This window comes from Podarcis vaucheri, assembly GCF_965113315.1.
Source record: "Podarcis vaucheri genome assembly, chromosome: 6".
Classification (NCBI taxonomy): Eukaryota; Metazoa; Chordata; class Lepidosauria; order Squamata; family Lacertidae; genus Podarcis; species Podarcis vaucheri.
Window position 1 is genome coordinate 107,733,281 of NC_138764.1, and position 67,285 is coordinate 107,800,565.

A 67,285-nucleotide genomic window follows, 5' to 3' on the forward strand; every position below is an offset into this window, starting at 1 on the left:
GGGGTACTTGTTGTAGTTTGGTTTGCATGTTGAAAGCACACTTTTAAACGGATATGCCACCCCATTGCTGCTCTTGGTATCATGGTGAATTTAATAGCTGTTCACTATGATAAAGAAAAAGCCACTCCAGTATCCCTGCCAAGAAAACTCCATGGACAAAGACAACAGGCATATAAAAGTTATGACACTGGAAGATGAGCCCCTCAGGTCGGAAGGTGTCCAACATGCTACTGGGGAAGAGCGGAGGACAAGTACAAGTAGATCCAGAGCTGATGAAGCGGCTGGGCCAAAGCCGAAAGGACGCTCAGTTGCGGATATGCATGGAAGCGAAAGGAAAGTCCAATGCTGTAAAGAAAAATATTGCATAGGAACCTGGAATGTAAGAACCATGAACCTGGGTAAGTTGGATGTGGTCAAAAATGAGATGGCAAGAATAAATATTGACATCCTGGGCATCAGTGAGCTAAAATGGACGGGAATGGGCGAATTCAGTTCGGATGACTACCATATCTACTACTGTGGGCAAGAAACCCGTAAGAGAAATGGAGTGGCCCTCATAGTCAACAAAGAGTGGCGAAAGCTGTACTGGGATGCAGTCTCAAAAATGATAGAATGAGCTTGATACGAATCCAAGGCAGACCTTTTAACATCACAGTAATCCAAGTTTATGCACCAACTACTGGTGCTGAAGAAACTGAAATTGACCAGTTCTATGAAGACTTACAAAACCTTATCGAAGTGACACCAAAGAAGGATGTTCTGCTCATTATAGGGGATTGGAATGCTAAAGTAGGGAATCAAGAGATAAAAGGAACAACTGGCAAGTTTGGCCTTGGAGATCAAAACGAAGCAGGGCAAAGGCTAATAGAGTTCTGTCAAGAGAACAAGCTGGTCATCACAAACACGCTTTTCCAACAACACAAGAGACGACTCTACACATGGACATCCCCAGATGGGCAACATCGAAATCAGATTGATTATATTCTCTGCAGCCAAAGATGGAGAAGCTCTATACAGTCAGCAAAAACAAGACCTGGAGCTGACTGTGGCTCAGATCATCAGCTCCTTATAGCAAAATTCAAGCTTAAACTGAAGAAAGTAGGAAAAACCACTGGACAGGTAAGATACAATCTAAACCAAATCCCTTATGAATACACAGTGGAAGTGAGGAACAGGTTTAAGGATTTAGATTTGCTGGACAGAGTGCCTGAAGAACTATGGATGGAGGCTCGCAACATTATACAGGAGGCAGCAACTAAAACCATCCCAATGAAAAAGAAATGCAAGAAAGCAAAGTGGCTGTCCAACGAGGCCTTACAAATAGCGGGGGAGAGAAGGCAAGCAAAATGCGAGGGAGATGGTGAAAGATACAGGAAATTGAATGCAGATTTCCAAAGAACAGCAAGGAGAGACAAGAAGGCCTTCTTAAACGAGCAATGCAAAGAAATAGAGGAAAGCAACAGAATGGGAAGAACCAGAGATCTGTTCAAGAAAATCGGAAATATGAAAGGAACATTTCGTACAAAGATTACCATCATAAAGGACAAAAGTGGTAAAGATCTAACTGAAGCAGAAGACATCAAGAAGAGGTGGCAAGAATACACAGAGGAATTATACCAGAAAGATATGGATGTCTCGTACACCCCAGGTAGTGTGGTTGCTGACCTTGAGCCAGACATCCTGGAGAGTGAAGTCAAATGGGCCTTAGAAAGCACTGCAAATAACAAGGCCAGTGGAAGTGATGGTATTCCAGCTGAACTGTTTAAAATTTTAAAAGATGATGCTGTTAAGGTGCTACACTCAATATGCCAGCAAGTTTGGAAAACTCAGCAGTGGCCAGAGGACTGGAGAAGATCAGTCTACATCCCAATCCCAAAGAAAGGCAGTGCCAAAGAATGCTCCAACTACCGCACAATTGCACTCATTTCACACGCTAGCAAGGTTATGCTTAAAATTCTACAAGGCAGGCTCAAGCAGTATGTGGACCGAGAACTCCCAGAAGTGCAAGCTGGATTTAGAAGAGGCAGAGGAACCAGAGACCAAATTGCAAACATGCGCTGGATTATGGAGAAAGCCAGAGAGTTCCAGAAAGACATCTACTTCTGCTTCATTGACTATGCAAAAGCCTTTGACTGTGTTGACCACAGCAAACTATGGCAAGTTCTTAAAGAAATGGGAGTGCCTGATCACCTCATCTGTCTCCTGCGAAATCTCTATGTGGGACAAGAAGCTACAGTTAGAACTGGATATGGAACAACTGATTGGTTCCAAATTGGGAAAGGAGTACGGCAAGGCTGTATACTGTCTCCCTGCTTATTTAACTTATATGCAGAATTCATCATGCGAAAGGCTGGGCTGGACGAATCCCAAGCCGGAATTAAGATTGCCGGAAGAAATATCAACAACCTCAGATATGCAGATGACACAACCTTGATGGCAGAAAGTGAAGAGGAATTAAAGAACCTTTTAATGAGGGTGAAAGAGGAGAGCGCAAAATATGGTCTGAAGCTCAACATCAAAAAAACGAAGATCATGGCCACTGGGCCCATCACCTCCTGGCAAATAGATGGGGAAGAAATGGAGGCAGTGAGAGATTTTACTTTCTTGGGCTCCATGATCAGTGCAGATGGTGACAGCAGTCACGAAATTAAAAGACGCCTGCTCCTTGGGAGAAAGGTGATGGCAAGCCTAGACAACATCTTAAAAAGCAGAGACATCACCTTGCCAACAAAGGTCCGTATAGTAAAAGCCATGGTTTTCCCAGTAGTGATGTATGGAAGTGAGAGCTGGACCATAAAGAAGGCTGATCGCCGAAGAATTGATGCTTTTGAATTATGGTGCTGGAGGAGACTCTTGAGAGTCCCATGGACTGCAAGAAGATCAAACCTCTCCATACTGAAGGAAATCAGCCCTGAGTGCTCACTGGAAGGACAGATCGTGAAGCTGAGGCTCCAATACTTTGGCCACCTCATGAGAAGAGAGGACTCCCTGGAAAAGACCCTGATGTTGGGAAAGATGGAGGGCACAAGGAGAAGGGGACGACAGAGAATGAGATGGTTGGATGGTGTTCTTGAAGCCACTAGCATGAGTTTGATCAAACTGCGGGAGGCAGTGGAGGACAGAAGTGCCTGGCGTGCTCTGGTCCATGGGGTCACGAAGAGTCGGACACGACTAAACGACTAAACAACAACAACATGATAAAGAAAATAAAAACTGTTGGTTCCATTTAGTTATTTGACAAAATGTAGATACTGCTTTATCAAGAACAAAATTGGGAAGCAATGCATATAAAATATTCATTAAAAATAATAAAATCAAAAGATAAAATATAAAACAACCTAAAATTTATCAAAATACAAATAAAACCCATTTTGAAAAAACACAGGATCACACTTCAAAACGACCTTGATAGATTAGAGAACTGGGCCAAAACAAACAAGATGAATTTTAACAGGGAGAAATGTAAAGTATTGCACTTGGGCAAAAAAAATGAGAGGCACCAATACAAGATGGGGGACACCTGGCTTGAGAGCAGTACATGTGAAAAGGATCTAGGAGTCTTGGTTGACCACAAACTTGACATGAGCCAACAGTGGGACGCGGCAGCTAAAAAAGCCAATGCAATTCTGGGCTGCATCAATAGGAGTATAGCATCTAGATGCGAAGGGCCGAGGAGGGCCAAGCGGGCCGGCAGAGAAGCTGGGCGGGCGGGCCTCCTCGAGAGCAGGCCTTGCCGGGGACGGGGAGACTGGGGGGGGGGGGGCTCCCGCGCTTTGCCAGGCGGAGGTCCGGCCAGAGAGAGAATTCTTTCCCTATTGATAGACTTCCACGTCACTGCATTGCAGTTCAAAATACATCTTCTTTGGTCATGTGCCAATGAGGCCCATGAATGACCCCCCCCCCCGCCATCTAGTCAACCCCGAGCGCGGCTCGCTCCCACTCGTGGCGGACCAAGGGCAGCCGGCCAGAGCGAGGGCGCCCCCCAGCGGCGAGGGAGAGCGCGGCGCCCTTCCCCGCCCCTCCGGGCCGCCCCCTGGTGGCCGCGGGGAGAGCGGCGCCGGAGGCCGAGCGAGCGCGGGGGGGGGGTCTGGGCCCGCGTGGCCGCGCCTGCGCAGTGCCGCGGGGAGCCGCGTGTCGGGCAGGCGCGCGAGCTGGGCGGGGCCGAGGCGCGTTTCCCGCGCAGTTGCGCCGAGGGAGCCAGGCGGGCGGGCGGCCAAGCAGCAGCAGCAGCCTCGCAGGAGGAGGAGGAGGAGGAGGGCGCCCGGGTCCCGCCATGGCTGCTCCGGCCAGGGCCCTCCGGCCGCGCCGCCCGGCCCCCGCCGCGTGAGTCCCCTGGGCCGGGCGGGCGGGCGGGCGAGGGCGGGAGGGCGTCGTGGGGCCGGGCCGGGCCGGGCCGGGCTGAGCTCCCTCTTGGTCCGCAGGGCGACGGGCGGCGAGGCCTCGGGGGACTCCGGCGACCGCGCCTTCGAGGACGCCCCTCCGGGCCAGGCCGGCAAGCGGCAGGTAGGCGCGGCGAGGGAGGGCGGGCGGGCCGGAGGGAGGCCCGGCGGGGCCGGGGTTTGGCGGGGCGCCGCGAGGCCTGGCTGGGGCCCCGGCTGCTTCCTCCCGCTCTCTCTCCGTCCCCCAGGCGGCCCCGAGGAAGGACCCTCTGCCGGCCCGCGCCGAGCCCAGCGGCGGCCTCTTCCAGGCGGTGAAGGCGGGCGGGAGCGCCGCGCAGGTGAGGGGCGGGCGGGGCGGGGCAGCCGAGGGGCGCTTCTGGGCGCAGGAGCCGCGCTGAGAAGGCCCTGCTCTGGGCTCCAGTCGGGGCAGGGAGCGGGGAGGGCCCGGCAGCACGGAGCAGGCGCCACCTCGCTCAACCCGAAGCTGCTGCTTGATCTCCATGCGACGCAGTTTGGGAGCAGCCCGGGAGCGCCAGCTTTGGAAGGAGAGGGAAAGATGTGCCTCCGCCCCTGTCCTATGTGCTGGAATGGGATAGCTGGCTTGGTGGGCTGCAGTGGAGCAAGGCTTGGGTTTTTGAAAGGAGACGTGGGGCAGGTGAGAGTGGCAGGGTTGGCTGGAGAAAGAAAAGGAGCAGGGATATGCTGGAGGGAAAAGGCAGAGGAATGTGCCTTAGGGGAATCTAGTATGCTTGTGCTCTTGTGGGTCTCGCATCTCTCTCTTGTTTCTGTGTCCTTGCCCTGCTCCCTTTGCCTCCTGCCATCCTCTGTCAACTGCCACAGTCTATAGTTGATGACTGGCTTGAGAGTTACAAGAAAGACAGGGAATCTGGGTTTCTGGAGCTGTTCAACTTCATTGTCCACTCCTGTGGCTGCAAAGGTGAGTTTAGAGTGTTGGGCTTCTGCATCCTCTTGCAAAAGCTCTCCTGCGCTCCGTCCTCCTCCCAGTTGCATGCTTGCTCTGCAGTGATGTGAGGCTGGACTGGCGCTCTCTCCCCTCTCTCTCCCCTCCACGGCCCTGCAGGTGTAGTGACCCTGGAGATGCTGAGAGGCCTTCAGAACTCGGAGATCATCCAGCAACTGACAGAATCATTTGATGAGGTGAGAACTAAGGAAGGGGATGTTTCTGGGGAGGTTAAATCCAAACAGTTGCCTTGGAGGGAGGGTGGCAGAGACAAATGGTGGACTCAGACAAATCTTTCCCCAGGGCTCAGCAGAGTACCCACTGTTGTTGAACACCCCAGTCTGGCGGCAGTTTCGGCAGGGGTTCTGTGAGCTGTTGGGAGTTCTTGTGCACCGAACACAACATGCTGTTCTCTATGATGAGTATTTGATGGGTAGCCTTGTCGCCCTGCTTACTGGCATGTCTGACTCCCAGGTGCGTGCCTTCCGCCACACGAGCACCTTGGCAGGTAGGAGAGGGGTCTGGGTTTGGGTGGGCAGATGCATCCCTTTCTGAGAGGAGCGGAGAAATGCCATGCTATGCTTCATCTTTTCCTGTAGCCATGAAACTAATGACAGGTTTGGTGCGTGTAGCTCTGAGTGTCAGCCTGCAGAAGGACAACAGTCAGCGGCAGTATGAGGCTGAGCAGGCCAAGGGATCGAGCTGCCGGGCTCTGGGGAAGCTGGAAGGGCTCCTGGAACAACGCAGAGAGGTGAAGGTGGCAGGGCTGCAGCACAAGGTGGCATGGGGTGGGGCGGGAGAGCAGGCAAATATGACCTCATGGAAATTACTGAAACCTCGTGGAATGAGACTTGTCTTGGGAGACAGTGGAAAAGGGCATATTTGGAGGTGGGGGAAACTGTTGGAAGGTTACAGCACCAGTTCTGGCTGTAGAGACCAATGCGAATGAGATGTGTTTTGCTGCAGCTGGGGCAGATGAAGGAATCTGGTTGTGCTGCTGTGGATGCCCTATGGCGTTTCTTCTCTCTCTGCTCCTTTCACCGGTCACCCCTCTTCTGGTCACTTTTATGGATGCAGGACCTGTCTGTCTCCAGGCATTGCAGTCATCTGCAAAGGATTCCCACACGGTGGGGTTGATGTTTCCAGCCTTTATGTCACGTTTGCAGGCATCTTTGTAGCGCAGAGTTGGTCGGCCAATGGGTCTGGTGCCTGAAGCCCCCATAGAGCACATCCTTGGGGAGCCGACCATCTTCAATTTGTGGACAAGACCAAGCAAGCATAGGCATCACTGAGACTGGAGTGAGAACTTGCTGGGAATGTGGGCTTAAGAGAGCACATTTTTGGTTGGAATTCTGTCCTGCCATTTGATACCCAAAACCTTTATGATGCAGCATATGTGGAAAGTGTTGAGGCATCGCTCCTGGCGGTTGCCCATGACTTGCTTCCATAAAGCATCGTGCGCAACACACAAGCCTGGTAGACCTTCATCTTGGTATTGAATGCTTGTTGTTGTTGTTTAGTCGTGTCCGCCTCTTCGTGACCCCCTGGACCAGAGCACGCCAGGCACGCCTGTCTTCCACTGCCTCCCGCAGTTTGGTCAGACTCATGCTGGTAGCTTCGAGAACACTGTCCAACAATCTCGTCCTCTGTTGTCCCCTTCTCCGTGTGCCCTCCCTCTTTCCCAACATCAGGGTCTTTTCCAGGGAGTCTTCTCTTCTCCGGAGGTGGCCAAAGTACTGGAGCCTCAGTTTCACGATCTGTCCTTCCAGTGAGCACTCAGGGCTGATTTCCTTAAGAATGGAGAAGTTTGATCTTCTTGCAGTCCATGGGACTCTCAAGAGTCTCCTCCAGCACCATAATTCAAAAGCATAAATTATTTGGCGATCAGCCTTCTTTATGGTCCAGCTCTCACTTCCATACATCACTACTGGGAAGACCATAGCTTTAACTATACAGACCTTTGTTGGCAAGGTGATGTCTCTGCTTTTCAAGATGCTGTCTAGGTTTGTCATTGCTTTTCTTCTAAGAAGCAGGTGTCTTTTAATTTTGTGACTGCTGTCACCATCAGCAGTGATCATGGAGCCCAAGAAAGTAAAATCTCTCACTGCCTCCATTTCTTCCCCTTCTATTTGCCAGGAGGTGATGGGCCCAGTGGCCATGATCTTCGTTTTTTTGATGTTGAGTTTCAGACCATATTTTGCGCTCTTCTCTTTCACCCTCATTAAAAGGTTCTTTAATTCCTCCTCACTTTCTGCCATCAAGGTTGTGTCATCTGCATATCTGAGGTTGTTGATATTTCTTCCGGCAATCTTAATTCCAGCTTGGGATTCATCCAGCCCAGCCTTTCGCATGATGAATTCTGCATATAAGTTAAATAAGCAGGGAGACAATATACAGCCTTGTCGTACTCCTTTCCCAATTTTGAACCATTGAGTTGTTCCATATCCAGTTCTAACTGTAGCTTCTTGTCGCACATAGAGATTTCTCAGGAGATAGATGAGGTGATCAGGCATTATATAAAAAAAAATATAAAAAATTGTCCAGTAGCACCTTAGAGACCAACTAAGTTTGCTAGTTGGTCTCTAAGGTGCTACTGGACATTATTTATATTTATATTTTTATATATTTCTACTGCATCAGACCAGCATGGCTACCTGCCTGAATCTTGGAATGTTAGCGTCACATTCTCCCATGCCCTTTTGAAGAGGTGAATCATTGCCATAGCTGCCTTGCCAATACGTTTGTCCAGCTCAGTGTTACTAACGGTGGAACCAAAGTAGACAAAATCTACCACCTCAAGTGTGTGATCACCAGTGCTGATGTGTGGAGTGCTGGCAGTATATATATATTATTGTCAGAGCTGCCCTAGGTCCCAGCTCACAAAGGACCAACGCCACTTCGTTGTTATATACAAGAGTCTTTATTGAAGTTCAGTTTGTCTTTCACATCAGCAGCGTGCAGCTCTACGTCTGAAACTCTAGACCGCTGAAGCTCCGTCTGAGTCTCCGCCCCCCATGCACCAGTTTAAGACTCTAGCCTTGCTCCACCTCTTCCTTTGCTCTTTCCGCCTCTGGGTCCTCCTGTCAGCTGGAGTCTCGCCCTTTCTAGACTCTTCTGACGCTGAGTCCCCTGAGTCTTCTCCCTGCCTCCGGCGGGCTTTAGGACCTGGTTCCCCATCTGGGTTTTCTGCTGTCCCGCGCACCTGTACATTTGAACTTGGCGCGCGCACCCAGCCGCCAACCTTCCTCCTGACTGTTACGCTGCTCCTGTCACTGCTTCCCCCTTCGGGGAGGCTAGCTGGACCTGACCTCCCCTCCGTTCCCCCACTCTCCGATAGAGGCGTGGTCAGTTCCGACTCATCTTCTCTCCCTGCTGGAGGAGACGCTGCCCCTGACACCTGGGACTCTTCCCCCCCACTCTGCTCTGGTGGGGAAGCTGGTCCTGATCTCCAGCTGCTGCTTTGGGAGTCCCCGCTGGCCCCCCGTTCTTGGTGTGTCCTCCCTGGGACCCCCCTTGCCCTGACCATCGGCGCCTCCTTCTGGGAATCTTCTGATTCGCTGGAGAAGCTCATGGAATCTCTCGGGTCACTGCCATACTCCCCTACGCTGCCCTCCGATCCTTCCTCTTTGCTCTCCATCTCCTCTCTCCCTGTGCCTCTGCTCCTGAGCCCCTGACATCCATATATATGAATATAGAAATTGATGGGTATAAATTAATCAGTGAAAAGGCGGAGACCCAACAGGAAGAGAGGAAGGTAAAGGATGTGTATACTTGTGAAGAGATTCATAACCTGGAACATGGAAAGCAGATTGAGAATATATGGGTAAAAATTACAGGAGAGGGAAACTACAGTGACCTTATCCTGGGTGTCTGCTGTAGACTTCCAAGCCAGACTGAAGACTTGGCTGATGTCTTCCCAGAGCAGATTATCAAACATTTGAAAAGGAGAGCTATAGTAGTCATGGGAGACTTCAACTTCCCCAATATCTGCTGGAATTCAAGCTGCCAAGAATGTAGTGTCCAACACATTCCTCACTTGGTCCTTACCAAGAGGGATGAGCTGATCAATGAAGTAGAAGTCCTGGAAACCTTGGGGGGAAGTGATCATGTCCTTTTGGGTTTCAGAATGTAGAGGCAAGGGAAATTGCGCTCAGATGTGCACTCTAGACTTTAAGAAGGCTGATTTCAAAAAGTTGAAGGAACTACTGTGACATGCCATGGTTGGAAATAACTCAAAGAGAAAGGAGCTCAAGATGGATCAGAGTTTCTTAAAGGTGAAATGGTAAAAGCTTAAATGCAGACGATTCCAACAAGAATTGGATGCAGAATGAGCTTACAGATGGGTTGAAATTTGAGAAGAGAAGAAAGGAAATCATGGAGGAGGAATATATATATATATATATATATATATATATATATGGTTTTGGTGTCTTCGGGTGTCTTCCCGTGTAAGAGTCGGGGTGTCTGGGCGACGTTTCGACGAGGTCTCACTCGTCATCTTCAGGCTGGTGCTTTCGGCTTCTTGTTACTGGAACAGAGCAGAATCTGGTGTTTGAGTTCCTATAAATACTGTTGAGGGGTGTGGTGTATAGCCTCCAACGTTCTGGGCAGAGAGGAAGTTCCTAGATTAGTGTGCCTTTTCTTCTTTTGTTCCTTAATTACTTGAGGGATATCTTGAGTGATTTCATGAGTGATATTCTGAATACCACTGGGTGGGTCATTAAGTGTAGATTAGTTGCTAAAGCTTTCGTGTCTTGACCTCTTGAGCTTGTGAAGAGTTTTTCTGAGAAGATGGCTGTGCTGCATTTAGTTGTGCTCTGGCTTGGCTTCGTGTATAGGGGCGAGCTGTGATTTTGTGCCTTGTGCCAGCCAGATCTGTGTAGGGATTGCAGGGGGGTGCAGCATCCGGAGGTGCCACTATAGTTTGGCTACTGGATGGAGTCTGTAATATGTCTGTGGAGAGGGTCTGGGTTTGGGTCTGGTGTGGTTGATTGGTGACGGCGTTCTGTGTGCCTCTGGTTCTGGTGTCGGTTTTTGTGGGGAGGGCTAATTTCCAGATGTCTGGCAGGCGGGACGTGTCGTCACGCTTGTTCATGTTGTGAGGGTGTTTCTCTATCTCGATGGCTTCCATGATTATTCTCTTGTGGTGATGTTCCATGTTAAAGAGCAATTTGGAATCTGCAAAATTAATTTCGTGTCCTGTTTCTTTCATGTGTTGGAAAAGAGAGGAAGTTTTTTCTTCTTTTTTGACGGCATTCTTGTGTTCTGCGATACGTGCATTTATTTGTCTGTTTGTTTGTCCAATGTACGTGGCTGGGCAGACTTTGCAGGGTATTTCATAGACCCCTTGGTTTTCCAGCTGGATTTTGTCTTTTGGGTTTCTGAGGATATTGGCTATTTTTTGGTTGGTGCAGAAGGCTGTTTTGATATTGTGTTTATGGAGGATTTTGCTAATTTTGTCTGTAGTGCCCTTGATATAAGGAAGGAGGGCCATGCCATTGTTTTCTTCTGTGTCTTGGTTTTTGGGGGGTGTTTCTTTTTGGATTAGCTTCGTAACCTTGTTTTTCTGGTATCCATTGGCGATTAACACATTTGAGAGATTCTGTAACTCAGTTGTCAAGTGGTCTTTGTCAGCCAGGCGTTTGGTTCTGGAGATGAGAGTCTTGGCTACGGAGTTTATTTGTGCAGGGTGGTGGTGTGATTGTGCATGTAAGTAGCGGTTGGTGTGTGTTTTTTTCCGGTAGATAGTGTGTCCTAGGGAGCCATCAGGTTTTTTGTAGATTAGGACGTCAAGAAAGGGGAGTTGGTTGTTGTCTTCTATTTCCATAGTGAATTGTATTTTGGGGTGTAGGCTGTTGAGATGTATGAGGAAGCTATCTAGTTTTTCTTTCCCGTGTGGCCAAATTACAAAGGTGTCGTCAACATATCTGAGCCAGAGTTTGGGTTTGTGTTCTGACTTGTCTAAAGCATTGGTTTCAAAGTGTTCCATGTACAAATTTGCGATGACCGGTGAGAGGGGTGATCCCATAGGTGCTCCTTCTATCTGTTTGTATCTTTGTCCATTGTGGATGAAGTACGTGTTGGTTAGGCAGTGGTTGGTCAGGTCCAGGATGTATTTGGGGGGATTGTATTTGTTTTGAATGGCTGTCAAGGCTTCGTTAATGGGCACTTGAGTGAAGAGAGATACAACATCGAAGCTCACAAGTAGGTCATCGGGATGTAGGTATTGCTTCTTTATTGTTTCTATGAACTGGAAGGAGTTAGTAACGTGTGAAGCGATGGATTCTGCATAGGGCTGAAGTTGCTTAGCGAGAAATTTAGCGAGATTTTGTAGAGGTGAGCCTATGGAGCTGACTATTGGTCTGAGTGGTGTTCCTTCTTTGTGTATCTTGGGGAGACCGTAGAGTTTGGGGCATCTGGATGATTTTTCTCTGGGGATGATTCTTAGCTGGATTTCTTCACTGATAGGAGAGGCTTTTATTTTGGATTTGGTGGTTTTTTCCAGATAGGTGGTGGGATCTGTTTTTATAGGAGCCACCATCTTATGTGATCTCCTGTTCCTACGCAACTGCCGAGACAACAACTTAACTCCCACATGCTTCCAACTTAAATTCCACTCTAAAACCCCAGCTACCGAAAGGATCCTGAAACGAACTGAACTATCCCTAATCAGAAACGAAATACATAAGAAAAGATACCTACTAAACCAAACCAACAAAGAACTGCTCACTCTTCACCTCAAACTATGTAACAAAATCCACCCTGCACTCTGGGACAAATGCAAACAACTAGCCGTCTGGAGAGCTGAAACCGAGACCTCACATAAGACAGACAGACACACCAACAAACTCTACAAACTAGAGAAACGCCAGAAGCCCAGCCACCCTCCACAACAACCCATGAAACAAACAGTACATAACATATCAGACAGGATCCTCACCCCAACTGAAACCAAAGTACTCTCCAAAGGTTTCAACTTTGCAGTCGCCCCGAGACGCATCCCCACGGAAAACATCATATGTGGAGTCGAAGCTAGCCTGACCAAAATCGACCCAGATGAAGCCAATAAAATCAGACTTGAAGTCACCAACATCCTCTGCTCCAGCAAACCACCCAGAAGCAATTTACACAAAGAAGAACAGAAAGCACTCACCAACCTGAGGAAAGACAACAACATAATCATTCTCCCAGCAGACAAAGGCAACGCCACTGTTGTGATGAACACATCGGACTACCAAGCAAAACTATCAAATCTACTCCAAGACCCTACCTACCAACCTATAAAAACAGATCCCACCACCTATCTGGAAAAAACCACCAAATCCAAAATAAAAGCCTCTCCTATCAGTGAAGAAATCCAGCTAAGAATCATCCCCAGAGAAAAATCATCCAGATGCCCCAAACTCTACGGTCTCCCCAAGATACACAAAGAAGGAACACCACTCAGACCAATAGTCAGCTCCATAGGCTCACCTCTACAAAATCTCGCTAAATTTCTCGCTAAGCAACTTCAGCCCTATGCAGAATCCATCGCTTCACACGTTACTAACTCCTTCCAGTTCATAGAAACAATAAAGAAGCAATACCTACATCCCGATGACCTACTTGTGAGCTTCGATGTTGTATCTCTCTTCACTCAAGTGCCCATTAACGAAGCCTTGACAGCCATTCAAAACAAATACAATCCCCCCAAATACATCCTGGACCTGACCAACCACTGCCTAACCAACACGTACTTCATCCACAATGGACAAAGATACAAACAGATAGAAGGAGCACCTATGGGATCACCCCTCTCACCGGTCATCGCAAATTTGTACATGGAACACTTTGAAACCAATGCTTTAGACAAGTCAGAACACAAACCCAAACTCTGGCTCAGATATGTTGACGACACCTTTGTAATTTGGCCACACGGGAAAGAAAAACTAGATAGCTTCCTCATACATCTCAACAGCCTACACCCCAAAATACAATTCACTATGGAAATAGAAGACAACAACCAACTCCCCTTTCTTGACGTCCTAATCTACAAAAAACCTGATGGCTCCCTAGGACACACTATCTACCGGAAAAAAACACACACCAACCGCTACTTACATGCACAATCACACCACCACCCTGCACAAATAAACTCCGTAGCCAAGACTCTCATCTCCAGAACCAAACGCCTGGCTGACAAAGACCACTTGACAACTGAGTTACAGAATCTCTCAAATGTGTTAATCGCCAATGGATACCAGAAAAACAAGGTTACGAAGCTAATCCAAAAAGAAACACCCCCCAAAAACCAAGACACAGAAGAAAACAATGGCATGGCCCTCCTTCCTTATATCAAGGGCACTACAGACAAAATTAGCAAAATCCTCCATAAACACAATATCAAAACAGCCTTCTGCACCAACCAAAAAATAGCCAATATCCTCAGAAACCCAAAAGACAAAATCCAGCTGGAAAACCAAGGGGTCTATGAAATACCCTGCAAAGTCTGCCCAGCCACGTACATTGGACAAACAAACAGACGAATAAATGCACGTATCGCAGAACACAAGAATGCCGTCAAAAAAGAAGAAAAAACTTCCTCTCTTTTCCAACACATGAAAGAAACAGGACACGAAATTAATTTTGCAGATTCCAAATTGCTCTTTAACATGGAACATCACCACAAGAGAATAATCATGGAAGCCATCGAGATAGAGAAACACCCTCACAACATGAACAAGCGTGACGACACGTCCCGCCTGCCAGACATCTGGAAATTAGCCCTCCCCACAAAAACCGACACCAGAACCAGAGGCACACAGAACGCCGTCACCAATCAACCACACCAGACCCAAACCCAGACCCTCTCCACAGACATATTACAGACTCCATCCAGTAGCCAAACTATAGTGGCACCTCCGGATGCTGCACCCCCCTGCAATCCCTACACAGATCTGGCTGGCACAAGGCACAAAATCACAGCTCGCCCCTATACACGAAGCCAAGCCAGAGCACAACTAAATGCAGCACAGCCATCTTCTCAGAAAAACTCTTCACAAGCTCAAGAGGTCAAGACACGAAAGCTTTAGCAACTAATCTACACTTAATGACCCACCCAGTGGTATTCAGAATATCACTCATGAAATCACTCAAGATATCCCTCAAGTAATTAAGGAACAAAAGAAGAAAAGGCACACTAATCTAGGAACTTCCTCTCTGCCCAGAACGTTGGAGGCTATACACCACACCCCTCAACAGTATTTATAGGAACTCAAACACCAGATTCTGCTCTGTTCCAGTAACAAGAAGCCGAAAGCACCAGCCTGAAGATGACGAGTGAGACCTCGTCGAAACGTCGCCCAGACACCCCGACTCTTACATGGGAAGACACCCGAAGACACCAAAACCAATATATATATATATATATATATATATATGAGTAGCCAACAGTTGCAGGGTGAATGTCAGATGGGCTAAAGCTCAGAATGAACTCAGGTTTGCAAGAGAGGTTAAAAAGGGTGTGGTTTTTTGGCTGTGTTCAAAGCAAGAGGAACAAGCAAGTGGCAGCTCCTCTGTGTGGAGAAGATGGAGAAGTGCTATTGTAGGAGCGAGAAGGCAGATGTCAGAGAAGTTCCTTCACTGACAGCAGAACTGCTCAACATCTCCTTCTGTCTTCACCCAAAAGAAAAGCAATGCCCAACCGAGTGATAGCATGATAAGTGAAGTGAGGGAGGAGTTGCAGCCCAAGATAGGAAAAGAGATGGTAAGGGAGCACCTAGCAACGTTAAATGCCTTCAAATCTCCAGGGATTGATGAGCAGCACCAAAGGGTTCTAACGGAGCTTGCAGATTTAATCTCAGAGCCTCTATCTATAATCCTTGAGAATTCTTTGGAGTTGTCATTCATGAATGTCTGGCATGCCACAGGTCTAAAGTGCAAATTTTAGGCAAAATACATCTTTGGATTTTTAGTTTCTTGGTAGCATTTTGGGGCTCACCATGTTGATCTAGTATTTCTTCAGGTGAAATTTCAGAACAGAAACATGCAGATTCAGCACAGAATCTTCACAACACGTCTTTTGGGAAGGTATCCCCATGTTCACACACCAGAGCTCCGCAAATCCCTCGGTGGACTTAAGGGAGCAGCTTCTGTTACACAAAGGCTCTCCACTGTGACTTCCCTAGATTCTTGGGCGAGTTAACATTTCTTATGGGTATCTGCTGGATCCCTTCTCCTGTCCCAGCTTTTCCTCGTGCTCTCTTGATAAAGGCTTCAGGACATCCAGGTGACTGTGCTTGGGATCATGGAACTCTGGGGTTCTAATGTATCAATATAAGCATTGGCTGGGTTCATTTCTCATAGACAGGAGGGAAAGGGTTCAATCTTCCTGTCACGGAACCCCTAGATTAAATATTAGAGCACTACAGCTGCTGAACTGATCATCTGTGGGCTGGTTTTTACTCCAGGCCTCTAGAGATTTATTCTAACTCATTAGGAGGCAATTTTGACTCAGTGTCATGTTTACATGCCAGAGACAGAAGATGTGACTGTGCTTCAAGCAGGGCAGACAGTCTGCTCCCTGTGAGAGTCCCTCTAACATGTCAGATGCAGGTGGCAGTGCACGCAAGTGCCTGGCTGGAGACTTAAACCACTTGTGTCCTGCTTTGTGTGTTGCCAGCTCCAGGAGAAACAGGAAGAGCTTGAGAATTTGATGAACGCTATCTTCAAGGGGGTCTTCATTCACCGCTATCGGTGAGTTGGGGTGAGAGCAAGTTCAGCTAGAGCAGGGACCAGTGAGCCACACTGTCCATCTTAACACTTTCTTTGTTATTTGCTTGTCAAGGGACCTTATGCCTGAAATTCGTGCCATTTGCATTGAAGAGATGGGCCGGTGGATAGAGCATTACAGCAACTCCTTCCTGACTGACAGCTATCTCAAGTACATTGGCTGGACGCTACATGACAAGGTAGGTAGGTGGAAGAAGGTAGGTGTTGCATCCAGCAGGAGGTACCCATCTGCTCATAGGCAAACAGCTGTAAACATGTTCCGGGCTTCCATGGGACTGCGGCGGAGAACCTTTCTTAGCCTGAGAGTCAGATTTCCATATGGCCAACCTGCCAAGGGCCAGGGCACACGCATACACCTGGGCAGGCAGGGATGCCTCTGTGTGATCTCTAACAGGAAGAAACAGCATTCACACATCCAGCCACCTCTGTGCTGGGGTGGGAGGAAATGCTGCTGTTTCATTTTGAAAGGTTAGGCAGCATTTCTCTTGTTTCTGATCTCGGAGACATTTCAAATGCATTATTTCAGTAATAATAGCAGCGCTGCAAGATAAGCTATATTATTCTCTTACCGAGAATTGGAGGGAGGGGGGTACTGAACCGCAAGCACAAAGAGGTGCTAAGCGAGGGGTTTGATGTAAGTATACCAAAGGAGGATGTCAAAAACACCAGAATGGGCAGTTCTACTGCCTTATTTAGAGGTATAAACTTACACCACAGCATGCAGAGCCCCACTACCTGTACAGAAGGGATGGACACCACAAAAGCGAGAGGTCGTCATGATTTGTTTGCAGCTGAGGAAACATGTATGTATCTTTTATGCACCAAGTAGCATATGTTAGTTTCCCCTGGTCAGCGAGGCCAGAGGTAGCAGCTGTCCAGAGCTCCTCTCTTCCTGGGCCCTGAGCCCAGCATCCCAAGGCTTACAGATAAGCATAGCATCGAAGCCAGACAATTCACATATATCAAAGCAAGTGAATATAAACATGAGCTTGTTCTTGCAAGTTGTTGCTACAATTGGTCGTTGTTGGAACATTTCACCTTTGGTTCATCACGGTGATTGTCAGAATAGCTGCTTTTCTAGTGGATATGTTTTTGGAGGGAAAGGTTTGGAAGAGAGATTCTTACTCTCTCAGCAAAGTTAAGTACAATTGTGATTGCACATTAAAACTTTGTTAGATTTGCATCTTTAAACAAATGTTCTTCACAAAAATACTTTGGGTATAATAAATCACAGACACTTAGCTTTGCAAACAGGTGGATATTTTGCTAAGGAGTTATAGAAGTTATAGTCTATGTCAAAATCTGCTGGTAGTGAAATGAAGATGAAAAAGGTGTCACGGCTAAAATGGCCGCTGTTTCTTTAATGTGAATAAAGCTGGGTCAGCATGAGTCAGCAGCCTGCACTGGGTTGTATATATAGAGTGAGAAATGTTAGTTTGGGTTGGCTGGTGTTTGGGTTGGTTGGTGTTGATGTGTGTAGTTGGTCAGTCGCTTTCGCACAAAGACTTTTAAGAATAAAACTCTGCAAGGACTTTTCTCGTGGACTCTTTTGTGCCGACAAGGGTCCAAGGACCAGGCTGAGGAGACAAAGGGAGGTCAGAACCCTTTCCTTCTTTTTTTTTTTTGCTTTTTGCTTTTTGCAAACACTGACAAAAGGTTCCAAACGACTTAAAAAGAAATGTACTTGGTTTCATTACAAAAAGGTTCATGCAATCTTTCAACTAACAAAAATGCAGGCAATGAAACCTCCTTATAGAGAGATTCTTCATTCACATGCAGCATTCTTGAGTTGGGATCAGGAAGCAGGAAGACTGAGAGCCTCAGGTTAACCCTTTCATGCACACAAATGTGAGGCAGTAACTGTATAACAGCGTATAAGGCTGAGATGAGATTTGAGCCCAGGGACTTTTTAAGTCAAAGTCAGTTATGAGTGAATGTAGTTCAGAGGAAAAGACTTAACTTGCTGTTTGCCATAGGAAGCTTTCAGGTAGAAGTTACTTGACTTAGGACAGCTGTCTTGTAGTTCTTTGAAGTCAAGGCTCCTTAAAACCCATTGAAACAAATTTTAACTGCAAGATTGCAGGCTTGTTTAGGTGACTATAAGAATCTGTGGTTATACTAGTTACTTGTTCATCAGTGTGGGTAGTGCAGGTAATATTCTCAGTTGATTCTGTGAAAGTAGAAACATGCCTGTGAACGTTGAGGTTCTTCTGGGAAAATGTCCACCTTAGGGTCTGGCCATGCTGATCTCTCTTGAAGAAGCCCAAGGAGTTGGCCTGGCAGCTTCTAGTCTCTTGCTCCTAATCTCCTCTTGTCTGTCTTGCAGCAGGGGGAGGTCCGGCTCAAGTGCCTTCTTGCCCTACAAGGACTGTATCACAGCCAGGAGAGGGCTGCTCGCATGGAGCTCTTCACCAGTCGCTTCAAGGTGAGGGTCTTGGCCCAAGAATACTGTCAGCTGGATGTCTTCCACACCTTCTTGGCCTTCCTCTGACAGGGGGAGCATGTGCCTGTACATTCGGCTGTGGGCTCCTTGCATCTGTGAAGACATGGTGGGGAGGTGCGTTGTTCTCCCACCCAATGCCTGCGCTCTTCCCTGCAGGAGCGAATGGTGTCCATGGTCCTGGACAAGGAGCCCCAAGTGGCAGTGGAAGCTGTCAGGCTGCTCACCCTCATCTTTCAGTAAGTGTTGTCAGGGTGGGGGTGTTGCTAGGGCCTGAGCCCTGTGGACCCCCCCCCAAATGTCCATAGTGTGCACACAGGAATCTTCCTTGGTCCGTTCAATGCAGTGTTGTCTGCGCTGACAAGCAAGCCGCCTCCAGGGTTGGGACAAGGTGTTTCTCAGCCTGCCTGGGACCTTTGCACGCAGGGCATGTGCTCTGCCACTGAGCTCCAGCCTTGGCCCACTGATGAGTGGATGCTTGATCTCCATTCAGGAATATGGATGATGTGCTCACAGACTCGGATTGTGCAAGCGTCTTTCCACTTGTGTATGCTTCTAACCGTCCCCTTGCAGCAGCCGCTGGCGAATTCTTGTATAACAAGTGAGTGTGTCCTCTCTCTATCCCCCCCCCCAGCAGAAGACCAGCTTGTTTTTTCATGTATCTTGTAAATCATATGTTTTGCTGCAATCAAGCGGTTTGTAAATTTTATTAAACAAACAAGATTTGATCCTGCTCTGCTGCCTCTTACAAGCCTTCCTGCAGAATCCTTGATCCCATCTCCCCTTTCTTAACAATAGCGGTTTGGCCCCTAGGTTGTTGGCTCCCACCATGTGTGCCAGGGGGACGGCAGGGAAGCAGCGCACCCGAGCCGCTTTCCAGCTACTGCTGGCCTTTTTCATTGAGAGTGAGGTGAGGCAGCGGGGGGTGGGGGCAGGAGAGGCCTTCCCAGGCAGGGGCATGACATTGCTCTCCCCACACAGTTCCATGACCATGCCAGCTACCTGGTGGACAGCCTGTGGGACTGTGCGGCTGCCTTGCTGAAGGACTGGCAGCTGCTGACTGGGCTTCTGCTGGAGGATCCCCCTGCGGAAGGTGAGGAACAGGTGGGGAGTGAAGGGACACCTGGAAGCAGTGAAGAGCATTGACGCCTCTGCCCAGCTTGCATGCGTGATGGGGGTGGAGGTTGGCTCTTGCTGGACACGTCTGCCAGTAAAGTGTCTAAGGTGAAAACTTTCACCCAGCTCTTCAGTGATCAGCTCACACCTGCAAGGTCTGAGTAGAATCATGGAAGGGGAGGGGTTACCTTGGATCGGGCACCTGCTTGTCATTTTTAGCATCGCCTGGACACATTCCTAGCAGGTACATGTCCCGCCCTCCTCTGGCTGCTTCCAAAGGTGCCAGGGGAGGAGGTGGAGTGGTTTGCATGTTGGCAGTTTTAAGCAGTTTCTCTGGCTGTGAAGAGATGCAGGAGCAGTGTTCAGTCTAGTTGCCTATTTTTTACCTTCACACAAGTTGAGATGGAGACATAATGGCTGCTGGTGAAATGAAGCCTCTCCTTTGAGACTTCTCAGAGGGTAGGCTAAAGTTGGAGTGGGGAACATACAAGGTGGTGAACTACAACTCCCTTCAGCCCTAGCAGGCATGGCAAATGACCAGGGATGATGGAAGTTGCAGTTCACCAACGTTGAGGTGGGTTTAAAGGGCAGTCCAGACACGGACAGTGTATGAGGTGTACAGTGTGGAACAACTGCACTGCGCTGGCCAGCAAAGGGCCTGCCTGCAGAACTGCTTGGGTGAGCCGCCTCGCCCCCTGGCTCAGCTGCCGCCTTGCTCCACAGGCCTCGGAGACCGAGAGGAGAACAGCCTCATCATGTTCTTGGCAGCCAGTGTGCGACAGGCCACAGAGGGGCAGCCACCTGTTGGCCGGATCTCTGGAAAGAAGGTAAAGGAAGGGTCAGGGTGGCCGCCTGAGGTGTTCTTAGCTCATCTCCTGCCCTCCACTGGGCTATGCTTCCCATCCTTTCTTCTCTACAAGGTGCTTTCTGCTCGGGAGCGCAAGGTGCAAGTGGAGGATCGCCTCAGACTCACTCAGCACCTCATCCCCCTGCTGCCCCTGCTGCTGGCTAAGGTGAGCCCTGTGAGGGATGGGGGCCTCCCTCTGTGTTACTGGGAGGGGGCATGGAAGCCGCCTGGGGTGCAGTGTCCCTCCCTGTTGGGGTCTGGGTTCATGGCACTTGACGTTCTTGGCTTCAACAAATGCAGACAAGATGGTTTCCCTTGCCCTGGGCAGTGCCCTCCTGTTCATGGCTCCTCTTGGCTATGCGGGAGCCTCAATGCCCCTTCTCTCCGCTCCCTTTGGCCAGTTCTCAGCTGATGCCGAAAAGGTGGTTTATCTGCTGGAGGTCCCGCGCTACTTTGACCTGACTCTCTACAGCAGCGGCCGTCTAGAAAAGGTGAGGGAGCCCTGCGCCAGGGCTTAGGTGTGGGGCTGGGCTTGCCTTCTCCCCCTAGTCCAGAGCTGCCATTCAACCAGGCTGCTGCACTTCCCCAAGCATTTAGAGCTGCTGCTGGCCCAGCTGTGGGAGGTGATGGAAAAGCACACAGACTGCGAAGTGCTGGAGGCTACTTCCAGGACTCTGCACATGCTCTGCTCTCCAGAACTGGCTTTCTACAGCCGTGCAGATTTTGCTCGCAGTCGTCTGGTGGACCACCTGGCGGATAAATTCCAGCATGAGGAGACTGAACTGTTCCAGGTACAGAGCACTGGTGGCTGTGGCAGCTGGGAATGGTCAGTGGGAAGGTAGTGGCCAGACCACAGGTGGGTGGGTGCAGCGGAGGTGCCTGGGAATGGGGTTGGTGGCTGGGTTAGGCAGTGCATGTATGGAGCAATGCTTTCCCTTCATTTCTCCCTCTTCCACATAGGAGACTGTAAGAGTGTTGAGGTACTGGGTTGCTTTCCTGCTTCACAGATAGACAGGGCATCTCTGTCATTGCAGTCCATGGAAGCCCAAAAGACTGCAATGATCACGGAGGAGGAGAAACGGGCATGGTCAATTAGGTTTTCTTTCTCTTGGTTCCTGTTCAGTCCCCCAGCTGTCTGGAGAATGAAGATGTGTACTGTGTGGCTACCACTCTCAAACGCATTGCCATCCTGCACAGGTGAGCACAGGGAGGAGGGAGAGAACCAGGCCGTCCTGTTGTTTTGCAGGCCCCATCCTGGCTAGCGTCCCAACTCAAGGCTTTCAGACCCTCCCTCAGCTGCTCTGGAGCAGCCCCATGCTGCTTCTGTTGCATGGAAGGAAGAGGCAAGGAATGTCCTTTGCTTTTTTGTCTGCAGTGCTCATGACCTGACCCCGTGGAATTTCTTTGATCCCTGCATCCGACTCCTGCGCCACACGGTGGACACAGAGGACATCCCCAAGCAGGTACTGCAGGGTTGCAGGGAGAGAGGGGCTTGAACTGACGAGTGCCCTGGAAAAGTGGAGATGAACATGAGCATGTGTCCACAGTTGCATGCCTGTGTGTCGTCTCATTGTTGCTACCACATCCTGCTCCCTTCCCCCATTTTGGGGGGTGGGTGCAGTCTTGCAGTTGCAGAGTGGAAGGCTCCTCCCCACCCCAAAAATTCTTGATCTTGCTTTGGCTACTTCCATATCTGCCTGACTTCCTTTGTTGCAGGTGGTCATCTCTGCCATATCCTGTTCATACTTCTCACTCTATTGGGAGCTGTCCCATCTCTGTGCCGCCACCGCAGCCTCTGACCCCCTTCCCAGACAGGTGAGCAGGGCTTTTAGAGAGGGTGGGTCTCCCTTTGCACCACCACACGCTCATGACACCACTCCTCCTTCCAGGAGCAGCTGCTCAGCCTGAAGCAAAAAGTGGCTTCCTTCTGCTCCCTCTGTCAGAACTACCTTGTGGACATGGACCCCGGTGTTCAGGAGCAGGTAAGAGCAGGAGACAGGGTTCCCGTGTTCCCCATGGGAGTAGGGATTTTGGCTCTTGCCTACTTCATGAAACACTCAAAACAGCTGGGCTGCTTCTGCTGTTGGCCACAGGGAGGCTTGCTCATCTCTTGTTCACATTCTCCCTTCACAACATGAGAGAGAGAAGTTGCCAAATCTTGCAAAGCCCACTGCCACAACCCCTTCCTTCTTATCCACGTGGGTACAAGCAGTACTGCCACACAACCTTCAGCATAGAGCAAAGGACTCTGATACTCTGGGCAGGAAGCGGAAGGACCTTGGGGCAAAGGTGGTCTTTTCATCTACCCTGTTGAAGGTTGTGACCCCAAAAGAGAGGGTAATACTGGAGGTCAACCACTGGCTGTGCAGGTGATGTCAGGAAGGTTTGCATCTTGGATCATGGTCTCCACTTCTTGAGGAAAGACTTCTGGCAAGAGATGGGCTGCACCTCACAGCAGTTGGGACGAATGTGTTTGCTAAGAGTCTCACAAACCTGATCAGGAGATCTTTCAACTAGATCCTGAGAGGGAGGGAGACAACATTACAGTCAGAACACCAGTTACTGGGGACAATAACTTCATTGATGCGCAGGAGACGGAGCTGGTGCTCCAGAAACCTGCTAAAGGGCAGGAAACTACAAGAAGGAAGCAGCGGGAGGAGTGACTCATGGTTTCATTTGTTGCAGCTGATTTGAGTGTCTGTGTGCAATGGTGTTTGGGGGGTTGGGAGGCAGCAGCCTCAGGAGTCATGGAGGAGGGGAGGCATGGATTTCTTGCCCCAGCCACAACTGCAATGCAGTGTTGCTGCTGGGACAAGGAAGAGGCTACTCCTCCCCTTTGCCTGCCCTGTTGATTCCCGGGGGGGGGGGTACAGAAAAGAGGCAGTGTGTCCCTGCTTGCTGCCCTTTTCCTGCCCCTCCCCCATTTTCTAGGACTTGCTCCTGAATCCTGTGATGTCTCTTCCTGCCCCCTCACTTTCACTCTCTGGTTTCCCTGCCAGGCCTTTGTGGTGCTGACTGACCTGCTCGTGATTTTCGGCCCTCAACTGCCGTATGGGGGCCACCGCCTGCTCCAGGAGCTGGTGTACGAGCCAGATGTTGCTTTGCAGTCGCAGCTGGCTGGCTTCCTTGTGGACCACGTCTTCAACCATGACCAGGTCGAAGGTATTGGGCTGGGCCCATGGTGCCACTGGCTGCAGGAGGGCAGGGGGCCCCTGGGCAGAGCAGCCTCCCCCACTCTGCCTCTTGTTGGCCTCAGGCAGCCAGGATGAGATGCTCCAGATTGAGGAACTGCACCAGCGCCGCAAGCTGCTGGCCGGATTCTGCAAGCTCATTATCTACGGAGTCCTGGAGCTGAGTGCTGCCTCAGACATCTTCAAGCATTACTCCAAGGTTGGTGGGGGCGGGCGGATGTGCCCAGGCTCTTGGCTCTGACATGGGTCCTCTTGCTCAGCGATGTTGCTGGACAGCTGGTTGGGTGCCAGATTAGCTGTTCCTTCCCCAACAAGGCCCCAAGAGACCCACCACATCTGGTCCTCCATGTGCAGCTCTGGGGGGCTGCGGTGGGGGGAACGACTGTTGCTTTTGGCACTACCTGGAGCTGTAATGCACGGCAGCTGCCTGGTGGTAGAGGATGGGGACCTTCTTCCTCCCAGGCTCCCAAGGGATTCTTTTCCCACCCTGAGGATGGGGAATATGTGTTACAGTTCCAAAGATCACAGGCTCGGTGCAAGTGCAAAGCATTAGGCACGTAGCCAGAAGCGCACTGAACTCATGGATGATCAGGCAGCAGCAGATTTAAAAGACCCTATTCCCTCACCCAAAGTCTCACCACTACTCACCAGGCTGGTCGGGCCTGGCTAGGGGCGTTCTGTTGGCAGGGGTTCGATTCTGGCTACCTTTGTGCAGCATCCACCTGGGGACAAACCCTGGGATTCTCTGTTCTACGTGATGGTCAGCAGAGGACTGTAATAATAGCTGTCTTTGACCCGGTCTTTCTGGCATCCTAGCATGTCCCACGTGAAGCACTTATAGCTTGGCAAATAGCACCAACACAGATAGTCCTGCTTAGCTGCTCAACCATCAACCATGCCTACATGTGCCTGCCTGCCTGTCTATTCATCTCTGCAATGCACTTACTCCAGCAAAGCAGTTGTCTCTTACTCTAGAGCAGCACATTCCCAGGGAAGCTCCCCAGTACAATCTGAGCAGAAATTCACCATCTTGATTGGCACAAACCTCTTTGCATGTCTGCAAGAAAAGAAATATTTTTGGTCACCTGACAATGTGATGTCAGGGGATTGAGGGATAGGCACATGGCTGGGAAAGGTTCCCTCTGCCTGTGCTACAGCCCAGCCCCTTTGCAGCCTTCAGAGCCCAGTCAGACCCATCTCAATGGCCCATGAGTGCTGTGCTTGCCGGGCCTGAGGTGTCTCCAGCGGGTTGCCAGCTGCTGTCCAGCTGCCTGACTTTGCAATTAACCAAAATAGCCAGCCAGTGTATTGTTCACAGAAGCAAAACCTGAAATGCACAAGTCATGGCTCTTGGGCACAAGAGGATGTTTGGAAGCCCATTTCCAGTTGGACCCTCGTCAAGGAGTGCTGCCTGCTAGGACTGTTGCCCTTCCTTACCCATCCCATAATAGGGAATAGAACTTTCTGTGTGTTTCTCTATGGCTTAAGCCTATGCCTTGGGAATGGAGTGACTTTAGTGTTCTGCTCCCACCAGGCCTACAATGACTACGGGGACATCATCAAGGCGACACTGAATGAGACCCGCCAGATTGACCGGACCGAGTGGGCTCACACGCTGCTCCTCACTCTGCAGCAGGTAATGGGGGAAGGACCTTGAGCCAAGAGGTTGGGGAGAGGCCTTGGGTGACGCTCTCTTGCTCTTCCTCCTAGTTGCTGACTCAGCTGCTTCTGGAGCAGGGACCTGTAGGCGTCCACTCTGCCGCCTTCCTGGAGATCCGGGATTTGGCACGGCGCTTCTCTCTGCTCTTCGGGCTGCACCAGCTGCAGAACCGCTCCGCCCTTGTCACTCTGCATAAGTAAGGATGCTGCCGCCAAGGCCTTCTCTTCCTGTCTTGCAGGGTGTGGGAAGTAGTGGGAGGGCAGGATCTGGTCCAAGAGCAGCCAATGCCTGACAGGAAGCCAGCTGAGCAGGTGGAAGGCTGGGCCTTGGGAAGCCAGAGTTGGCTGGTCCAGGGGCTCAGTGCTCTCTGCAACAAATGGCAGTGGCTTTCCAGGGATCCGCAGCAATGGACCTGGGCGCAAAGTGGCTGCTTCTGCCCTCCTGGGTGTGGGAGGGGCAAGCCAAGAGGCTGTCTCCCCAGGCCCAGGAGGCATCCCTGCTGCACTTTCATTTGCCGTAGGGATGGGATAAAGTTTGCCTTCCAGGAGCCGGTGGCCTCCGACTCCAGGCTGGACCTTGTCCACCTGCCCTTCTTGGAGCTGCTGAGTGAGTTTTCTCCGCGGCTGGTGCCTCCCGACAAAGCCTTGCTGTGAGTGACTTGCGAGGGAAGAGGGGAGGCCGGGAGGCCCCTGTGCCCCTCGACGCCATTTTCTGCTGTTGAGCCTCATGCAGCTCCTCCCTCTGGCAGGCTGTCCTATCTCAAGAAGACCAGCCAGGCGCACCTGTCCTTCCGCCGTGGAGAGGAGCACCTCTGGGCCTCGCTCCTGGTCTATCAGCGCTCCCTGAGCCCCCAGGAGGAGGCAGCCCCCTCACCAGATGCACCTGCTCAGCAGAAGCCAGGACCACCTGCCAAGAGGCGGCACCTGGATGGTGGGAGACAGAATGGAGGGGGGCAGGGGGGGTTGTACTGCTGCAGACTTGGAAGTGGAAATGGCCATGTTTCTCCTGCCTTGGCAGAGTCCCTTGGGCATAGCGATGCCAGTTTCTCCTCCACTTCTGGCAGCTGCCTACAGAGCCCCTTGCTGACGTCCACCACCTTGCGGGGAAAAGGCCACTCGGCTGCCCAGCTGCTGGGCCAGGAGGACTCTGGCTCGGAGTCGGAATTTGTGCAGAGGTGAGCTGGGCTGTGGGTGGGCTAGGGCTTGCTAGCCCCCTCCCTGCAGGAGGCTTGACTTGCTTCTCTTCTGCCTTTTCAGCCAACCACCGCAGGGGCCACCGCAGGGCCACCAAGCCTCTCGCAGCCAGCCACAGCCCAAGAACTGTGGCAGCCTAGGCTGGCAGCTGGGGCGGTAAGCTTGTCTGGGCCCTTGAGTCGCTGCAAGCTGGAGATTGGGCAATAGGGTTTCACCACGAGGCCTCGGCCAATTTAAATAAGTGGAAGTAATGTTTTCCATGAGAGAAGAACAAGTGATACAAGATTTTCTATACGCTGTTTTATGGGTTTGTGGGTTATATTCATTAATATGAATAGTCATTATTACAATAAAGCCAAGATGCTTGGCGTCTGTGCATCCAGGGAGAGATTCCTGTGACCGGACGGTCTTTGCAGGGCAGCTGTGGAAAGGCAGAGACAGGGCAGGCACCAGGTTGGAGCCATCCAGACTGCCTCTCCCACCCCCAGAATAAGCTTGAATCCCCCCCACATGGCCAGGCAGCAAACGTCCCTTTGCTGTGCCAAGACATGCCTCTGTTTTTGCCTCACAGGCTGACCCTGATGGAAGTGGGAGAGGCGGTGGTGGAAGAGCCAGAGACCAGTGAGGAGGAGGTCGCCTTTGGCAAGGTGAAAAGAAGCCCCTGGCAATGGGGGGGGGGGAGAGCTGCCTGCCCCCAGGTCCCCTGAGAGCCCCAGCCAGCCTGACCTGCAGCACCTGCTCCTCCTTGCACCCCCTCGGCTACTTTCTGGTTTCCCTCTTGGGGGCGGGCGGGAGGAAGGGCTGCGTTTGGCTTTGCTGGAGTGACTCCACTTTGTGCAGCAGGCAGTGAATGGGTAGCTGGCCCACCTGGCTTTTGTCCGCAGGAGTCAGAGCGGAGGCCTCTCCTTGCCTGCAGGATCTTATCTAATGGCTTCTTAAAGGAGAGGTGAGTGGGGCAGAGCAAGATGGCTCCCCTTAACACCTGCCTTCCCTCTTCCTGCAGGATTCCTGAGGTAGGCGGCTCCCCCCCCCTCGCAGTTTCTCAGGGGGCTCTATGCTGCGCTGCCCCTCCTGGGGTTGGAGGCTTCAGTTGCTTGTTGCCAGTGCTGTTTGTCTAATCGACGATCTGGTTTTGGTGCCTTGGGGGGCTCTCCTTGCCCTCATTTCTCAGGGACAGTTTTTGTTGTGTAGCATTTGAGGTTTTGCCTCAGCTCCTCTCACTTGTGGGACGCTTTCCATTCTGCTATTTCTGTTCTGCTGTTCCTTTTTGATTGGGTTTTGTGGAGCTGTTGGCTGAGAAATAAAACTGTTTATGGAAAACTTCTGGTGCCTGCAAAGAGGCTGCTTTGACGGGGGCTGGCGAGGGGTGTTGCACGGTTGGGCCTAATGCTTCTACCCTGCGCTGAGGCGGATGACGTAGGAATCGCTGTGGGTCACGTAGCGCACCCAGCGGTGAGGGAGGCTTGGCTGCGGCCCCACAAAGCGCAGGAAGCGGATCTGCAGACCAGAAGACGTGTGTGCTGGCACCTCAAAGGAGAGGTTGGCGGGCCCCAGCTCCAGCAGCCGCGCCCGGCTCAGCCCTGGCACCTCCAGCTGCAAAACAGACACACATGATGGGGCGGGTGAGTGTGGCAGCAGAGATGGAGCAGCAGCTGGAGGGCCACCATTGTGGGGCTTCCCTCCATTGCTGCACCAACTGCTGGGGCCATCAGTTAACCCCTTACCTTGAAAAGGGCTGAGAGCTGGGAGCCACCTTGGACTCTGGGAATGACCCACTCGATGGACTTTGTGGAGGGCTGGAAGGTGGCGGACTGCTCTGGACTGCTCAGCTCCTGGGAGAGGCTGGGGGTGGGGGAACAGCCGTGAGGGGGGGGGGAGCACCAAGCAGGGGCACAAGAACACCTGCCATGTTGGAAGTGGCCTTGCAGCAGCCGCCCCCCCCACCTTACCTTAGAGTAGCCTTAGGCACAGGCAGGTGGAGGTGGATGTTCACTGCGTGGCTGAAAGAGATGCGATCCGTAAGTGGGGCAGAGCAGGGTGAAGTGGGTGCCCCCTTCCTGGTTTGCCCCCCCCCTTAAACTACAGGGAAGGACTCTACCTTTTTGGTGACAAGTCACAGCGAAGCTTGAGGTAGATCTGCACTCTGCAGGGGCGGAAAAGGTGCAGGGTGAGGCAGGGCTGGGGGCCGCCCCCTTCTCCCCCCTTGCCCAGGGCACTTGGAGGGCTGCTTGAGGTGGCAGCCAGGCCCCACTCACCGGCTGCTGGGGTCGTGGTTGATGGTGGGGAAAAGATGGAAGGGCAAGGCCGCAGGGGTGTCGTCCGCCAGCTGGTACTGCATCAGAGTCAGCTGCTCAAAGAAGGGCAGGGCTCAGCAGGTGGGCTTCTCCCAGTCCCCGTGGGCCAGCCCCCCCCCCCGCCCGCTTGCCTTTACCTCTCCTTGGCTGGGGTTCACGCGGAGGATGCGGCTGCGCTCAAATTCGTCCAGCTTGACGGAGCTGTGGAAGGAGCACTCGTCCACACGCACTGCGGTGCCATAGCCTGGGGGCAAAGCAAGAGAGGCTTTAGCGGGGGCAGGTCCTGAGGTTCTGTGGCGGGCGGGGGGGGCACACTCACCTCGCAGCTCAGTCTTGCCCACGCAGAACTCTTCAGTGAGGCCAACCCGCATCTCTGCAGGGGAGAAAAGGGCCTCCATGAGCTCTCCTGGTTCCTCAAGGGGCATTTCCCCCCAGGGAGGAGGAGAGCCCTCGCTACCTCGTGTCTCTAAGCAGTAAGTAGCCGCTTCTCTTCCTCACGGCTGCTGTGTTTTTATCCTTCAGCTTATTTGCAACTGAGGTTGCCCTGCCAAAGGTGATGGGGCAGTGGGTACACTTAACTTGCACAAGGCCTGCCTAGTGGGAAAGTGGGAGGGAGGGAGGAACCCCCATTCCCTGCAAGAAATGAACCTTCACAGTAGGGCCAGGGTCACACCTCCCTGCAGCAGAACTCCCTATTTCTAGGCACAAGGCCCCCCCCCCCAAAAAACATGGCATGGATTCCTTGGTCACTTTGCACCATCCTTTGCAGGAGCCTCCAGTGCCCCCTGGGACAAACCTGCCCCTGCAAGTGGTGTCCAGACAAGCAGGAGGTCCTGGCTTGTCCTCTGAAAACCAGCCAGGCACTTTATGATGGGCAGAGAAAGGGAGGCGCAAGCAGAAGCTGTCCGAATTGGCGGTTGCCCTCCTTGGTCAGGACATGTCTGTGAGGGCATTTACTCACCGGAGCAGCCAGGAAAGAAACTCTTGAGGCGGATTTCTCCTTGGATGTCAGTCTTCATGGGGGTTCCCTGGAGGGAAGAGGCACAGGGCTCAGGGCCTCCACCTGGGCAGTGCTGTGGGTTCAGGGAAGGGCTGTGCAAGAGGGAATCTCTGGCGCTGCTTTCGACTTACGTTGGCTGCAATGATGACTGTGAGACGCTCCACTACATCCAGGAAGACCTCTGGCCGCGAACTCTGGAGGAAGAGACAGGACAGCTCTGCTGGGGCTCTTGCATTGTAGGGCCCTTGGGGATCCCTTCCAACCCTACAGTTTTGCAATTCTGTTCCCACAGTGACCAGGCAAATGCTTCTCCGAAGCCCACAGGCAGGCAAAGCATGACAACAAGTCCCCCTCTCATGCTCTCTGTGTTGGGGGCCAGGGGAGGGTTCTGGCCGGGTGAAGGTGCCCTGCTTGCCTGAATGAATCTTCCACCAGTTTCTGGGAGCCATTTGGGTTCTGATACCACCAGAGCAAGAAAACCTCTTAGCCCCTTTCTCTGCACTTCTGCCTTTTTTCCTGAGCTACCAAGCCCCAAACACAGCAACTTTCCTCACGGGGGAGTCGCTCCACCTGCTTGATAATTTTGGTTGATCTTTTCCTAATGTTTCCCAGCTCTGCAATATTTATCTTGCAGGAGGTTGACCTAAATGATCGTGGGGTACATTCAAACTACAGTTCTCGGATTCTAAGTGCAACAACCAGAACTGAACTTGGTGTGTAGGCTGATACCATGGCATTATGACAGTCGTGGTTTCAGATGACAGGTGGGAGACAGGCATTTGTTGCATCATAAATGTTTGTTGGCAGTCAGCACAACTCCATCCCTGTCAGCACCTTTGGGGAGCTTTTGCTGAGTGACTCAGGATACGGGGCATCTTACCTGTTCCCCCCGCAGGGACAGGACAGGACGGGCAGCTGCGCAACTGGGAGCCACTTTGCTTTGCTGTGTATCTGCTCCAAACTGGATCCACAAGAAATAATAATTATTGGAAACGGATGTTAATCTGAGTCCTGTGAAGCTGAAAGAGTCCTCAACTCTGTGAACAGCAAAGCAGCTTATTGCTGACTCTCAGTGACAGGTGTGTGAGATTTTGGAGAATGCCACAACATCCACATAATAAGATGCTACAGAACACAAAGAGGAAAAGAGCAATGGCTCCCCAACATTACTGTAACATAATAAATACTTGAAAAGCAGAGGTCACCAATATACTTTACCCAGAGCGCTTATGCAATGCCCGTTGTTTATTGGGGTTGGGACCATTTTTCAGCCAGTGGGCTGGATCCTTGGATCCTTGGCTCCTTCAACCACTGTCAGCTATTTTGCCAGTGGCTGGGAGAAGCCCCTGTGCCAAATTCTAGATTATCACTGGCAGTCAGTGTAGACAATACTGCTTGAGGAACTAGCAGTGGGACTGGCATACCCAATGTGTTAGAAGAGGTGTTATGCATCGGCTTTGTTTCAACACTGAACCCACCACCTCCTGCTTTTTCCTTGCAGCCTCACTTTGCCCATCTAGCAGGAGGCGGCTTTGGCTGCAGCGGCAGAGAGGCACCCAGAGCAGAGCCATTTCTTAGCATTTTCAGGCCAAGCATGACAAACCCAGCCCAAGGGATCCTAACAACTGGACAGAAGCACATGGCCACATACACAGCCTTGTGCTGTGCAAGCAAGTCTCCCTCATCTAGCAGCTGGGGCTTCTCGTGAGGAGCAGGTCTTTAGAAGCTAAAAGGCATTAGGTGACCTCAATGTCAGGCTGCCATTCACTCCCATGGAGCCCATTTCTGGGTCTCCCACTACCAGCCCCACTCACCAGGCCTACTGTACTGAGGTCAAGAAGACTGAAGGGCTGGCTGAGCACAGGCTCCATCTGGATGAAGTTCTTCAGCACGTCGGGCGCTGTTGTCTGGATGTAGCCATAATCCTGAGGGGAGGGGAGAGTTGTGGGTGCAACCAGTTCCCTCCTACCCTTCCCCTTTGTGCCCCAAGCAAGAAAACACCTGGAAGCATCTATGCAGCAGGATTACTAGCCATGCACAGATTTGATCAAAGGAAATCACTTAAGAGGAAAAGCCATTAATGGCCATGGGGGGGGGGGTTCCAAGTGGTAGCCTCCTCACCCCAACTCCAGACAGAACCAGATCCAATGCCAGGCTCCACCCTTTTAAAATGGTTTGCATGAATGGACCCTTCTGCAATGGTCCTATTCTGGCTTGGGACCGTGGTGCCCCCCTACCCAACTGTCCTGATGAGGTGCCACACATTTTGCTCCTTGAAGCTGGGTGTGAGCCTGTTGGCACCTCTGGTGTCTTCTTCCGCTTACGCGGTGGATTTCACCCTGTGTTCTGTGTGGAAACTCTGCTATGAATTTGTCATGGCCTTGTTTGATATTGGAGCTTTTTGCACTGGTTGGCCTTCGTGGCAGGTGCCATTTCTTTGCCTGAGGCGGCTGGCTTCCTGTCAAAAGGGGCCTGGCGCACCCCCACCCCACCTACCAGGAGCTCATCCAGGAGCTCATAGATGAGCGCAAAGTTGAGGCTGACCGTCTTCTCACTCAGAGAGCCGCAATAGTCCCGCAGGAGCGTCACCAGCCTGGAGGCAGGAGGGAGTACAGGTGTCAAGGGGGGGGGGTCCCACAGCGCCCCGCCCTGCCCAACCTCGTGCACCGCAGGCAGCAGCCGCCTCACCGGTTGAGGAACTCGACAGCTGCGAAAGGAGAGGCGCTGGGCAGCACCGTCACCACGAAGTACAGCCCGGCGTGGCGCACGTGGGCGAAGTGGAGTCCCTGGCGCGCCTGCTGGAGGGAGGGAAGGAAGGAAGGAGGGAGGAGAGGGGGGTCAGTCAGCGGCGACCCGCTTCCCCTGGCGCGACACAGCCCCCGCCCGCCCGCTTCTCTACCATGAACACGGGCGCCTGGTCCCCCGGCAGCGCGGCGATCTTCTGGCAAAAGGTGTCGACCAGCTCGGAGTCGCCGTCGCCGCGGACTGAGGGGGGGGGGTCAAGGAAAAAGGGGGGGGATCAGAGCCCCCGAATCAGAGCCCGCCCCTGCGCCCCCTCCCTCCCCTCCCCGAATCAGAGCCCGCCCCTGCGCCCCCTCCCTCCCCTCCCCGAATCAGAGCCCGCCCCTGCGCCCCCTCCCCTCCCCTCCCCGAATCAGAGCCCGCCCCTGCGCCCCCTCCCCTCCCCTCCCCGAATCAGAGCCCGCCCCTGCGCCCCCTCCCCTCCCCGAATCAGAGCCCGCCCCTGCGCCCCCTCCCTCCCCTCCCCGAATCAGAGCCCGCCCCTGCGCCCCCTCCCTCCCCTCCCCGAATCAGAGCCCGCCCCTGCGCCCCCTCCCTCCCCTCCCCGAATCAGAGCCCGCCCCTGCGCCCCCTCCCCTCCCCGAATCAGAGCCCGCCCCTGCGCCCCCTCCCCTCCCCTCCCCGAATCAGAGCCCGCCCCTGCGCCCCCTCCCTCCCCTCCCCGAATCAGAGCCCGCCCCTGCGCCCCCTCCCCTCCCCTCCCCGAATCAGAGCCCGCCCCTGCGCCCCCTCCCCTCCCCCCCCCGGGCGCTGCTTCCCTGCCTGGCCGGGGCGCGCGCGGAGGAGGATACAGTCCTTGTAGAGGAGGCGGTCGCCCTTGGCGGAGAGCACGAAGAGCTGAGGAAGCATCGCCGCGGGGCGGGCACTCTGCACATGCCCCGGAGAGCCCGGGGGGAAGAGCTTCCGGATCCGGGCGGGGCCTACATCCGGGACCTCCGCTCTTCTCGGAAGCGGGCCGCCGTCCAGTGACAGCTGGCCGTGAAGAAGGAGAGGAAGGGGGAAGTCGGCGGGCGGGACTTCTGAGCGTGGGGACTGATTGGGTGATCTGGAGGGGGGAGGCGGGCGGGCGTTCCTTCCCGTGCGGGGATTGGGCTGCCTGACCGGGAGGAGGAGAGGAGGGCGGCCATAGGCGGAGTTGGCGCCACTTCCCGCGTCACTCAGTTCCGTGGCGGGAAAAAGGAGAAGGAGGCGAAGCGGCCAAGATGGCGGGAAAAGGCGGAGGTTGCGACTACGCGGAGGAGGCCGGTGAGCGCAGCGGGGGCGGGCGGGCGCGGGCGGGCGGGCGGGCGGAGCCGAGCTGACCGTGTGTCTCTCTCTCTCTCTCTCGGCAGCGAGGGCTTCGGCCTTCCTGGAGGGCTTCTACCGGCAGAGCGAGGCGGGGAAGGAGTTCCCTTACGTGGAGCAGCTGGTGAGGCGGCGCGCGAGGCGGGCGGGCGGGCGGGCGGGCGGGCGGCGGAGCAGCGTGTACCGAGTGCGGGGCGGGGGCCCCTCCTCCTGGCCCCTCCGCCGCCGCGCTGACGCCCTTCCCTCCCCGGCTCCTTCCCGGCAGCGGCGGGTGGCGCAGCGGGATCAGGTGGCGCTGCGCGTGGATCTGGACGACGTGGCCGAGGAGGACCCGGCGCTGGTGGACTCGGTGTGCGAGAACGCGAAGCGCTACGAGAAGGTCTTCGCCGATGCCGTGGCGGAGCTGCTGCCCCGGTACCGGCAGCGGGAGGTGAGCCTCGGCCCCGCGCCCCGCTCCCTTCCTGCCGCGGGGAGTTCCCCTGGGGAGCGCCGCCTTGCCTCTCTCCTCTCGCCCGGCAGGTCGCCCACAAGGATGCGCTGGACGTCTACATCGAGCACCGGCTGCTGCTGGAGGGGCGCGGGCGGGAGCCCGGCCAGCCCCACGACCCCCAGAACCAGTTCCCGCCAGAGCTCATGCGCCGCTTGTGAGTGCCGCCCCCTTTTGCCAGGCCTGGCCGGGAATCCCGCTGCCTCTGCAGCCGCCCCTGCAAGCCGAGGGGCCGTTTGCTGAGTTTCTCTTCTTCCGGCAGAAATGGAAGCTGAGGAGGGCAGAGGATGGGGGGGGGGTCCTTTCCCCCACCGCCATCTACCTCCAGATGTTGCTGCAAGGCCTCATGGCCCGCCGTGGTCTCCCTCTGTCTCCCTCTGCCCCGTTTCATAGTGAGCTGTACTTCAAGGCGCCATCGAGCACCAAGGCCCAGGTGATCCGGGAGGTGAAGGCTGATGCCATTGGGAAGCTTGTGGCCATCCGGGGCATTGTCACCCGCGTCTCTGAGGTGAAGCCTCGCATGGTGGTAGCCACCTACAGCTGTGACCAGTGTGGTGCAGAGACCTATCAGCCGGTGAGGAGACAGTCTTCCAGTGGGAAAGGGAAATGCACAAGGGGGTGATACCCCAGCCGAGGCTCCTTGTACCTGACCCCCCTTCCTTCTCCTCTTGCCTCCTCCCAGATACAGGCCCCCAACTTCACCCCCCTGCTGATGTGCCCCAGCCGGGAGTGCCAGACCAACCAAGCTGGTGGCCGACTCTACCTGCAGAGCCGCGGCTCCAAGTTCATCAAGTATCAGGAGCTGAAGATCCAGGAACATGTGAGCCTCTGTGTGTTTCTGTCAAAACAACGGGCCCCTCTGCTGCTGTAGCCATTTCCCCACTAACCACCCACGGCGTTCCAGGGGTGCGGTGGAGAGCCAATGTCTAGCTGCTCAGCCGCCAGTGGAAGCAGCGTGGGCCAGTGGTTGCAGAGAGGATGTTTCACAGGCAAAAGGCCCCCAGCATCTCAAAGTAAAGGTTGTTGGGTTAGTATGACGGGGAAAGGCACAATTTTACTTTAAGTGTTTCTGTCTTCCTCCTCAATTCCCAAAGTATTTTAGAGTGGCTTACGATAAAAGAGTAAAAAGCAATGTTAGTTGGGTGGTTAACATGCAGAACTGGTCATTGTGCACATTCACTGGGCCCCCTGGAGAGTGTATACATAATCTAGCTATAAGGAAGGAATTCTGCACATTTCCCAGTCAATGTGCACCTGTCAACTGGCCCAAAGTGGTTCTAGTCCTTGGGCCCCAAGGAAGGGCGTCTTGTGGAGCAGCCCTGTGATTGGCTGCCTCCTTCACAGCAGGTGGGCCTGTCCCTTCCCTCAAGGAGGCACTCACCACTTGTGGAGGCTGAGCCACTCCATGTCCCCATCCTTGGGGCACAGCAAGTGACATTCAGACATAACCCAAGACTGGATGCTACACTGGAACCATCAAGCACCCCAAAGCAACTTGCTTAACAAGACACAAGCAAGGGAGGAGCTGCTCTCCTGCCATCTCTGCCGCAGAGCAGGCTTGGCAGTGGGCTAGATCCTGCAGGGGCCGTGTGGTGGCTGTGCAGCTGCTGCCTCTACAAGCACCTCCAGGTGGGGGGCAGGGACTCTCTGCAGTCTCTGGGTGCGTGGTGGGGAGGTCTTGGGCAGGTGCTGTTCTGGGCTAGGGCAGGTGGGTGGGTGATTGGATGTTCAGAAACCTCCAAGGAAGGGGATGGGCTCTCTTCGTTGAATGTTTTTCAGCAGAGGTTGGGCGGCCAGGGATTCTTTATGTATGATCCCTGCATTGCAGGGGATTGGAGCAGATGGCCTGTCTGGTGCCGGGGCAGAGGGTCTGGGTGCACTGGAAGGGCGAGGAGGGGGCCCTGCTCTCACCTCCCCCTCCCTCCCTCCCTCCCTCATAGAGCGACCAGGTGCCAGTGGGGAACTTACCGCGTTCCATCAGCGTCAGCGTGCAAGGGGAGAATACGCGCCTTGTGCAGCCAGGGGACCACCTCAGCATTACTGGCATCTTCCTGCCTGTGCGGCAGACGGGATTCCGGCAGGTCCTGCAGGTGGGAGAGCAGTAGGTCAAGCTGGGAGGGGTCTGGGGGTGGTGCTGGGGCTCTGGACTGAGCACATGTCTTGCTGCATTGTAGGGCCTTCTGTCTGACACATACCTGGAGGCCCACCACATCGTCTGCATGAGCAAGAGCGAGCAGGAGGAGCTGGGTGGAGGGGGCCTCACGGAGGAGGAGCTGCGCCAGATCACAGGTGAGGGGCGGCTTCATCCTCCCTGCCCCTCTGGCCCCATGGGGCTTGGAAAGGGCTTCCAGGAAGCTGGTTGTGGTGTGGAAGTGGTGCTCTGGCCTGGCTTGTATAGTCTGGTTCCAAGATGCTTTGGGCAAACTCCCTTCTCAGAAGACGTGCCTCAGAGCTGGCAGCGAAACAGAGAAAGCAGCTGCCTTATACTGAGTTAGACCCAGGGTATAAGGCAGAGAGTCTTTCCCAGCCCTGCCTGGCGATGCTGTTGGCAGGGATTGAACGGGGAAGTTTCTGCATGGCCCTTGGGCAATGACTGTCCAGGAAGAGAACTTTGGGGTCATGGCAGAGATCTCGCCCAAAGTGCTGCCTCCTTGTTCCTGGCCAAAGTGAAGCCAGTCTTGGCTTGCTGGCCCCTCCTGTAGGCATCTCCTCCTCTCAGCTGCCTCAGCTGGAATCTAAATCGTAACCACCTCTTTCACACCCTGATTTGGAGAGTTTCTCTGGAGGTCGGCTGGCTTCTGTCAGGGATGTGCTTCTGTCCCTCAAGCAAGATTACTGGCAAACTCGCTTGTGCAGGGGGTGGGGCATCTGTCCGTCACCATCCCACGCAGTGCCTCCCAGCCCCCAGGATCCTGAATTGCCCAAGGGGCTGGTGTGGTCTGGTTGGGTGCCTGGAAGGTGCAGGGCAGGAGCCCCTGCCCCTCACTCACACCTCCCTTCTGCTGATTCCTTTGCAGAGGAGGATTTCTATGACAAGCTGGCGGCCTCCATCGCCCCCGAGATCTATGGCCATGAGGATGTCAAAAAGGCCCTCCTCCTCCTCCTGGTGGGGGGCGTGGACCAGAACCCCCGGGGCATGAAGATTCGGGGTAAGGCCCCCATGGCTGCAAGCAGCTGCTCTCCTGCGCCTCCTTTCTCCCTCTGCTGCCATCTCTGCTCTGGGGCCTTTTCTGCAAAGTGCTGCCTTTGCTCTCAAGGGTGGGGCGATGTTTTCTCCAGAGGCCAGAGGCACCCCTGGATAATGTGCCCTCCTCTTCCCACTCCCGGACCTTGTAGGGAACATCAACATCTGCCTCATGGGGGACCCTGGTGTGGCCAAGTCCCAGCTGCTGTCATACATCACGCGCCTGGCGCCACGCAGTGAGTACCACTTCCGGGTCCACTGACTGGGATACTGCATGGGACTGAGCCCGGGACCCTCTTCCTGCAAGGCAGATGCTCTGTCCCTGAGCAGCGCCTGTCTGGCTGATGTTGCAGCTGCTTAGTTGACTCCCTCTGGAAGTTACCCAGCTCCCGCTAAGGAGACCTACGGGCTGCCACGGTGGGGGGAGCAGGGAACCTGAGGTCTCCGCTTCAGAAGAAGCTGCAAGGGGGTGGGCAGAGGGGTCTGCCCAGGGTCTTCCTTCCCACGGCTCTCAGCCAGGTGGGCAGGTGTCTATGGAAAGGTAATGCTGCTTAGGCCCTGAAGGCACACCTGAGCAGCCCCTGGTCTCAGAGGCCACTTCCACCCCCTGGGCTCCTTGCTTTCAGCTTCCTGCCATGTGTGTGTGTTGGGGGAGAGGGCACAAGGCCTTCTCTGTGGTGGTCCCCTTGCCTCTAGAAAGGCCTCGCCTCTGAGGTGCATCTCGCCATGATACTGATTTTGTTTTGTCAGTTGGACAAGACACCCCTTTTGCTCAGGTTTTGGGGGAGGGCTTATGAGGCCCATGGATTTTTTGTGCAGCCGGGGCCCTTATTTTGTGTCACCCAGTCCTTGAAGCTTAGCTCTGAGGGTGGGTGCTTCCTGCCCTGAGCCCAGGAGCGTTGGGTGAGGGCGGAGGAGAGCTGCTTTAGTGATGGGCCCAACTTCCGTCCCGTTCTCCAGGCCAGTACACCACGGGGCGTGGCTCCTCTGGGGTAGGGCTGACAGCTGCTGTGCTGCGTGACCCACTGACGGGGGAGCTGACCCTGGAGGGGGGCGCACTGGTGCTGGCTGACCAAGGCGTCTGCTGCATTGACGAGTTTGACAAGATGCTGGAAGCAGACCGGACGGCCATCCATGAGGTGATGGAGCAGCAGACCCTCTCCATTGCCAAGGCTGGCATCCTGACCACGCTGAACGCCCGCTGCGCCATCCTGGCGGCTGCCAACCCCACCTATGGCCGCTACAACCCCAAGCGCAGCCTGGAGCAGAACATCCAGCTCCCGGCTGCCCTCCTCTCCCGCTTCGACTTGCTGTGGCTCATCCAGGACCGGCCGGACCGTGACAACGACCTCCGGTGAGCAGGGGCCGCCAGGCGCTGCAGATGAGGCCCTTCTCCTCCTCCCCCCCCCCCGGGTTTTGCTGCTTTTTCTAAATGGTTGCCTGTTTTTCACAGTCTTGCCCAGCACATCACCTACGTGCACCAGCACAACCGCCAGCCCCCCTGCCAGTTCCAGGAGCTTGACATGGGCCTCATGAGGTGAGGGGGAAGGGCTTTCCAGCCCCAGGGGCCATACAGTGGCTGGGCCACTGCGCATGGTGCAGGGAGGGTGGCTCCCATACAGCGGAGGCCTTGGGTCAGGGCTCATCTCCTTGCGTCTCCTGCCAGGCGGTACATTGCCATGTGCAAGCAGAAGCAGCCAGCGGTGCCTGAGGCTCTGGCAGACTACATCACGGCCGCTTATGTGGAGATGCGGAAGGAGGCCTTGTCCAACAAGGACACCACCTACACCTCGGCCCGCACCTTGCTGGGGATCCTGCGCCTGGCCACTGCCCTGGTGAGTAGAGCGCAACAGCAACAATAATAAATAATAATAAAATTTTATTTATATCTAGCCCTTCCCAGCCGAAGCCGGGCTCAGATCGGCTAACAACATTAAAATGATACAACATTCTAAAATCATTTCATTATAAAATCAATTCAAATCAGATTAATGGCAACCATTGGGCTAGAGTTCTGTGAGGATTGCCAAAGGAGGGGGTCAGGCTGTGCCCTGGCCAAAGGCCTGGTGGAACAGCTCTGTCTTGCAGGCCCTGCAGAAAGATGTCAAGTCCTGCAGGGCCCTGGTCTCTTGGGACAGAGCGTTCCAAGAGTCCCGCAGCAGCTGACCAAGCCAGAAGGAGCCACCGTAGCCCCATGTCTGGGAAGCCCATCAGAGCCTCAGGGCAGCAGTTCTCCCCACTCACAGTTGCCAACAGCTGCTACCCAGCTCTGATGGTGGAGGTGGAATATAGCCCTTGCAGCTAGTAGCTGCCAGTAGCCTTTTGCTCCCCTCTGGTTGTCTCATCCTCTTCTAAAACCATCTGAGCCAGAGGCCACCAGCACTGCATCTGTCTGCTCTAATTCTTCCAATGTTCAGCTCTCCCCCCACCCCCCAATAAAATAATTAATTGTAGTTCTGTCATATCTAGTTTCCTCCCAGCAGCTGTAGTTGTAGTCTCCATGCTGTCCTCTGGCCAATACTTCAGAGGGAAAGAGGTTAATCCATCCTAGGCCACCTGCTCCAGCTTCTCACTTCTAGAAATTTGTGTGGATACAGCAGAAATTGCAGTGGGCCAAACATCTTTTTAGAATACTTTGCTTTCCTATTTTTCTTTTTTTAATCCTAAGAAGCCCGCTTTGAGTTGACCCCTGCAATTCTGGTGCCTGCACTGAAATGGTTTCAATGCAGTGGCAGGACCTTGGAGGGCATCGCTTGGTGGTTTGGAGCAGGAAGGGTGGTGGTAGAGGGACCGTGGGTGAGCCGGCTGACATTGTGGGGCTCTCTTTAGGCTCGTCTGCGGCGTGTGGACTTGGTTGAGAAGGAGGATGTGAATGAAGCCATGCGCCTCATGGAGATGTCCAAAGATTCCCTTCTGGCAGACAAGGGGCAGACAAGCAGGTATTGTATTGTCATAACCTCGTGCCGTGGAGTGGGGGGGCATCGGACTTCTCTTGGGCTCCTGGATTGACCTTCCCCCTCCCCCCTCCTACTGCAGGACTCAGCGCCCCTCTGAGCTGATCTTTGCAGCCATCAGGGAACTGGTTCCGGCTGGGGGACCTCGCTCTGTGCACCTGGCAGCAGCTGAGCAGCGCTGCGTCTCCAAGGGCTTCACTCCTGCCCAGTTCCAGGCTGCGCTCTCGGAGTACGAGGAGCTCAATGTCTGGCAGGTGAACCAGAAAAGGACCCGCCTCACTTTTGTCTGAGCCCTGCTAGCCTGCAGGAGGTCTTGGTGCCTGCTCTCTCCCACCTTGGCTTGGACCTGGGCTGGGGGACTGCTTGCAGGGTGTCTCCTGCTATCGCTTTTATTAAGACTGGCATTTTTCCCCAATAAAGCAATTAATTTGTATATCTTGTGATCTAAATGATGCCACTCGATGGCTGAATGCTGACTCCTACCAGCTCTCTGCTTCCAGGGCTCTTTCTGCCTGGGGGTGGGGGGCGGGATGGGCAGCCCGCTCAAGGTTGCAATGTCCATTGAGGAGGAGAAGCAAGACCTCCTACACACACTACCACCCCAAAGAGGCCAAAGACATGAACCACACACAAAGTGTCTGCCGTCAAAACTGCTTTATTAGAAAGAGCCAACATCTCAAAAGAAGAGCCCCCGCATTCGCCGGCCAATGCCCTGGCGGTCATACAGAATGTTAAACTTGTTCACAAACTGGTTCATGGTGTTGCAGGTCTTGGTGATGGTGCCAAGGTATGTCATGAGGCCCACGTCATTGCATTGCTGAGAGGGAGACAAAAGGAGGCCGGCTGATCACAGAGGGGACAACCTGTGTCCTGCAGAGCTCCCGGAAGCACTTCTTCCTCCCACCTTCCCATGCACCAGAGCTCTTCTCCAGCTGCCCTCAGATCAGGCTGTCGCAAGCTTTGCCATAACCTTAGCATTGGAAGAGACACTGAGGATCATCTAGTCTAACCCCTTGCAATGCCAGAAAAGCTCAAGTTGGCAGGTGCATTTCCAACCTTTTCCTTTTGTGGAGGTCTCTGTGAGATGCAGGAACCCCCCAGGCCAGAGGGAAGCACTTTAGCTGGGGAAGTAGAAGCAAATGACAACATTCCTGCTCCATCCCTACCCCCCATTAACAAGGGATTCCTCTCCCCCGCTCCAGTTTGACATGTCTTCCCACGCTCTGCAAGAAGCAGACAAGTTTTCCTTGCCAGGACACTCACATCATAGAAATCTGTTTTGAACTTGTCAGTGCTCAGCACAGGCAGGCAGTGGCAAAGAGCATAGGCCTCGCGCAAGATCTCGTGGTTGAAGGGCACCTCCCCTGGCGAGGGTGGGAAAAGAAGCAACAGTTTAGAGAGGAGGCTGAGGTGCTTCCCACCTGCAGGAAAGAGGAACAGAGACAAAGGTGGACACTGTTGCTTCACCCACAGCCCTCACCTGCTTCCGAGGCTTTAACATACTCCAAGATGAGCTTGACACGGCTGTGAAGCATCTTTATGGCACTGTGCTGGGCAATGAGATGCTCGGCCACTACAGTGACAAGTGGGGGAGGGGGAAGAGTCAGGGGGAAGCCGCCTGAAAATTGCCCTAACACCTCTCTCCCCTGAGGCATGAAGCAGGCCAGGAACAGCTTTCACCATCCTCATGGGAGACCTTGCAGCTCCAGCCCAAAGTTAGCACTAACTGGCTAACAGCCCCACTGCCCATTGCCCCCCCCCTTGCCTGTAGAGTTCTCGCCGCTGCCCGTCGCTGTCATCCGTGCCACATGATCAACCCCAATGCGCTCGGCCTCCTCTGTGGCCAGAGTGTACATCAGTTCGGCAAACAGCATTGTAGCCTTGATAGAAAGGGGGAAAGAGACAATAAGGCCGCAGATAGGCCTCTCCCCCTGCACAGGCAGCAAGCGGGGCTCCCTCCAAAGGTGGCTGGCTCTCCTTCCTTGGAGATTTTTAAGCAGAGGTTGGATGACGAGGGATCCTTTAGCTGTGACTCCTGCACTGGGGATCTCTCCTCCCATACAGGAAAGATGGCCCGCTTCTACCCAAGTCCTTGCAATACATGCCTTTCTAAAAAGAGTGAGATGGCGCAAGAGTGGTGGGTATTACCTCTCCATTGATGATGTCAATCACCGACTCGAAGACACTGACAGGCAGCTGAGAGAGAGAGAGAGAGAGAGAGCACAGCAGCTCACTCAGATGTCCCTTGGTGCAGCTGTCTGAGGTTTCAGTCATGGAAGGGAGCAGGTACTCACATCCGTGTGTTTTGTCATGGGGTTCAGCTTGAGGAAGAGGGGGCTCTCGATGATCTCACACACCTGAGGAAAAAATGAAGGTGCTATCAGGAGCGGCAGAAGTCCGGGCCTCTGTCCCTTGGCAATGTGAAACCTGGAGGGCTGCTCAGAGGCCTCTGCCCACCCATCCCACAGCCAGCAAGCAGCAAAGGGGGTGGGGGCAAGGCTCACCTGCTTATGGACATGGATGTCAGACTGGTCTGGGGGGCCGCCTGTTGTGTACCAGCCTAGGAACTCCAAATCTTTGAAGACTTGTTTAACTGCAGGACAGCGGAAGAAAAACAGCTATCACAACATATAGTGACACTGGTCAACTACGATGGTTGCAAGAAGGCATTAAACTAAGTTATGGAGGATAAGACTATTGCTTGTGAATATGACAACGGATCTGTATTACCTTTACTATTGGAGGCAGAATTCTTCTGAGTACCATTTGCCAGGAATCACCCCGGGGAGGGGGAGGAGTGCAGCTGCACAGGGGTCCTGATTGCCAGCTCCTGGGGGGGGGGCGGTGCCTCTAGTTTACCACTGTGCAGAAAGTGTGCTGGGCTCTGTGGGCCCCTCGGCCCCCTGCTACCAGCCAGGCTGCTCTGAGAGACCCTCTTTGGCTCATGCCTGTCCTGCGAGTTGCCCCCGCCAGCCCCCCTCGTCCTCCTGGCAGGCCCAATTGCCGACTCACACTGTTCCTCCTTGGTATAGTAATACTCCTTGTCGATGACCACGTTCTCCCCCACCGTGTGCGAGAGCAGCTCGAAGGAGTTCATCACCTCGATGTTGCGCCCCTCCTGGCGGCCGATCAGGGCCCCGATTACTGCGGGAGGCAGAGGGGGGAGTCAGGGCGGCTTGTGCGAGTTTTGCCAGAGATTGGGGGGGGGGGCCTCTCTCCGCTCCCTTCCCGGAAGCCTTGGCAAGGCGGGCGGCCTGAGCTTGCAGAAGATGCATTCGCGCGCCCCCCCCCCCGCCCCGGCCGCCGGGCTCGGTCCCGTCGCTCCGGGGTCCCGCGGGAGGCCGCCCCTTCCCGGCTCGCAGGCCAAAGCCCACCGGGTGCAGCTCACCTTGGACGGGGCGCCCCTCCTGCGAGCGCATCCGGATCCAGTGGTCGCTGATGTTGAGGATGACGAGCGGGTGCAGCGCCACCGACACGCTCCCCGTCACGCCCGACGCCATCACCGCCGGCGCCGCTGCGGAGACCGAGGGAGTCGTGAGGACGGAGGAGGGAGGCCCCGAGGCCGCCGCCGCCGCCCCAGCCAGGCCCGCCCGCCCGCCGCCTCCCCCCGGGCTTACCCGCCGCGTCCACCTCCATGCCGGCCCCGTTGCTGCTCCCGGCCGGGCAAGAACCGCCGCCGCCGCTGGGAGCAGCCGCCATCTTGGCCGCGTATGTCCCGTCGCGCTCTCCGTAGAGCATTCTCCCCGCCGGACGAAGGGCGCATGCGCGTCGGGAGTGAGGCCAAAGAGATACGACGAAGGTAGAGGGATCCCGAGGTGGAACTTCCGGGCTCTTCTCAAAGCGGCTCGGCGGAGAAGGCGACTGCGCAGCTGCGAGGGGGGGGGAGAGGGAGGACCCTTACGGGAGAGGAGGCAGGGCGGGTGGCGCAGGCGGAGCAGCTGCCGTCCCAGCGCCGAGGAGATTTTCATTTCTTGTCCGCCTAGAAAGACCCTTATGCCCCTCCCCGCCCGCGATCTGTTCTCTGGAGACCCACGGGCAGCGGGGGGGGGGGGCGGGGCGGGGCGCCGGGCTGGAGCTGGAGCTGCGCGCGGTCCCCGCCCCCCCCGTAATAATTCCACATCTGAAATCCCGTGTCCAGCTCTGGACGCCACAGTTTAAGATATTAAGGATATTGACAAGCCAGAAGGTGTGCAGAAGATGATGAAAGGTCTGGGAAGCCAAGCCTTATGAGGAATAGTTGAAGGAGCTGGGGACGTTTGGCCTGGAAAAGAGGAAACTGAGAGGAGATATGCGAGCCACCTTCAAATACCTCAAGGGCAGGGAAGACGGAGAAGCTTATTTTCTGCTGCTCTGGAGGGCAGGACTCGAACCCATGGCTTCTAGTTACAAGAAAGGAGATTCCAGCTAAACATCAGGAAGAGCTTTCTGGCAATAAGAGCTCTTCGACAGTGGAACGGCCTCCCTCGAGACGTGGTGAACTCTCCTTCCTTGGAGGCTTTTAAACAGATGGCCATTCTCTGGTGAATGCTTTAGTAGATATTCTTGCATTGCAGGGGTGGACTAGATGACCCTTGGGGTTCCTTCCAACTCGACAATTCTATGAGTCTAACTTGTGCTCTGTGTTTCTATGGATGTTCCTAAAGCTGCAGTCTTGTAGGTGTCAGCAAAACCTAGTTCGGCATTCTAACAACTACAAAATCTTGGCTTTTAAGCAGGCATTGAAGCTTCAGTGTTAGGTTCAGTACAGTACTGTACTTTTCGATTTCATTTCCTCTCCGCTGCTTTCTTTTCTCGCTCTCGCTCTCTGTACCCATACACGCACTTAGATATGTGCACAAAGCGAACAAATATTCCTGCAAACTGTGGATCACCATTCAAGCCCCTGATAAAGTGGAATATAATCCACGACAGTTTCTGTCGCAAGACAGTGGCAAATCCTCGTGTCGCGGTGCCCCAGGACTCCTTTCTCTTTATGCGGGAGGGATTTGGGGAAGCGCTGCCCCTCCGAGTTCCTCTTCCTCGAGCGGGAAGAGGGGGCTGCCCCAGCCCGACTGGAACCTCCGCTCCTCCTCCTGGCTGCACGGAAAGGGGAATTCGCCCTCCAGGCGGGGAGGGAGCTGATTCAGCGAGGCTGGAGGGAGGCGCCCGTGCTGCTTTCAGCTGCCTCCTCCGGCGCCGGCAGCTGCTTTGGGGCGCGCCGGTCTCAGCAAACAGCGCCTTGCGCAACTCGGGCATTCCCGCCTCAAGAGCGGCATCTGCCGCGTGTTGCTAAGGAGCGCCCAGAGTGGCGGGCAGGGAGGCGCCTTCAGCATTCACAAGTGCAGACCAGCTCACGTGTGTAGGGGGAGAGCAGGTGCCTGGGAGCGCCTCTCTCTTTTAGGAATCATAGCATCATAGAAACTGTAGAGTTGAAAGGGATCTTGAGGTAACGTTTCCAGATTTTTTTCAAAGAATCCGGGGACACTTTTTTTTAAAAAAAGAGAAAAGAAGTTATTAAAAATATTTGAAAATATATATTAAGAAGTCATCTCTTCTCTTCTGTGGTGTCCTCTGTCGCGTGGCCTTCCCCTGGGCCCCAGCCTACTCTCTTGGAGCACTAGCCGCCCTGGAGTAGGCTCAGGTCAGACCTGGGCTCGGCCATGTGTCCCTGCCCTCCCAGGGCTCTCCCACCTCTCTCAGTGGCGCGGCAAGGTCGGGGTTCCCCTTTATCTCCTTCCTCTTTCTCGCTCTTCCTTCTCCCTGTGTCAGCTCCGGGGTTTTCCTGGCCCCGGAGTGCCACTGGGCGGGTGGCCGGGCACTCTCGCTCCCGGCTCGATTGGGGGGGGGGGTGTCAGCGGTTCCCCCAGTTGACGCGCCGGGCGTCCCCGTTCTCCCTTGGCAGTGGCAGCAGCAGGGGCAGTCTCAGCAGCCTGGAGCCAGCCTGGGTAGCGCAGTTGGTTCTGGCTGGCTCAGTGGCGGGGTGCAGGGGGGGCCGGCCGCACCGGGCGCAACGTCTGGGGGTTAGGGTTAGGGGCGCAAATCCATGGGTTAGGGGGCGCAAATCCACGGGTTAGGGGGCGCAAATTACGTGCCCTGCCCCGGGTGCTGACAACCCACGCTACGCCACTGGGCTGGCTTCAGGGGCTGCTCGCTGCTGTGGTGCCTGCTATTTTGCCTTGCTGGAAGTCCCCATATGATGTGTCTGGAGACAAATTTGTAAATCTGGGGACTGTCCCTGGGAAATGGGGGCATCTGGTAACCATATCCCGAGGGTCATCTAAACACATCCGTCATAAGGACATCAGAAGAGGCCGGCGGCTGCATCAGGCCAAAAGGCCCATCTAGCATCCGCTTCTCCTCCCACCCAGAGGCCGGCATGGAAAGCCCGCAAGCCAGACGCGAGCGCACCAGCCACTTGCCCCACTCTCGATCCCCACCAACTGGGGTCCAGAAGCATCGCTGCCTGCCTCAAATTGTGGATCCAGTTACAGATAGGTAGCCGTGTTGGTCAGCCATAGTCAAAATAAAAAAAATCCTTCCAGTAGCACCTTAAAGACCAACTAAGTTAGTTCTTGGTATGAGCTTTCATGTGCATGCACACTTCTTCAGATACACTGCATGCACACGAAAGCTCATACCAAGAACTAACTTAGTTGGTCTTTAAGGTGCTACTGGAAGGAATTTTTTTCAAATTGTGGAGGCAGAGCTTAGGCATTGTGGCTAGCAGCTATAATAGCCTTAGCCTCCATGGTTTTCTCCAACATTCTTTTAAAGCCCATTTCTGACTTTTGGGGGAGCGAGTTCCATCGCTTGACTTTGGGCTGCGTGAAGAAGGACTTTAGATTATTTGTCCTGCATCTCCCAACGATCAGCTTCATTGGACGGATGCCCCTGTATTCCAGGGTCACGAGAGAGGGAGAAAAACTTTCCACTTTCTCCATGCCTGGGCGTAGCCAAGGAGAGCCCCCCCCCCATTCCTCAAATATTATCGAAAAGCATTACCCGAGGTTCTCTCCCCCCCCCCATCAAAAGCCTGGCTATGCCCATGTCTCCATGCCATGCATAATTTTATAAACTTCTGTCCTGTCGCCTCTTACTTGAATGTTCTTTAAACTAAAAAATCCCTATGCGGAGCTGGCGAAACTAACAGCAAAACCAAGAAAGCAACATGAGGGACTAGTCATGAAGAATGGAAGCCCTTTTGGAAATATCTGAAAAAATAAGCAGATGAAATCGCGAGCAGGATTTGAAATATGAGCAGCGATTGACGATTGATAATATATGAAATACGTTCTAGCAGAAATGTTTATTAGAATGCGTTATGTAAATGGGATAGGATTAAGAACATCATGGAGGGAACGGCGGGAAGTCAAAATTTAAAGAGAAATGTAAAACAAATTTGGAATCTTGAATATATGTATACTGTATAAAGTTTAATTTAAAAAAACTGACTTCAAAAAACTACAAAGTCCCAGACGCTGCAACCTTTCTTCATAGGGAATCCTTCTCCTCCACTTTATCATTTTGGTGGCCCTTTTCTGACCATTTTCCAACTATGCAATACAGTATCCTTTCTGAGGTAAGCCGACCGGCACTGCACACAGCATTCCAGAAGCGGTGGCACCATAGATTGGTACAAGGAACTGATAGCAGCAGTTTTATTTTCACTAAGTTCTTCACCTTCCAGAGACATACAAACACAACATAAATCGCAGAATCAATAGCAGTTATGGGGCTTCTCCTCCCATGCAGGGAAGAGGGAAGGGGCTGGCGAGAGACGCGGCTTGTAGTTTTTCCCCAGCCGGAGACGCCGGAGGGCGGGGGGAGGAAGTGGGTCCGAGGCGAACCTTCCCGGAATGTGCCCGGAGGGGTTGAGGTTGCGCAAGGGGGCCTAGAGTTGCCGGGTAGCAGCAGCAGCCGCAGGGCAGGGCAGGCAGGCGGATAGAGACCCACATGGAGGTCCTGGAGGTAGGAGGCAGTGGGACTGGGGGCGTCGGTTGCTTGGCTGGGAGCCAAGGTGAGGCAGGGAGACGGCGGCAGGACTCGTTTGGCCCCGACGGCAGGACTCCTGGGTCCCATGGGGAGGAAGGCGTCAACTCTGCTCCAGGGGCTTGGGGGAGGGCGGCGGAGACGGCTTTCTAGGAAGCGAGAACCTCCAGGAGGGTCATCAGCACCCTGGACAGCCGGGAGTGGGGAAGAAAGGCAGTCCCACCCCCTCGACGGCCAGCGCTCCCTCCCACCTGCCCACCTCTCGCCCCCTCCCCGCCTCCTTTCCAAGGGGCTCAGCCATAGCAGCCCCAGGGAGGAAAAGCTTCACCAGCCTCCGCGGAGGGACTGCCTGTGAGCCCCGAGAGACAGAGAGCGTCCTCTGCAGGAAGAAGACCACGGCCTCCCCCCCCCCCCAGTCTCAACTGGGCGAAATGCGGAGATGTCAGGATTTGAGGCTTCCTTTAAGTAGGGACAATCTAGGACAGAAGAGCCGCCAACCAGATACCCCAAAAGAAAACCTGCAAGCCGGATTCAGGCACAAGAGCATTCTCCTCTCTTGCGCTTTCCGGGAACTGGGATTCGGAAGCATTATTGCCTCAAGCTATTTAGGTAGAACATAGCCATCATGGCCAAGCAGCCATTGACAGAGCATCTCCAAGCACCGCAGAATCCTAAGAAAGGGGTTCAGGTTAAAAAGGAGAGTCAAGATTGTCAAATAATTCGAAAGGCTTGGAAGTTATCTAAAATTGGGGGGGGGGGGGAGCTAAGAACCAGGCAAAGCGGGGCTGAAAAACGATAAACAAAGAGCCATCTAAAAGAGGGAAAAGGAGGTTGCAGCAGGCAAAATTTCAGGGCACCATCACCCCAGTGCACCACAAAAACAAAAGGAAAGAGCACTCTCTGCTGGCTCCCCGCAGCTGAAGGTTTTTCCAGATTGACGGCTACATTGGACAGACAGGGGACAAGAGGCGGTCGCTCTCTGGGTGGCTCCTTGCTTGGGAGCTGCTCAGTAGCTATAGGGTGGGAGGGAGAAGTGTTAGCCTAGGAGAGGGAGAAACCCGCGGTAGCCGCGGAGCAAGCACCGCGAACAGGGCGCCGAGTGCAAGTTTGGCCTTTTCAATGTGTTGAGGGAGTGGGAGATTCTTGGTTTGTTTTTGTTTTAATTTTTATTATGTATTTTGTGTTTTTTATATTTCATTTTTATTTTGTGAACCGCCCTGAGCAATACGGATGAAGGGTAAATGAACGAATAAGCGGTTTTCTTTCGTTTTTTTCCAGCGGCCGCCGAAGAACCTCTCCGTGCCGCTTTCTGGTGGCTCCGCGTGGAACAGCAGCAACAGCCCCTCCGGCTGCTTGGAGAGCGCCGACTTCCAGTACCTGCTCTTCCCCGTGGTCTACAGCCTGGTCTTCGCCTTGGGCCTGGCGGGGAACCTCTTCGTCCTGGGCTACTTCTTCCGCACCAAGTCGGCCACGGAGCCCGCCAACGTCTTCCTGGTGAACCTGGCCGCCATCGACCTGCTCTTCGTGCTGACGCTGCCCTTCCGCATTGCCTACCACGCGCTGCGCAACGACTGGGTCTTCGGCGAGGCGCTGTGCAAGGTCACCGGCTGCCTCTTCTTCGCCAACCTGTACGGCAGCTCCCTCTTCCTGGCCTGCATCTGCCTGGAGCGCTACGTGGCCGTGGTGCACCCGCTGCGCCACCTCCGGCTCCGGCAGCTGCGCTACCGGGTGGCGGCCGCCCTCGGGGTGTGGGCGGTGCTCGTCGCCGCCGTCCTGTACCTGGCGCTCCGCGGCCCGCTGACCAGCCGCTTCCCCGACGGCCGCACCGCTTGCCTGGAGAACTTCTCCTCGAGCTCCTGGCGGGGGCGCATCTCCTCCGTCAGCCTCTTCGCCGCCGCCGTGGGCTTCCTGCTGCCGCTCTCCCTCATCGGCATCTGCTACCCGCTCCTTGCCTGGCGGCTGCTGGCCGCTCCGGGGATGCAGCCCGGCTCACGAGCGGTGCGGCGCAAGGCGCTGCGCACGGTGCTGGTGGTGCTGGGCGTCTTCCTGGTCTGCTTCGCGCCCTATCACCTGGTGCAAGTGGTGCACACGTTGGGTCGCGCCGGCGTGCTGGGCGGCTGCCCGCTCATTCGCGCCACCTACGTGGCCCGCCGGCTCACCATGGCCCTCACCAGCCTCAACGCCTGCCTCGACCCGCTCGTCTACTACTTCGCCGCCGAGCGCTTTGCCTGGCAGCCCGGCTGGTGGAAATGCTGCTGCTGCTGCTGCCGCCGCCGGCTAGAAACCGCCCAGCCGTCCCTGCTGAGACTTCGCGGGCTTGTGGCCAGTAAGCAGGGATCCTCCTCGTGGGGAGAAAGCTGCGCTCCCGGGACGGCGCAGTGAGCTCTCCAGCAGATCGCTGATCGTCGGAGGTGCGCGCGCCTGCCTCCTCGGGCATTCTGGCTGCGCATTCGCCTTAGACAAGCAGCCTTAGACAAGCGTCCAGCATATTCAGGACCAGTTAAACTGCCCTGGAGGAGGTTCCTTCGCCCTCTTCAGGTTAAAGTGCTCATTTACACACCCACAGCCCGTTCGTCGCAAGGACCGTTTAAGAGATGGGAATTTGGAAGGCAGAGAGAGAGAGAGAGACTTCCCCTCCCTTGACGGGGTTTCTAGAGCTGCTGCTGCTGCTGCGAGTGTTGGGGCTTCGCAGTTGAGACCTCTTCTGAAGTCTTTGTGGCAGGCAGACTTTAACAAGGCGCAGGTACTCCCTGCTTTCTACACACCCATTAGAGCAAAGGTAGGCCACAGCCAGGCAGAAGAAGGGGAAGAGAGCATCTTTTGCAAGCAGAGGGACCCAGCTTCAATTCCTGACGTCTCCAGGAAGGGTTGAGAGAGACCGTAGGCTGAAATCTGGAGAGCTGCTGCCAGTCAGTGCAGAGAGCAATGAGCCAGATGGTCTGTCTCCAAATAAGGCAACCTTCTATCTTGCTAATGGATCGAAAAAAGGAGGAGTGCTGTATGGGCCTATGTACCCCTTTGCCTCACCCCTTCCTCAGCATCTGAGGCAACCATTCTACACACACACACACACACACACACACACACACACACACACACATGTTATGTCTGAATGGCCAAGTTTCCCAGGGAACATCCCAGCAGCCCTCATTGCCACTTGTCTGTGAGTGCAGGGGTAATAAGTGGAAGACAGAGCCTCATCTTGGCCAGCAAAGTGGGTGGGTGCTTCTAGGGAACAGTGTTAGTGTCAGAGTAATGCAGTTCAGGCAAGACACAGTATTCACATATTGCAAAGAAGATGGGGAAAGGGTTACAATATACAATATAGGTTGCTATAGGCATTGATTCTCTTGCTCCTGCCCAAATCTCTGTTTTTATTCTAGAGCCTTTCCATCACAATACCAAAACAACAACTAGCTAAACGTCAAAATATGTTAAATAACTTTATTTTGCTGGGGGGGGGGCAGAGTAAGTGACAACACATTCTACTGAGCGTGGAACATGTTGGCCTGGGAATCCCAAACCTTAAACTGTATTACAAGGCATTTTGGTTGAGACATGTTATACAGATCATTAGAAATGCAAAAGACCTTCCTTTGAGTTCAGCTTGATTCACCATCAAGGCATCAAGGCATTATTGCTTCCGAACCCATCAAGGTCATTGATTTGGAAAAGTAGCCACCTTTTCCTCCGCTCTAGTGGTATGGGGGGAAATGGAATGCAGGCCCATCCCTGGCTCCCTTCCAAAATTGTATTGTCCAGATAAATACAAACAACGTGACAGATGGACTAGCAATAGTCTAAGGTACATAAAATATTTATTTGCTAGAGGAAGACCCAAAAGAACCCAAAAGAACCCAGGTGTGGGATAAATGGCAATATATTCCTATCATTTGGTTTCAGCATTGCATTGGAGGGTCTGCAGTTCTGTGATGACCGGGCTGCACATGGGGTGCGACTGCCCATCAGCAAAAGAATTTTGGGAAACATTTCCCAAGAGTTGGGGAAACTACCACCTCCCCCCTTTTTTTGTTCTTGTTAGATCTTTAACCTAATAAATCATAACAAGCTAGCATTATAATTTGGTGGTGGAAGCTGGTTGGGGGCAAGACACTCCTAAAATGTCTAAATTTAGTAAAGGGTTAGCATTTAAGCAAACCCCCATAATTCCTGAATTTAGTAAATTGCCTAGGGGATAAGTCATTTAAGAAACAAAGGCAGAGTGATGGCCCATCAATGAAAACAATCAACCAGGGAAGCCCTGCCCTGAGTTCTGGGTATTTACATGGGCATAGACAAGATCACTGACCAGTCATGTTGGTTCTGCCCCCCCCCCACCCCGAAGAAAAATCCTGCCCTCCCCTGACAAAAATCCTGACTTTGCCTATGGTGGTTGTTTAGTTGTTTAGTCATTTAGTCATGTCCGCCTCTTGGTGACCCCATGGGCCAGAGCAGGCCAGGCACTCCTGTTTTCCACTGCCTCCCGCAGTTTGGTCAAACTCATGCTGGTAGCTTCGAGGGGTTGGGGGGGGGGCTCCCTGCTCCTGATTGCTTCTGCTGCCAAGGCCAAGCCTCCCAGCCGACCAATAGGGTGGGCTGGTGGGCGGGGCTAAATGCGTTGAAACAGCCGCTGCAACCTTCTTTTATCAGTCTGTCCCTGCTTTCTTCGGATGATGAGTGGTTGGCAGAAATCATCAGAAGTATTAAGAATTGGTTGCACCTGTGAGGGTACAGCGGCGAGCCTTTTGGCTCGGGTGGCGGTTAGGCATTGGAATATGTGTGCTGTGTTGGAGTATTGGGTATGCGCCATCATCTACCTCTCCTCTTTTGGGTATTCCATGAAGGATGCCCTGCTAGTGGCCAGGGCCATGGCACACCCCCCGGTGACATCATGGGGGAGCTTCCAGTTGTATTTGCATCAACAAGCTCCTCCCATTGGTTGTTAACCCTGATATGACTCCTGGCTGTGTGGGGTGGAGTCTTGCATTGGTGTTTCATCCAATGCCTGCCAATACTACTCACATGCTGTAACCAATAAAAGTTGTGGCCTAATTTCGCCCATTAACTTAAAATAATGTGTCTGTGTGTCTTATTATAATCCTATGTGGGTGGAGGGTCCTCGTCTCACAACACTGTCCAACCATCTCACCCTCTGTCATCCCCTTCTCCTTGTGCCCTCAGTCTTTCCCAACATCAGGGTCTTTTCCAGGGAGTCTTCTCTTCTCATGAGGGGGCCAAAGTCTTGGAGCCTCAGCTTCACGATCTGTCCTTCCAGTGAGCACTCAGGGCTGATTTCCTTCAGAATGGATAGGTTCTTTGCCTATGGTAAAGGTAAAGGTAAAGGTACCCCTGCCCGTACGGGCCAGTCGTGTCCAACTCTAGGGTTGTGCACTCATCTCACTTAAGAGGCCGGGAGCCAGCGCTGTCCGAAGACACTTCCAGGTCACGTGGCCAGCGTGACGAAGCTGCGGCTGGCAAGCCAGCACCAGCGCTGCACACGGAAACGCCGTTTACCTTCCTGCCAAAGCGATACCTATTTATCTACTTGCACTTAGGGGTGCTTTCAAACTGCTAGGTGGGCAGGAGCTGGGACTGAACGATGGGAGCTCACCCCGCCGCGGGGATTCGAACTGCCAACCTTACGATTGGCAAGTCCTAGGCACTGAGGTTTTACCCACAGTGCCACCCGCATCCCTCAGTTGCCTATGGTAGCAGAAGACAACTCCAGAATTGGGAGGGGGAAGTTTCCAGGATTACATTGGGAAATGATGTAAACCAGAGCTTTTCAACCTTTTTGATTCCATGGCTCCCTTGACCAACTGCACTCTTTCTGCTGCACCCCTGTGGGGCTCAGGAACTCACTTTGGCCACCCCTGACCTGCAGAGCTGGCAGCCTCTCACCTTTTTCTAACACCCTGCCTTGGGGAGTGTTCCCTCAGTCTCCTCTCCACTCTCCTTGGGAATCCTCTGAGCAGCTGCAGCTGCTGCCCCTGGTCCTTGATCTGCCCCCCACTCTGCCCCAAAGAGAGGTGCCTCCTCACACTGCCCACAGGGGCTTGAGAAGCACCCCTTTGCCAGTCACAGAGGCAGCATTTGCCTGGGGAGCCTGCTGCCAGGGATGCTGCAACAAACAGCTGTGCAAGCCTTTGGGAGGCAGAGATGCAAGAGGGCATCAGAGAAGGAAAGGAAGGAAAGAGGGACTGAGGCCAGAGTAGCCCACAGCACCCCTGAGCACCATTCAAGGCACCCCAGGGTGCCATGGCACACTGGTTGAAAACCACAAACCACTGATGTAAGCTAACAGGAAAAAAGATTAAGTTTTGCAAGCTTGATGGGTGGTGGTGGTGGTCAGAATATAATGTGAAAGAGACAGAGCATGGCTTATTTCTGTCTTGCATAGAAGCCTGCTGATCCTATGGGAATAATAATAATAATAATAATAATAATAATAATAATAATAATTTATTATTTATACCCAACCTATCTGGCTGCCTTCAGATGTCTTTTAAAAATAGGATAGCTGCTTATTTCCTTGACATCTGATGGGAGGACATTCCACAGGATAGGCGTCACTACCAAGAAGGCCCTCTGTTTAGTTCCCTGTAACCTCACGTCTCGCAATGAGGGACCCGCCAGAAGGCCTTTGGCACTGGAGCTCAGTGTCCAGGCTGAATGATGGGGGTGGAGACGCTCCTTCAGGTATACGGGACCGAGGCCATTTAGGGCTTTAAAGGTCAGCACCAACACTTTGAATTGTGCTCGGAAATGTTATGAGATCCAATATAGGTCTTTCAGGACCGGTGTTATATGGTTCCAGTGGCCACTCCCAGTCACCAGTCTAGCTGCCACATTCTGTATTAATTGTAGTTTCTGGGTCACCTTCAAAGGTAGCCCCACGGAGAGCACATTGCAGTAGTCCAAGCGGGAGATAACTAGAGCATGCACCACTCTGGTGTGACAGTCTGCGGGTAGTTAGTGTCTCAGCCTGCTTACCAGATGGAGTTGGTAGACAGCTGCCCTGGACACAGAATTAACCTGCACCTCCATGGACAGCTGTGAGCCCAAAATTACTCCCAGGCTGCACACCTGGTCCTTCAGGGGCACAGTTACCCTATTCAGGACCAGGGAATCCCCCACACCCGCCTGTCCCCTGTTTCCCCTCAGGGAATGTGCAGGCGACCTTGGAACAGACAGCTCACGGAAGAACCCTGACCAAACCCAAGAGGAGGCGTGTAGTGGTGATAGGGGATTCCCTACTGAGGGGAACAGAAGCAGTGATCTGTGGGCCTGACAAGATGTCTCGGGAAGTGTGCTGTCTCCCCGGGGCTAAGATCCAAGATGTAACTGAACGACTGCAAGGAATCATAAAACCCACTGACAAATACCCCTTCCTCCTGGTTCATGTGGGAACCAATGACACTGCAAGCAATAGCCTCCAGAAGATCAAAAGAGACTACGAGGCTCTGGGCAGGAAATTGAAGCAACTAAATGCACAAATTGTCATCTCGTCTGTCCTCCCAGTTGAACGACGTGGCCCAGGGAGAGAGGGGAAAATAGTGGAAGTGAACAGCTGGCTTCGCAAATGGTGTAAACAGGAACTGTTTGGATTCTTAGATCACGGACTGCAGTTTCTTGAAGATGGACTTCTGGCAAGTGATGGGCTGCACCTCACAACGGTTGGGAGAAATGTTTTTGCCAAAAATCTCAGAAACCTCATCAGGAGGGCTTTAAACTGACTAATGTGGGGGAGGGAGACAGTGCTCCTGAAGGTAGGAGTCTATCAATTAATGAAGATGATCATCCAAATGTCATAGACCAAATGGAGCAAACAGCACGCGGACCTAGTGGTGGGAGGAAAAAATCCTTAAATAAGAGACACGGGGGAATGATTAATGGACTTCAATGTCTGTACACTAATGCGCAAAGCATGGGAAATAAACAAGATGAGCTTGAGCTCTTGGTACAGCAAACTAAATATGACATAATAGGCATCACTGAAACCTGGTGGGACAAGTCCCACGATTGGAATGTAATAATGGGGGGATACAATCTATTTCAGAGAAACAGACCAGACAAGAAAGGAGGAGGAGTGGCGTTATATGTCAGGGATGTGTATACCTGTGAAGAGATCCAAGATTTAGAACCTCAAAGCCAAAGTGAGAGCATTTGGGTCAAAATTAAGGGAGAGAAGAATAACAGAGACCTCATTGTGGGAGTTTACTATAGATCCCCAAGCCAAACGGAGGACATAGATGATGCCTTCCTGGAACAGATGGCCAAGCATGCAAAAGGAAGGGAGATAGTAGTAATGGGGGACTTCAATTACCCGGATATTTGTTGGACGTCAAACTCAGCCAAGAGCATAAGGTCAAACAGATTCCTCACTGGCCTTGCAGACAACTTCATTGTCCAGAAAGTGGGAGAAGCAACAAGAGGAACAGCCATTTTAGATCTGGTCCTAACCAATGTTGATGACCTGGTTAGTGGGGTAGATGTGGAAGGATCATTAGGCGCGAGTGATCATGCTCTTCTGAAGTTTACTATACAGCGGAAAGGAGCAGCCAAGCATACTAGGACTCAATTTCTTGACTTTAACAAAGCCGATTTCATAAAACTTAGGGAAGTGCTGGGTGAGATCCCATGGACAGCAATACTAAAAGGAAAGGGAGTTCATGATGGCTGGGAGTTTGTTAAGAGGGAGATAGTAAAAGCACAACGTCAGGCATTACCAACGAGACGGAAACATGGAAGGTGCCTAAAGAAGCCAGGGTGGCTATCTAAAGAACTTTTAACTGAATTAAGATTAAAAAAGGATGTGTACAAAAAATGGAAAAGGGGGGAAACCACCAAAGAGGAATTCAAACAAATAGCCAGCACGTGTAGACACAAAGTCAGAAAAGCTAAAGCACAGAATGAACTCAGGCTTGCTAGAGAGGTTAAAAGCAACAAAAAAGGCTTTTATGGGTATGTTCGTAGCAAAAGGAAGAACAAAGAAACAGTGGGGTCACTCAGAGGAGAAGATGGTGAAATGCAAACAGGGGACACAGAAAGGGCTGAACTCCTCAATGCCTTCTTTGCCTCAGTCTTCTCCGATAAAGAAAACAATGCCCGACCTGAAGAATTTGGAGCAAATGATTCAGCAAAGGAAACACAGCCCAGTATAACTAAGGAGATAGTACAAGAATATTTGGCTAGTTTAGATGTATTCAAGTCTCCAGGGCCAGATGAACTGCATCCAAGAGTATTAAAAGAACTGGCAGATGTGATCTCAGAACCACTGGCAGTCATCTTTGAGAATTCCTGGAGAACAGGCGAAGTCCCGGCAGACTGGAGGAGGGCAAATGTTGTCCCTATTTTCAAAAAGGGGAAAAGAGAGGACCCAAATAATTACCGCCCAGTCAGTCTGACATCAATAGCAGGGAAGATTCTGGAGCAGATCATTAAGCAAACAGTCTGTGAGCACCTAGAAAGGAATGCTGTGATCACCAATAGTCAGCATGGATTTCTGAAAAATAAGTCATGTCAGACTAACCTGATCTCGTTTTTTGACAGAATTACAAGCCTGGTAGATGAGGGGAACGCAGTGGATGTAGCCTACCTTGATTTCAGCAAGGCATTTGACAAGGTGCCCCATGATATTCTTGTAAAGAAGCTGGTAAAATGCGTCTTGACTATGCTACCACTCAGTGGATTTGTAACTGGCTGACTGACCGAACCCAAAGGGTGCTCATCAATGGTTCCTCTTCATCCTGGAGAAGAGTGACTAGTGGGGTGCCACAGGGTTCTGTCTTGGGCCCGGTCTTATTCAACATCTTTATCAACGACTTGGATGATGGACTCAAGGGCATCCTGATCAAATTTGCAGATGACACCAAACTGGGAGGGGTGGCTAACACCCCAGAGGACAGGATCACACTTCAAAACGACCGTGACAGATTAGAGAACTGGGCCAAAACAAACAAGATGAATTTTAACAGGGAGAAATGTAAAGTATTGCACTTGGGCAAAAAAAATGAGAGGCACAAATACAAGATGGGTGACACCTGGCTTGAGAGCAGTACATGTGAAAAGGATCTAGGAGTCTTGGTTGACCACAAACTTGACATGAGCCAACAGTGTGACGCGGCAGCTAAAAAAGCCAATGCAATTCTGGGCTGCATCAATAGGAGTATAGCATCTAGATCAAGGGAAGTAATAGTGCCACTGTATTCTGCTCTGGTCAGACCTCACCTGGAGTACTGTGTCCAGTTCTGGGCACCACAATTCAAGAAGGACACTGACAAACTGGAACGTGTCCAGAGGAGGGCAACCAAAATGGTCAAAGGCCTGGAAACGATGCCTTATGAGGAACGGCTAAGGGAGCTGGGCATGTTTAGCCTGGAGAAGAGGAGGTTAAGGGGTGATATGATAGCCATGTTCAAATATATAAAAGGATGTCACATAGAGGAGGGAGAAAGGTTGTTTTCTGCTGCTCCAGAGAAGCGGACACGGAGCAATGGATCCAAACTACAAGAAAGAAGATTCCACCTAAACATTAGGAAGAACTTCCTGACAGTAAGAGCTGTTTGACAGTGGAATTTGCTGCCAAGGAGGGTGGTGGAGTCTCCTACTTTGGAGGTCTTTAAGCAGAGTCTTGACAACCATATGTCAGGAGTGCTCTGATGGTGTTTCCTGCTTGGCAGGGGGTTGGACTCAATGGCCCTTGTGGTCTCTTCCAACTCTATGATTCTATGATTCTATGATTCCCCAAAACAGTACTTCTGTCTTGTCAGGATTCAACCTCAATCTGTTAGCCGCCATCCATCCTCCTACTGCCTCCAGGCACTAGTACAAGGGCAAGGGACCTCTTGAACTGTAATGCTTTGAACTCTTCCATCATAGGCTCGGGTTTTTATGAAAATAAAACAGAGTGAGTGAGAGAGAAGCATATACAAAAAAATATTGATGTGAGAGGTTGAAATTGTTGTAGAAATATGCTGCTGGTTTGGGAGACCCTATGAGGCTCTTCAGTAGTCGGAAGGATGGACGAACCCCAACCAAGCAAAACCACTTCAAGCAATGGTCCTTTATTCTGTTGCAACCAGGTTCCCTATACAAATACAACAGGAGCAGGCATAGGTAGCCCCATGCAAGGCAAGTCTGGATTTCTTATACCCTCAGGATTGTGGGGGGTCCTAAACCCCATTGATCCATCATTTTTCAAGGTGAGGGGAGCTGTGTTGGTGTGGGGTGCAAGAAGGTGGAAGGGTTGCGGGCGAATTCATTTCCCCAACCCATGGAGATTGGAGATCCTGCAGAAGATGATCTTTAGCGACATGACCATCAGTTCCTTAGGATAACCATAGGGCTGCAGATGGGATGGGAGCGTCTCTCATCCGAGTTCTTTCTTCAGGGGAGGAAGCACATCTGTCCCATTAGGGCCTTCCAAGACAGAAGGAAGGAGACAAAGGGAAGAGCTAAGGGCAGGAATGTGTTTAAAGAGGGAATAGCATCTCGTTGCATTGCTTCAATAAAATATTGCATCCCAGGTACAAAGTTTCCATCCTCATTTCCATCGCTTCCACAATATTTACTCCAATTAGCAATTTCGTTAGCATCCCAGCCTTCCATGGCCTAACGCAGTCAAAGCTCCATGAAAGAATCTACCACACCAGCACCCTTGCTGACGGGGTGAACTGTGAAAGTGGCCAAGAGTACCACTATTCCTACAAGCACTCAGAAATGAAATTCAGGAGCATGTAATCCCCTGGCTCAATGTTTTCGTTTCCTCCAGAGGATCCATGTGTTTTTCATCCCCTGGTGGGATGGGATGGAGGTTTTACTTCAGAGTGATTTTTTAAGGCCTTTCCTTTCCCCTCTCAGGACCTGGCTTGGAAAATAGATGATGGGTGATGGGAGTTTGACTGCCTTACAGAAGCCAGATACAGACACAAACAAATTTTACTACCCCACTCAGTGGTGTAGCTATAGGGGTGTGGGCGGGATAGATCACCCCGGGCAGCGTTGAGTTTGCATGGTGCCCAAGCTGCAGCCTTCCATCCTGGGCACCCCCCAGCTGGTGGGCACTCCGGGGGGATGCGGAGGTAAAAACTGAAAAATGAGAAATTGAGTCTAAGAGATGCATCCTTTCCTACCAGTGTGGTAGTCTGTAACACAACAAAGATAATATGCAGACTTTCCAGCTGAATTATTCAAAGGGGGCAGGCGGTGAGTCTAGATTAGTTATTGAAACCCATACAGCCAAAGAAGTGTGGTGCATCAGCTAAGCAGGCATCTAATAACATTTGATCTCTAATAAGCTAGCATTTTGAGTATCTCTATGGACAATGGGGCTGATACACGTTCACATTCATATCACAGTGGCTAAAATAACATAATTATTATGTTGTTATGTTACGTTGGGTTCCTTGCAATTCTACATATCTATGATTCTAATTATTAGAGTCCTAAAATAAACAATTTTGTCCTCCGTCTTCATCAGCTGCACCCAATCCATCCCCCAAACCTGGCAAGACCCAGCTGGAAGAGAGAGAGACTGGCAGGCGAAAGCTTTTTCAGAATACAAAAACAGAACAGTAGTTTGCTGCCACCATTTCCTTATCTCAGAACAGCCCCGAAAAGTAACCCAAGGAAGGAAGCCGTGTTGGTCTGCCATAGTCAAAATAAAAAATTTCCTTCCAGTAGCACCTTAAAGACCAACTAAGTTAGTTCTTGGTATGAGCTTTCGTGTGCATGCACACTTCTTCGTGCATGCACACGAAAGCTCATACCAAGAACTAACTTAGTTGGTCTTTAAGGTGCTACTGGAAGGAATTTTTTTATTTTGACTAAGGAAGGAAATTAGTTTTCAACTTTACCGGGCTGCCCCACACTGTGTCACTTTACGACTGTGTCACTTTACTGTGACACAGACAGAAATCCAACAGGCTCTGGTAGGCGACTAAAGGGTTCAGCTCCCCGGCAGAAAGGCACAAAAGACAGAAGCAGGAAAAAAAATCATTTTTCCAGAATTTATTTAAAAAAGAAAGATTATTCAGAACATAAAAGTTGGCACATCTCTTACAAATCCCAAACAGAAAATAAAAACATTGTTTAATATAGCTAACTACAGAACATACTCACAAGGAGAACGAAAGTACGAAACAAAACAGTTCAAAGGCGCTCTTGACTGACTCCGCACCTCCCCTCTGCATGACAATGGTTTCACATGGCAAAGTGTGCTAGGCGAGGACTTCTGCTTGGCAAGATGGGCTGCCTAGCAAGATAGGCTGCTGCAAATTGCAAGTTAGTTTCCTAACGTTTTATCCCCTTTGAACCCACATGGATTCAAAACTCAAAAGCCAATCAGTTCTTTAGATTAATTAGCAATTCACCAATGGTTACATAGAAGAACAATAACTCAGGCTTGTTAGGAGGCTTGGCAGCTGAATCCTGTTTATGGAGATATGAAAGGAACATTTCGTCCAAAGATTACCATAATAAAGGACAAAAGTGGTAAGGACCTAACAGAAGCAGAAGACATCAAGAAGAGGTGGCAAGAATACACAGAGGAATTATACCAGAAACATATGGATGTCTCGTACAGCCCAGGTAGTGTGGCTGCTGACCTTGAGCCAGACATCCTGGAGAGTGAAGTCAAATGGGCCTTAGAAAGCACTGCAAATAACAAGGCCAGTGGAAGTGATGGTATTCCAGCTGAACTATTTAAAATTTTAAAAGATGATGCTGTTAAGGTGCTACACTCAATATGCCATCAAGTTTGGAAAACTCAGCAGTTGCCAGAGGATTGGAGAAGATCAGTCTACATCCCAATCCCAAAGAAAGGCAGTGCCAAAGAATGCTCCAACTACTGCACAATTTCACTCATTTCACACGCTAGCCCTGAGCTAGGAAACAGCAGGGCTTGAGCTGACCTCTTTGAATTCCGAGGTGCCAGAAGAGAGCCCAGCTTCCATTTGCCGTAAGGCCTATTATGGGCTGGCATTGAAGTCACAATGGCCCCTGCCAAAGCTGGCTTCTTCAAAGTACATTTACAAGCCATTCTGAGGCTGCCTACTCAGAAGCTCAAAAGTGGTTACTTCTTCTTTTTTTACAATTATATTTTATTGTTTCAATATTTTAAAAAACATATACAGTCAAAACACAATTTTGACTTTTCTCTTATTTTTTCATTAGAATCATAGAATCATAGAGTTGGAATAGACCACGAGGGCCATTGAGTCCAACCCCCTGCCAAGCAGGAAACACCATCAGAGCACTCCTGACATATGGATGTCAAGCCTCTGCTTAAAGACCTCCAAAGTAGGAGACTCCACCACACTCCTTGGCAGCAAATTCCACTGCCAAACAACTCTTACTGTCAGGAAGTTCTTCCTAATGTTTAGGTGGAATCTTCTTTCTTGTAGTTTGGATCCATTGCTCCGTGTCCGCTTCTCTGGAGCAGCAGAAAACAACCTTTCTCCCTCCTGATTAGCTGATTAGCTGTTCTCCCTGTGCAAAGGTCAGAGGGGGCAGGGTTTCTGTTGAGGCAGGTGATTAGCTGTGGGAGGAGATTATCAGACCTAGCAGGGCAGCGGCGCGCGCAGTTTGATCCATCTTTTAGATTTAGGGGAGCTAGTCTCAAACGTTTGTTGGGGGAGACATAGGTTTTTGTGTGTGGGGGGGTTATTTGTCCTGTCTTCACGCTTTTTATGATGGAGGACCGCTGTAGCCACCCCCAATGACACGTTCTCAAGATGGAGGGGGAGGGAACAGCTGCAGTCACCTGCGGTTCCTGCACAATGTTTGCCATCTTGCCAAAGGTTGCAGGCAGCTTTACCTGCAGCAATTGCATGTTGATTGCCCTCTTAGAAGACAAAGTCCAGCAACTGGAGGAACGTGTAGCTACGCTCCAAAAAATTAGAGAGCTGGGGCTCTTCTTGGAAGCAACAGAGCACACCGTCTCCACCAAGGAGGAGACAGGGGACTCCCCTGAGAAGGAGGCTAGTTCACCAACACAGGAGCCAGATATATGGAGAAACGTGACTCAAAGAAGTAGGAGGCCCAGGGTTCGCTCTGATTGTTTAGAAATACACAATCGCTTTGAGGTCCTCTCCCCTAGCATGGAAGACGAAGAGCATTTGAGGATCTCTCCCTCATTACAGTCGATCAGGTATATGAAGACGAGCAGCAAAGTCAGTCCTCAGGGAATGTGCAGGCGACCTTGGAACGGACAGCTCACGGAAGAACCCTGACCAAACCTAAGAGGAGGCGTGTAGTGGTGATAGGGGATTCCCTACTGAGGGGAACAGAAGCAGTGATCTGTGGGCCTGACAAGATGTCTCGGGAAGTGTGCTGTCTCCCCGGGGCTAAGATCCAAGATGTAACTGAACGACTGCAAGGAATCATAAAACCCACAGTCATCTTTGAGAATTCGTGGAGAACAGGGGAAGTCCCGGCAGACTGGAGGAGGGCAAATGTTGTCCCTATTTTCAAAAAGGGGAAAAGAGAGGACCCAAATAATTACCGCCCAGTCAGTCTGACATCAATACCAGGGAAGATTCTGGAGCAGATCATCAAGCAAAAAGTCTGTGAGCACCTAGAAAGGAATGCTGTGATCACCAATAGTCAGCAAAATAAGTCATGTCAGACTAACCTGATCTCACTTTTTGACAGAATTACAAGTCTGGTAGATGAAGGGAACGCAGTGGATGTAGCCTACCTTGATTTCAACAAGGCATTTGACAAGGTGCCCCATGATATTCTTGTAAAGAAGCTGGTAAAATGCGGTCTTGACTATGCTACCACTCAGTGGATTTGTAACTGGCTGACTGACCGAACCCAAAGGGTGCTCATCAATGGTTCCTCTTCATCCTGGAGAAGAGTGACTAGTGGGGTGCCACAGGGTTCTGTCTTGGGCCCGGTCTTATTCAACATCTTTATCAACGACTTGGATGATGGACTCAAGGGCATCCTGATCAAATTTGCAGATGACACCAAACTGGGAGGGGTGGCTAACACCCCAGAGGACAGGATCACACTTCAAAACGACCTTGACAGATTAGAGAACTGGGCAAAAACAAACAAGATGAATTTTAACAGGGAGAAATGTAAAGTATTGCACTTGGGCAAAAAAATTGAGAGGCACAAATACAAGATGGGTGACACCTGGCTTGAGAGCAGTACATGTGAAAAGGATCTAGGAGTCTTGGTTGACCACAAACTTGACATGAGCCAACAGTGTGACGCAGCAGCTAAAAAAGCCAATGCAATTCTGGGCTGCATCAATAGGAGTATAGCATCTACCGTATTTTTTGCACCATAACACTCACTTTTTCCTCCTAGAAAGTAAGGGGAAATGTCTGTGCGTGTTATGGAGCGAATGCCTGCAGGTGGCGGGGGGGGGGATCTGCTGCAGTTGTGAGCAGAGGATCCATGGTTCCCCTTCCTTCCCTCCTCCGTGGTTACAAAGCATGGATCCACATGGATCCTCAGGATTTTTGCATTGGGCTACTCCAAACTCACTGTCAGATCACATGTCTGTGGCCACAGCATGAACGACAAAAATCATATATCCACTATTTCGTTTAGAATATTTTTTTCTTGTTTTCCTCCTCTAAAAACTTCGTGCATGTTATGGTCTGGTGCCTGTTATAGAGCGAAAAATACGGTAGATTAAGGGAAGTAATAGTGCCACTGTATTCTGCTCTGGTCAGACCTCACCTGGAGTACTGTGTCCAGTTCTGGGCACCACAATTCAAGAAGGACACTGACAAACTGGAACGTGTCCAGAGGAGGGCAACCAAAATGGTCAAGGGCCTGGAAACGATGCCTTATGATGAACGGCTAAGGGAGCTGGGCATGTTTAGCCTGGAGAAGAGGAGGTTAAGGGGTGATATGATAGCCGTGTTCAAATATATAAAAGGATGTCACATAGAGGAGGGAGAAAGGTTGTTTTCTGCTGCTCCAGAGAAGCGGACACGGAGCTATGGATCCAAACTACAAGAAAGAAGATTCCACCTAAACATTAGGAAGAACTTCCTGACAGTAAGAGCTGTTTGACAGTGGAATTTACTGCCAAGGAGTGTGGTGGAGTCTCCTACTTTGGAGGTCTTTAAGCAGAGGCTTGACAACCATATGTCAGGAGTGCTCTGATGGTGTTTCCTGCTTGGCAGGGGGTTGGACTCGATGGCCCTTGTGGTCTCTTCCAACTCTATGATTCTATGATTCTATGTATCTAAGAGGTCTCCTTTCCACTGACATCATCATTCCATCATGTTGTCATAATGCTGTGACCTCATGTCTCCAGGGGCTTGGCGGCCGTTAGCAACGCTGGTACACAGCAACCGTTTGAAAGAGTGAGTGTGTTTTCTTTTTCTCCCCAAAGTCAGTGTGGTATATTTAGTTTTAATTTGGCATTTGTGTTCCCTTTTAATAAGAATAAGAATAAGAATAAGAATAAGAATAAGAATAAGAATAAGAATAAGAATTTTTTATTTGTATCCTGCCCTCCCCGGCTGAGGCCGGGCTCAGAGCGGCTAACATCATAAAAAAACCCCAGGAAGGACCTTTTAGGCAGAATTTTGTTCCAAAGCCAGAACCATTCAGCTCTTTCAGGAGCTGGCCAGGGTAAAATGGAGAAATTGGAGACAGAGGCCTGTTCAGAGCTATTTGTGGTGGTGTCATTACAACCCATGGAATTCCTTACTAATTAAATGTCTCCCTGATTTCACAAGAGGAATAACCATGCTCTATATAGCTCATGTCTGGGAAAAGGTGGCATTTCCCCAAGGTCTTACCATGAGGGTGCAGTAAATGAGAATTGGCCCCTAACAGCTTGCTTGGTTCCCTCCCCTGTACGTTTTAGGCTCACGTTCCCTTTTTCTCTGGGATGCGGTGCAGGCCGTGATTTGGGCTGACTTCCCAGAGAGCCTCTGTTGTAAATAAAAATTGCCCTTTTCCCTTATGGGGTATCCAAGAGCCCATATAGAGTCCTTACATAGGTTCCCTATTGGTAGGAGAAGATAACAGAGGCCAACCAGAGAATATTGAGAAGCAAGGCAGCTAGTAAGCTTGATCTTTATTGATGGACTCTTGAAATTGCCACCCTGTATCATACATACATCACAGAAGGGGTGTAACCTAAGACCACCCCTCAGATACATCACACCTACATCACAGACAAGGCGGTCTAAACAGAAATTTAATGTTGTTTTTGTCCTTGTTTATCTCCTGTCTGGCAGGTTACTTGATTGGATTGCCTGGGGAGCCTGGCCAGTCTTTTGTAATGATAAATACGGTAGTTCCTGGGCCAGGTCACAGGCTCACACCCTATTCAAACACAGACATACCCTTAAGACAGGATTTGTGAAGGAAAAGACAATGGGGAGGCTTTTCCAGTTTGACCTTGCAGAGAAAACATTTGCTCAGTTTAGGAATCAAAATGGCTTCGGGTCGGTCTTCCTGTGCTGATCTATGTACGTGCGCCTATCACACCATCACATGAGCGGTGTGAGTTTTTCAACCGCATTCTAAATGACATACAGCATTACCAAAACAATAAACAGAATATCCAGTCAATCTTCAGTACAGTGGTGCCTCGCAAGACGAAATTAATTCGTTCCGCAAGTCTCTTCGTCTTGAGGTTTTTTCGTCTTGCGATGCACGGTTTCCCATAGGAATGCATTGAAAATCAATTAATGCGTTCCTAGGGAAACCGCCTTCAGACCAGGTCCGGGGACAGTCTTTCCCCGGACCTCTTCTGAAGGCTGGGGGGG

At 52.3% G+C, this 67,285-nt stretch overlaps 5 protein-coding genes across 9 annotated transcripts; 3 read left to right on the plus strand and 2 right to left on the minus strand.

The window, feature by feature from the left end:
- Positions 1-4,628: 4,628 nt before the first annotated feature.
- On the plus strand, positions 4,629-27,877 carry STAG3 (STAG3 cohesin complex component). Of its 2 annotated transcripts, none has more exons than XM_082228511.1 (29): positions 4,629-4,717; positions 5,220-5,316; positions 5,461-5,537; positions 5,644-5,848; positions 5,940-6,091; positions 16,001-16,074; positions 16,166-16,289; positions 18,437-18,535; positions 18,710-18,789; positions 19,044-19,151; positions 19,364-19,460; positions 19,532-19,643; positions 20,390-20,493; positions 20,587-20,679; positions 20,915-21,004; positions 21,104-21,304; positions 21,637-21,710; positions 21,889-21,976; positions 22,230-22,328; positions 22,403-22,495; positions 23,513-23,675; positions 23,770-23,903; positions 25,239-25,340; positions 25,415-25,560; positions 25,885-26,013; positions 26,113-26,294; positions 26,382-26,538; positions 26,621-26,713; positions 27,129-27,877. In XM_082228511.1, the coding sequence occupies exons 3-29, from the start codon at positions 5,478-5,480 to the stop codon at positions 27,262-27,264; spliced, it is 3,195 nt and encodes a 1,064-aa protein (XP_082084637.1). In that variant the 5' UTR covers positions 4,629-4,717; positions 5,220-5,316; positions 5,461-5,477; the 3' UTR covers positions 27,265-27,877. The 2 variants fall into 2 exon arrangements, with proteins under 2 accessions (XP_082084637.1, XP_082084636.1); XM_082228510.1 differs by lacking the exon at positions 4,629-4,717 and having other exon boundaries at positions 5,191-5,316; positions 27,129-27,204; positions 27,561-27,877.
- On the minus strand, positions 27,804-33,571 carry AP4M1 (adaptor related protein complex 4 subunit mu 1). Of its 3 annotated transcripts, none has more exons than XM_082228523.1 (15): positions 33,445-33,569; positions 32,751-32,836; positions 32,540-32,646; positions 32,348-32,444; positions 31,666-31,776; positions 30,732-30,812; positions 29,983-30,045; positions 29,813-29,879; positions 29,171-29,224; positions 28,989-29,095; positions 28,813-28,904; positions 28,656-28,700; positions 28,507-28,557; positions 28,282-28,399; positions 27,804-28,150 (listed from the first exon to the last, which is right to left on the minus strand). In XM_082228523.1, exons 1-15 carry the CDS (start codon positions 33,500-33,502, stop codon positions 27,950-27,952), a joined length of 1,338 nt encoding a protein of 445 aa, XP_082084649.1. In that variant the 5' UTR covers positions 33,503-33,569; the 3' UTR covers positions 27,804-27,949. The 3 variants fall into 3 exon arrangements, with proteins under 3 accessions (XP_082084649.1, XP_082084648.1, XP_082084647.1); XM_082228522.1 differs by having other exon boundaries at positions 32,540-32,649; positions 33,445-33,568; XM_082228521.1 differs by having other exon boundaries at positions 28,989-29,224; positions 32,540-32,649; positions 33,445-33,571.
- Positions 33,572-33,740: 169 nt separating this feature from the next.
- On the plus strand, positions 33,741-40,995 carry MCM7 (minichromosome maintenance complex component 7). Of its 2 annotated transcripts, none has more exons than XM_082228513.1 (15): positions 33,741-33,898; positions 33,985-34,061; positions 34,203-34,367; positions 34,457-34,581; positions 34,818-34,998; positions 35,107-35,244; positions 36,365-36,514; positions 36,599-36,713; positions 37,442-37,573; positions 37,761-37,844; positions 38,569-38,962; positions 39,062-39,145; positions 39,275-39,443; positions 40,438-40,547; positions 40,645-40,995. In XM_082228513.1, the coding sequence occupies exons 1-15, from the start codon at positions 33,856-33,858 to the stop codon at positions 40,850-40,852; spliced, it is 2,175 nt and encodes a 724-aa protein (XP_082084639.1). In that variant the 5' UTR covers positions 33,741-33,855; the 3' UTR covers positions 40,853-40,995. The 2 variants fall into 2 exon arrangements, with proteins under 2 accessions (XP_082084639.1, XP_082084638.1); XM_082228512.1 differs by having other exon boundaries at positions 34,203-34,366; positions 34,453-34,581.
- Positions 40,996-41,201: 206 nt separating this feature from the next.
- On the minus strand, positions 41,202-44,324 carry COPS6 (COP9 signalosome subunit 6). Its single transcript, XM_082228525.1, has 10 exons — positions 44,180-44,324; positions 43,951-44,076; positions 43,575-43,706; positions 43,067-43,155; positions 42,857-42,919; positions 42,711-42,758; positions 42,328-42,442; positions 42,043-42,135; positions 41,826-41,926; positions 41,202-41,379 (listed from the first exon to the last, which is right to left on the minus strand). Exons 1-10 carry the CDS (start codon positions 44,298-44,300, stop codon positions 41,239-41,241), a joined length of 1,029 nt encoding a protein of 342 aa, XP_082084651.1. The 5' UTR covers positions 44,301-44,324; the 3' UTR covers positions 41,202-41,238.
- Positions 44,325-48,453: 4,129 nt separating this feature from the next.
- LOC309535448 (lysophosphatidic acid receptor 6-like) lies at positions 48,454-50,991 on the plus strand. The gene is made up of 2 exons (XM_082228524.1): positions 48,454-48,509; positions 49,809-50,991. Exons 1-2 carry the CDS (start codon positions 48,495-48,497, stop codon positions 50,910-50,912), a joined length of 1,119 nt encoding a protein of 372 aa, XP_082084650.1. The 5' UTR covers positions 48,454-48,494; the 3' UTR covers positions 50,913-50,991.
- Positions 50,992-67,285: the final 16,294 nt, after the last annotated feature.

Excerpts from the sequence above, each read along its gene's own strand:
- STAG3 (XM_082228511.1), top strand. The coding sequence starts at position 5,478 with ATGCTGAGAGGCCTTCAGAACTCGGAGATCATCCAGCAACTGACAGAA. Across the intron at positions 6,092-16,000 it reads TCCTGGAACAACGCAGAGAG|CTCCAGGAGAAACAGGAAGA; the intron begins GTGAAGGTGGCA and ends GTGTGTTGCCAG. Across the intron at positions 23,676-23,769 it reads CAACCATGACCAGGTCGAAG|GCAGCCAGGATGAGATGCTC; the intron begins GTATTGGGCTGG and ends TGTTGGCCTCAG.
- AP4M1 (XM_082228521.1), bottom strand. The coding sequence starts at position 33,502 with ATGCTTCCTCAGCTCTTCGTGCTCTCCGCCAAGGGCGACCGCCTCCTC. Across the intron at positions 30,813-31,665 it reads ACCTCAGTACAGTAGGCCTG|TTTGGAGCAGATACACAGCA; the intron begins GTGAGTGGGGCT and ends TTGTGGATCCAG. Across the intron at positions 29,880-29,982 it reads CAGTCATCATTGCAGCCAAC|GGAACCCCCATGAAGACTGA; the intron begins GTAAGTCGAAAG and ends TCTTCCCTCCAG.
- MCM7 (XM_082228512.1), top strand. The coding sequence starts at position 33,856 with ATGGCGGGAAAAGGCGGAGGTTGCGACTACGCGGAGGAGGCCG. Across the intron at positions 36,515-36,598 it reads GATTCCGGCAGGTCCTGCAG|GGCCTTCTGTCTGACACATA; the intron begins GTGGGAGAGCAG and ends GCTGCATTGTAG. Across the intron at positions 36,714-37,441 it reads GGAGCTGCGCCAGATCACAG|AGGAGGATTTCTATGACAAG; the intron begins GTGAGGGGCGGC and ends ATTCCTTTGCAG.
- COPS6 (XM_082228525.1), bottom strand. The coding sequence starts at position 44,300 with ATGCTCTACGGAGAGCGCGACGGGACATACGCGGCCAAGATGGCGGCT. Across the intron at positions 44,077-44,179 it reads CATGGAGGTGGACGCGGCGG|CGGCGCCGGCGGTGATGGCG; the intron begins GTAAGCCCGGGG and ends CGGTCTCCGCAG. Across the intron at positions 42,920-43,066 it reads ACATCCATGTCCATAAGCAG|GTGTGTGAGATCATCGAGAG; the intron begins GTGAGCCTTGCC and ends TTTTTTCCTCAG.